Here is a 60948-nt window from a genome sequence, read left to right on the forward strand (position 1 = left end):
TGACAGTGGCTTTCCAAGATACCAAGAAGACATCTCACATCACCTGCTTCATGTGATCTTTTTACATGAAGATGCTGGGGACTGAACCTGGGACCTTCTGCATGCATGGCAGATGCTCGGTCATTGAAGCACAGGCCTTTCCGCCTTTTGAGAATGCAATGACAGAGGGTTTGCATCCCATGCCAAGCATATACACATGCTTCCTTCGCCCCACTCACCAAAACAAAGTTCATAAATGCAGGCTCTTTGTCCCTGGTGATCCCAGCCATGGAGAGCCAAGCTTGATTCTGTCTCCCTAATACTATTCTGGTTTTTGTTTCTTAGTCCTATCCTATGACAAGTGAGATAGAGTGGCTATAATTTGTTCAAATCTTATTACTGCCCAGTAACTTTTCCCTAAATATTGCAGCTTTCAGAATGTAGTGCATTACTAGTAAAGCTGCCAGTTCCATATTTCAAACCAACAAGGTGGTGATTTGAAGATGATCTGTGTTCAGAATCAGAGCAATCCAGGCATTTGAGGCACCAATGACCCCAAGCCACAGTACGATTCCTAGGCACAATTATTTCTGTCTAAAGCCATTGATAACTCTGCCTAGGATTACACCAATAATTTTCTTCTAATAGTGACATATTAGGCAGATCTCTACTGGTAACTGGGATGAAAGAGGTAAAGCCTACACAATAGGAAGCATTTCTTCTTTGCTATACATCAAAGGAGTCCAGATGTCCATAGCTGTAGCAGTGAGCCTACTGGGGAATCACAGTCATATGGTATGGTCAGACCCCACTACTGGATTGTAGGGTTGCCAATCCCCAGTTGAGAAGAAACAACAACACGGGGTCACAGTTCATAGTAAAGGAGATACAAACAAATACTGTGATATGCTGGCTAACACATTTCGTAAAATGTTTATCAAGAATACTTTTATCAAGAATCTTACAAATCTTTTGTCACATTATAAAGAAGTACAACCTTACAACATCTCCAGTTGGGGGCAGGGGATCCCCTGGTTTTGAGGCCCTCCCCCCACTTCAGGGCTATCAGACAGTGGGGGGGGGGCACAGTTTGAATGTCCCCTGGCCTCTCCATTAAACCACAAGGAAAGAGGTTCCTATAGGGTATAATGGAGAATCAATTCATGGGTATCTGTTTTTTTAGGCAGAGACACCAAATTTTCAGCATAGCTGCCCCAAGTTTCAAAAAGGTTGGACCAAAGGGTCCAATTCTATGAGCCCCAAAAAGAAGGTGCCCCTATCCTCCTATTATTTCCAGAGAAGGGATTTAAAAGGAGTGTGGTCCTTTAAAATGTGATGGCCAGAACTCCCTTCAGAATTCAATCATGCTTGCCACAACCCTGTTTCTGGCTCCACCTCCAAAGTCTTCTGACTCCACCCCCAAAGATATTCCCTGAGTTGAATCTGGCAACCCTACTGGATTGAGTTCAGCAATGGGTGTTGGCTGTGCTTAATGCTGCTGGGTTGGCTGGGAACTACGTCCTCTGTTCCAGAAATCCTGAATTGAACCTGAGTTCGAAACTGAACTGGATGAGGGCTAAAAAGATAAAGCTGAAAGTATGAGTGACTATGGAGATAAAATCTGGCAGATTATGGATAGGGGTTGCAGTACCCCTCGAGGACAAGATTTAACACTTTGGCAGCGTTTTTAGATCCACCTGTATTCAGAGATACCCAGGTGACATTTGTGGCCCAAAGTATAGCATTCCCTGAAAAAATATGATGTTGCTACAGTTATCAATGCCTTTGTAACACTAAGGATAATTGAAATTTGCTTATCATCAGGCTGCTATGAAAAGAGTTTGGATGTTACTGTTAGTTCAGAACCTCATTATCATCTGGTGTATCCCATATTGCTTATAACAAACCAGTGCTGAAAGATTTGTACTGGTTTTCTGAGCATAGTTCAAAGTGTTGATTTTACCTGTAAAGAACTAAACAGCCTGAGAGAAGGATATTTCAAGGACCATCTTCTCCTATATGAACCTGCCAGTCTGCTCAGTTCATTTTAGAGGCCTGCCTTGTGTACACTGGGAGCAAGACTTGACCTTGCTGTAGACTGTCAAATGTGGCATATTCACCAGTAGATATGTCAAAAGTCTTAAAATTTTGAAGCTATGAGGGAAAAAACTTTTTGGGGTTTTGTTTTCAGGAAAAATGGAAGGGTTTTTTTTGGGGGGGGGATGAAACATGTGATACTTACTGCCCTATCAAACTTAAACTGATTTTGCTGCTTTAACACAAATGTATCATTTATAACTTAGCATATAAAATTTCTATATTAGATGTGATTATGAAATTGAAAGATTATAAAGGCCTTATCTACTACCAAAAATGCAAATATACCCAATACTTGAGAGAAAATTGCAAAGTAATGCTGCCTATGCTACCTTAGTACATGTACCTTAATTTTTGTAATCTGAAAAATAGAAAAAGAGGAGTTAAAAAGAAAACACAACCTTTGTGTTAACTAACATAAAATATACTATTTCGACAGAAAAAGAGGTCCAATAATAACATTTGCACAGCTAGATGTAATTCCAGTTAAATGCTGTCATCCTCCTCCTGTGGCTATTGGTTAAAGACAGCTCAATTCTTACAGAAACGTTCTGAGTTTTCCTCTGAGGCTTTGGCTCAGTTTCTGCCCCAACTCCTTCAGATCTTTCTTCCCTTTTCACAATGTAGGGCAATAAGCTACTTGTCACCCAGTTTGTGGGTATATTGCAACAATTAGGGATGCTATATCCAGACTACAGAGACCAGATCCCCTGGAGAAAATGGATGTTATGGAGGGTGGACTCCATCGCATTGCACCTCACTGGGGTCCCTGTCCTCCCCAGGCGTCATCCCCAAATCTCCAGGAATTTCCTAACCTGGAGCTGGCAACTCTGCCCCCCACCCAACCCTAACCGGTGGCCAGGGAGGACCTGGCAATCCTAGCAGTGGTTTTACAGTTAGGTGAAAGGTCAACTACAAGGGAAGAATCAGGCCAAAAGAACAACAGAAGCAAGGAAAGCCCTGCATGCTCTGCTCCCCTTATGAAGATTAGGTGTCCTTCTAGGTGCAGAAATGTATTTTGTATTTAAGACCTGTATATGTTTACAGCATGGGCACCTTATCTTTAAAAGTATTTACTCATTCTAAAAGAGGAACTATTTCATAGTTATTTTTTGTCAGTACTCCAAGTTTCCAATTTTTCTGTTAGAAAATGAGGGGGGGGGGGTATGTGTGCCTTCCACCCCCCCCCCCCCAAATGTTTTGGTCCCCCATCCCCATCCCTTTATATTTCTATTCACCAGGAACCCTCAGGGACATGATCTGTCAGATGCCAAGTTGAAAGTATTCTTTCATACTAGAGCCATTGGCAATTTGTAATTATGGAAGTCTTGAGGGTTGTATCTGTTGTGAAATGCCACCTTCCATATTTTTATTTTTATTAAACTTGCATTGTTTAATATTTTTCTTGTAAGTCATCTTTAGTATATAGTTACATGGAAAGGCAGGATATCTATTCCTAATTTCAGTTAGATGAATTAGCAAGAGAATCAGCACAATGGTGCACACAAGCAAGCAGGAAGTTCTACTGAGCTGCCCCCTTTAAAATGAACAGAAGCTGTAGCAACAGCCCTTGTTTATCTGCTTATTTATCTTATTAAACTTGGTTGGCCTTAGTTTCTATCAGAATATTCTGAAGAAATGAAATTTTAGATAAGAAACATACAGGGCTTTTCTTGTAGAAAAAGCTCAGCAGGAACTCATTTGCATATTAGGCCACACCTCTTGATGACAAGCCAGCCAGAACTGCGTTCCTGTGTGTGCCTGCTCAAAAAAGCCCTGGAAATATATATTAAAAAGGCAAGAGTAGTTTTTTGTAGCTACAAGCAGTGGCGACTAGGGGGAGCAGTGGGAATGTTAGTGTAAAGTGGTGGTGGGAGGGAGTAAACCTGGAGTCACCAGCTCTTTTTGTTTTTTCAAGGGGAAGAACAGCTCACTCAATGTTTTAACTTTCTAATAAAAAGAAACTGATCACAGGGCTTGCGCGGAACAGCCCAAGGGAAATCACGAGCATTCCTGGAAATGAAGACATCCTCAAATAGATTATATCTCTCATTAGATAGGGCAAGCGTGGTGCCTGATACAAAATATCCCAATGAGATGAAAACGTAATGATTAACTAAGATAACTGAAAATACGCTGCTCTTTAAAGGAAGGCCCAAACCTGCAGTGAGGGGAAGTGTGGCCTTATGTTACAGCAGCACATGTTCTACATGCAAAAAGTCCCTTTGTTGCTATTGACTGGTCCTTTCTTTGGTCTGCCATGATAAATTTGCTGAGTGACCTCAGGCCACTCAGTCTAACCTACCACACAGGGATGTTGTGAGAATAAAATGGATTAAAAATGAATGATGTTGTAAGCCACTGTGGCTCCCAGTGGGGATAAAATCAGTATAAATATCTAAATTAAAACAGCCTGTCCTCTTTAATTGAAGAGGTTAAATCCCTGAACAGGAATTGGATTGACAAAAGCTCAGTTCCATGTAGACACACAAACCCCAGATGCCAGCTCTTTTCTTTCATCTTCCCAGGACAGTGGACAAGCAAGGAGAGATATAATAGAGGTTTATAGAATTATGCAATAGACAGAGAAAGTGGCTAGAAAAAAAACTATCTTCCTTTCCCATAATACTACAACTTGACGGCATCCAATAAATGTGGACATTCAGTGGATTTAGGACAGACTACAGTACTCCTTTTCTCAACAAGTACTTAAATTGTGAATGTCACAGTCAGTGGATGTAGTAAAGTCCATGAGCATAGTTGGATTTAAAACGTGATTAGATTCCTTTCAGGGGAAGGCGAGGAAAGATCCACATCCATAAACTGAAAGTAATACAGTTTTATTTTTCAGTGCACACACCAAGTCCTGCAGCGATGGGCAAGGGGCGAAACGGCAGGTGGAAGATGCCACTGGAAGCCGCAGTCCCGATCCTGCATGTAGGCGGTTCAGGGTATTGGTCGCCTGATGCTGACCCGGAGACGAAAGCATCTTTCGGCAGCACCCTGAATGACCAAGCAGCCTTATCTAGGGACAGCACTGCTTGCTCCACACGGAGAGGGGCCTAGAAAAGGTGGCCTAAACAAAGCTCGTCTCCCCCACCCCAGTTGGCTAGCCACGGTCAACGGGCACTGCTACAGCACCAACCCCAAATCAGACTTTTCCCTGCAGCCACTGTGGCCGGATCTGCCTGTCCCGCATTGGTCTTGTCAGCCACCAGCGAGCCTGCAGCAGACGTGGACTACTGCATCCTTCTTAAATCTTCGTTCGCGAAGTCAAGCCGAGAGAGAGAGAGAGAGAGAGAGAGAGAGAGAGAGAGAGAGAGCAGTCCCTCACAAAGCTGAAAGGGCATTTAGTGTTTCAGGTACCAGCATGGTCAATAAATGTTGCACATCCTTGGTATAGTATGCAACTATAAATATTGTTTGAAATCCTTGGTTCAGCATTAAAGATCAATGCTGCAGTTCTCTTAACCTTTTTGTAGTTTAATGTTCCAGGGCTTGAAAAAGGCAAAGCTCTAATTCTTTCAACGAATATGGATATTATGCCTAAATTTTAAAGCATAATTTTAAATTTTATTTTATTCATATGCAAATGTGTGTATATTTAATTTATTAAAACTGCTGGTAATCAGACAAATAACACCCATTTAACTTGTGAAAAGTCAGATGCTTGCCACTTTGCAGTTGCCTCCTAGCATAGAAAAGCGGCAACGTCAGCTACAGAGGAAGCGATGGGCGATCTGTTTGGCAGATCTCGCCTCCTTCCTTCCCATGGAGTCACCTCTCCCTGAAAATTTCCCATACAGAGCTGGTTTAAAAAAAAAAAAAAAGGCTTGGTCATTCGTTTGGTACGCAAGATGCCAAGTTCAACTTGGCAAAGTCCTAGTTCAACTTTAGTCCCATTGTGGTTTCTGATCCGGCAAAGGAATTCTTATTGAGAACATTACCTCAATGAGATGCCTCCACATTGGAAAAAGGTCTGAATCCAGTGGCACCTTTACGACCAACAAAGTTTAATTCTGGGTATAAGTTTACGTGTGAGGAAGTTTATACCGAGAATTCAACGTTGTTGAGGCGCCGCAGGCCTCAAACTTCGTTTTCTTGCTTCAGGCCAACGCGGCTACCCACCTGGCTCTGGATTGGTTAGAAGAAGCCTCAGCATTTTCACTAAACTACAATTCCCGGTACTCCTTGGGAAAGTATAGTGACCTGATATTACGCGTTGAACTCTCCAGTCATTAGTTCGAAAGTGTTCTTACTGAACAGTAGAAACGAGTCAATATTTGGATTGCCACCTGCGGGGTCGGGGGGGGGGGGAGTCCAAATACAGAATGGAAGCCAAAAAAAGGGAGGGGGTGGGGAGAGAAGCCGACGAAAACTGTATAAAGGTTTCCAAGATCTGTTGCTGTCATCGCTTAACCCGTGATCCCGAACCAAGCAGCGCTGGATCCTCCTCCTGGGGGTGGAGCCGATAGTTTACAAATACCGCACACCAGATCAAAAACAAAAGTGGAAATACCCGAACACCAACGGAAAAGAAACACGTGACACTTTAAAAAAAACCCATAAATGATTATTAATATTTAACTCATGAGATTGCACAGGAAGCGGTATAAAAAGCACGCTCCTCTCTCATGATGGCAACAAGAAACTTCAAACTTAACTGGATTGACTGCGGAAAAGGTCCGTGTCGTGTCGTGATTTCAAGAGCAAAAAGAAAAGATAGGCGAGCTCCCCTACTCTGCCAGGTGAAAGCAGCAAACCAATAGCAGCCCCCTTGGCAAGAGATGGGCTCCTTCTTTAGCACCCTGTTTGGTAAGAAAGTTAGATTTTTAAAAAGGTTTGGCTGGATTATGATTAGTGCGTATCTATGCTTAATACCTGCAATGAGGGTTTTTCAGAGCAGGTGGGTCCCAAGCCCATCTTATTGGGAGTGTAGCTGAAGAATTTGTAGCCTAAGAGGCTGCGAAAATATATTATGGTCATTGCACTAAAAAGGCTACTACAGGGGGCTTGAATGAGCTACAAAAGAGCCCTGAAACCAGTCTCATTTACAAGGCTCAGATCCGAAGCAGATTTTCTTCAAAATTGCCTCTGCCTTGAACAGAGAGAGTGCTCTTCTTTTCAGACCAGCTGTCTGGTCTGAAGAGCTGGGAGTTCATCACAAGATGCAACAATGGTTAGTTACTTTTTGAAAAGGATTTAGACATTTAATGAAGGCCTATCAATAGCTATTAGCCGTGATTGCTGGGTGAAACTTCCATGTTCCGAGGCGGCATACTTCTAATAGTACATGTTGTACAGAAATGGTTTGCTAATCATACCTTGCTTGGGGGCACCCAGAAATATCTGATTAGCTGCTGGAGGAAATAGGATGCTCAAATAGATGGGCCATCTAATTCAGCAAGGTTTTTCTTATGTTTTTGTTATAATTGTGAAGGAGAGAGGGCTAGGGCATTGTGGCATGGAGCTGTGTTTTCTGTGATATAAACCATTGTTAGGATTTTTGCATCTAGTAATAATCATTCTTCTGCTGGAAAAATAATCTGTGAGTCATTTTATAGACACCACCCCCAGTTCATAAAGGAATTTATCATCACTGTTGCTGGAAACCTAGTGTAGTGACTGGATATGCCATGACTTGTCTTGTTTCTATCCTGAGCCCACTATTTCTTAGTGATTGATATATAGAAATAACTCTGGAGTCTGGACCCCTTGACAAGGTGGTTGTGAGAATGACTGCACCTATTTTGAACATTCATAAAATTCTAAAGAAATGCCAGGACTTTTTTTGAGCAGAAACACACAGGAGCACAGTTCCAGCTGGCTTGGCACCAGTAGGTGTGGCCTAATATGCAAATGAGTTCCCACTGTGCCTTTTCTGTTAAAGTCCTAAATGAAATAATAGTGATGTCAGGGGGTGTGGCCTAATAATGCAAATGAGTTCCTTTTGGGCTTTTTCTACAAAAAAATTCCGGAGAAATGCTATTATTCATTCCTGCCCCCCCCCCCCCCCCTTTATATTTCCTAACAGGTACATGGCTGAAAAGAGGGTTGGGATAAGGAGTCTGGAAAATAGTATACAACAACATGGGGTGGAAAATTCCATTGAGGAATGGTTCAAAGAACAAACCTCCTCCATGGTCAAGACCCCACCCCTCCCCCTGCTCAGACTAGAAAAGGGCAGCTTAAAGGATCATTATGAGAAGGCCACAGGGTTCCTCTCCCGCAAGCCATTCCCCCCTCCATTTTGGCCACAGGCCATGAGAAGCGTGGTTTCCTTTACAGTTGGGGCCCCCAACTTTTTTGAGCCTGCAGTCACCTTTGGAACTCAGACACAGGGTGGTGGCCACACCCACAAAATGGCTGCAGCACGAGGCAAAGCCAATAACCAGTGGCTACCACAAGAGGCAGAACCAACCATAACATGTCTGGGAGTGAAGTCATGCATAACTAATAGTAACTTTTCAACACTTCAGGCAGAAGGGCTGTTTAAGAAGAAACCTTTTAAAATGAACATATTGCTGAAAAATATTTTCTTCCACATACACAGCTTCTCTATGTGACTGAAGAAGGTGAGCTGCTTGTACTATGGTGGCAGCTGCTGCTAAAGCCACTTTTTAAAAATCTGCACAGCCAATCAAATCTCCACCAGCCAATCAGTAGCCATGCTGGACAAAAGCTTCACCTGGCCAGACCCACTTGGCGGTGCCAAAAAAAGTGTCAGTGGGTACCACATAATCCATGGGCTCAACCCTGCTCCCTTCCCTTCAGCCTGCCTCCCAGGAATATCAGGCTGAAGTCTCTTGGTTATCAATAGCATCTCTTTGTGACTGCATGTTTCAGGTGAGGGTGGGGGCAGAGTGGTATCCCAATCATCTGGTAGTTTTCTTTGGGACCTAAGAAGTTTCTGACTTTTAATATATATATATTTGCTTGTGTGTTTGCACCTGGAAGTCAAGTTGACCTCTGATTACTGACCCCAATTGGGAACCTGGAAGATAGTCAGAAAGGTGGCTGAATAAAGCCTGCCCCTGTCCTCTAGACTGCTGCTATTTCAATCTCCCATCCAAGTACTTGCCAGAGTCAACCCTGCTTAGCTTCCAAGATCTGAGAAGACTGGGCTTGGCTGGGCTATCCAGGTCAAATTGAAGATTGTAACTTTGACCTTATCCTCCCCACCCCACCCCACTAGGCTGGTACTCAGACTATTTGCAGGAATCCCTCTTTACAAATATTATAGCAATAAAGTTATGAGCAAATGTAACTGACAGCTCCATAAAACACACCTGGGATGTGGAACTAGACAAAGGCTGTATTCTTCAACCAGTACATTATATAGCACTTTCAATGTACATATCTCTTTAGAAAATCAGCATTGTTGGGAAACCCTTAGGAGGCAGTTAGGCTGAGAGATAGCCGCTGAACTGCTATTAACTGCCTGAGTCAAAATAAATTAGGGAAAGTCATGAGTGAGTGCAGAGCAGAGCAACCCTTCCACTGAGACAAGGAAAGACATCTGCCTCAGGCCACATAGTTGGAGTGCTGCTAGAAAGGGCAGGTGAACAGAGCTGACTCACATGGGGCACAATCTCCTGAGGTAACTTTCTGGGCAGGCTTCATTGTGAGAGACATGAGCTACACAAGAGGAGAGATCATTTTAAGACTAGTTGTTGTGCTTACCATTTAAACTGCATAACATGAACTACAGTGACACTATCAACATGGAACCATCACCCTTGCTTTTTAAGCATAGGAATAGGCCCATTGAATTATTTATGTAACTAATGAGCTCTCCATGGGGCTGATATTAAGTACAGTTCAGAAATGTCAACTGGTGCAGAACATTACAGCCTGACTTCTATCTGGCATTACCAAGAGGGAAATTTTTAAGAAATGTGTTTACAGTGAACCATTTCCAAACAGAAACTGAAAATAAATTCACTGTGGAGGGGAAACCCCAATCTTTTGAAGGTTTAATACCATGAAAGGGAGAGTTATATCAACCATTTCCTCATTCTTGAAAGGTCAGTTTAGAAACTACATCAAAACTAGTGACAGTGATCCACTATTTAACTTCAAGCCCAAATGTAAAACCCTTTAAAACATATAAGAATCTGGTATGCAGCATACAAACTTAATCAAATATATAAGAGGTGCTTTGAGACAACTCTCTTTTTTGATCCAATTGGGAAGCCAGTTTTCTCCCTCCCCAATGAACAGAGTGGGCATGGGAGTCCATGAAAAGGTTCCTGCATTCTTAATTCACCCAATACCTGGTTATTTGAACCATCCTTTTATCCTCTCTCCACAAAATAAGTCAGATTCAAATGGATATTCTTAAGGATGAGAAGAACTGCACTTGACTGAATGGAAGATGCTGTGGAAAATGGGCACTTGCTCTACTCAATACTAGGTTCTTGTCTCTCTACATAACATATCACCTAGTTGAAAGAAAGCTGCTTCTCAGCTGTTTCACAGGTAGAAGAAGCACAGGACTGAACGCCCTAGTTAGTTTCCATCCAAGCTCCCTATACCTAGAAAACTAAATGTCAAGGAGAAGCCTTCTATTTTAACTATCTCCCTGACATGATAGCTTTCAGTGTGCAAGGATTCTCCCTCCCCAAGAGGGAATGTCCAAACATGTGACTACTAACCACATGCAGTCTGAATGTTATAGTCTATATAGGAGTATTGTAGGAAGAAATCTAAAGAAATCAGGGAAAGAGACATGATATTCAGTGGGAGTAGAATAAATGTGGGGGGGAAGGAGGAAGGATTGTGGCAGCAGCTGCTGCTCCTGACCTGCATTCATTCATTGCAATGTACATGTAGAGCATATATGCAGACTCTCATCCTCCTACATGTTCATGTCCACATGAATTAGAAAGATTTTCCTTTTCTGTACACCTTTTATTGAAAGAAACATGAAAGTGAGTAAAGCATGCATCTAATCCAGCCACCTGCCATCTTCTATATATCAAACACTGACTGGTGCTAAAATCAAACAGATTGTTTTGCTTCAAGTTTGATATGGTTTCTGATCTCCTTCCAAAATCCGCAGTTGCTGATTGCATTGTTGGTGATGTTTACAATCCCAGGCAAGTTTACCTCCTCTGCTGTTTTCCCATACTTATTCTTCCCCTTATCTATTTAGGATTATCAACTGCGTCAAAGTGCGTGATAGAGTTGACAAATCCCACCAAATGTTGGCCACCTGCAAATCAGTGCTGCAGCCTGGTGGTGGCACAAATTGTTCTGCTGCTTCAGATAGCTGAGTCCAGTAGTCAGTCAGAGAGATGCAACATCACCTGATCTTTCATAGTGGCCAGAGGATGATTTTCTTGGAGCAGGTTCAGCTGAGAGTCCTTCCATACACTGCTACCTCTGCAATGTTGCAAATCTCAACTTTTTAACCACACACAGTTTCATGAACACCCCTGAAAATATTGTTTCACAGTTGTTCTTGAGCTTTATGATGCATATGCGATTTCAGTCTTAATCACACCATTGGTGAACGTAGCCCAATATTGCAAACCTTTAGCTAGAAATGTCATGAGGGACTCTAAGGATACCTGGAGCACATGCAAGAGAGAGACTGAGACTCAGTGCAGAATAGTTAGAACTGAAGTACAAGTAGACTAATGTGTTAATTGTTAACAAAAAGTAACTTTAAAACAAATTGGCTAGTGCACGCCAATTTGTCTCAGAGTGCATTTCCACTTTTTAGCAGAAGCTGGTTGACATTTCCGCACATAATTGGGTACTGCCTGCCTGCGCTTATTTTTGTTTCTGTCAGAAAAAGCACTGGAGACTGACATTTTATTAAATGGAAACTGAAAAATTCAGGAAAACAGTCTGGAATATCCTCAAAGGGACCAGGTCTTCCATGACTCTGTTCCTTTCAATGACTGTGGAAGATCTCAAGCAGACGATTTATCCCAGCCCAACCACCAAACCTTTTAAAGTGAAGGTGGATAGGTCATGAAGTAGCCATTTCCCATTCCCTCATGATGGAATCCCTCTGCTAAAAGAGCAAATTGCCTGTCATCTGATATGCTGTAACATCTTAACAGCTATACTCTGGGTTTATCTATTTTACGTCACCATTGTCCCTAATGATGATCCAAAGCAGTATACAGCATTATTCTCCCCTCCTGCATTTTATCCTCACAACAGCAAGTCTGTGAAGTAGATTAGACTGTGAGCAACCGACTCAAGTCATCTAGTGAGCTCCTGGCAGAGTGGGGACCTGGGCCTTTTGGTCCTACTCTTGCTCTCTAGCCACTACACAACTGCTTTCTCTTATTGTGGAAAGACAGCAACCTCTTGAGTGTATTATGGAAGTTGGTTAATCAACTAATTGGCTTATTAATTAAAACAGTACTTAACAATAATGATCTGACATTGATTGACAGCCCTGGGGACCTCAACCATAGGATGTCCAGAGAGTAAAGAACAGGTCATTTATCCCCAAGTGAATTTTGCTTAGAGAAGCAGCAGAATATGAAAAACTTACAAGGTCAGAAAATGAAATTTTGATCAAAACCATATCTAAGAAACTGAATGTTAACATTCCAGACCTTGTATAAAGAAATGAGTGAAAGATTTGTAGTTAGAATTGGTTCACAACTAGTTTTTACCTACAATATATTGGCCGTAGAATAGCCATCTAATAGCATGTCACTACTTGGAAGAATACAACATCCAAAGTGGATTTTTTTCTATAGTGACTGCTTTTTTTTTTGGTTTTTATGTGAAAAAAATGAGTAATTTTTGAAAAATTTATTTGAGGTTATATCAGAAAATATGAAGCATACAATTCATATCAGAGCCACTTATTCACCTGCTTAATTTTAAATAGTATGCAAAATGTGAACACTGTACAATTGGTATTAAACTACTGCACAGATAATGTTCGACAAACACTGTGTGATACAAGCAGTTTCAGCAAAACAGAAATTCTTAGAAAAAATATGGGAGTTTACTGCTTCTTATTCAGCTAACAGCTTATCAGAGTTTCCAAGTTCAATTAAATTAGAAAGAGAAACTCATATTTTAGCCATTGTGTAATTGTTGATTACCTCTGAACTAGTCAGTTTCATTTTTGTGTCCTTGTAATTGAGAATGTATTTATCAAGGATGTGTGACACAGGCAAATGAAAAAAGGCTAGTTTCCATTTGAAGCCTTAGAATGGGGCATTTTAGCCACTGATTCATGTAGTGATAAACTCATGTTTTGTAGGGTTCTGTATTAATAGTGTGCACTAATCATATACACACACACGCATGCGCACAAAGACACCTAGGCAAGACAGTATTGCATATATGCCAGTTTCACTGGGCAGAATTCATCCTTCTGAAAGTTTCAGTTTTTCAGTAAAGAGCCCTGCCCCAATATAGTTTCTGTGGTTACATGGGTGAAACACTTCTGTATTGCTAAGTAAACAGACTCTCATGGAAGACATCTAATTTATCCTTTTGTCTCCTAAAGATAACTGCATCCAGGTTCAATACGTCCCACTTGCCTTCCATCCAAATACCAAAGGATCCCAGATCATTTTAGATGTGTCGCAGTATATAGCCACCAGAGCAGCCACCTTCCATGATGGAATTGTCTTCTCCAATCGGCCAATTAAAGTTAATGAGAAGGTGACACTGGAAATCCTAAAGGAAGATAACAGATGGTTTGGGGGCTTAAGGTTGGGCTTCATCTCAGAGCATCCCTCCTTGATGGACTCCAGGGATCTGCCTCCATTTGCTTGCCCCAATCTGGTCAAACAAGGGAAGTGCTGGGCTTCTGTCTTACCAGATGAATATGTTGGTGAGGGCACTATTGTCAGCTTCTGGGTGAACAAGAAAGGCTGTGTTTTCTTCAGTGCCAATCATGAGTTTGACAGTTACTTACTGCTTGAAGACGTCCCAGTCAAAAAGCCTCTCTGGGCAGTTATAGACATCTATGGAAGAACTAAAGCCATCCAGCTTCTAGGTAAGCTGCTGTGTTGTGTTGGCCAGTTTTGGTTTAGGATGACAGTCTTGTTCTGCTGTTAGAGGACCTTTTAAAAAAAAAAACATGGGAAGCCAGCCTTCGCTGGTCAAGTGATTCTCTGGGCTTGTTGCACCCATGTTCAACATGGCTTATGATTACTCCAGCTAGGCCCCAATACTGGAGGCAGACATCCGAGTATAAGAAAAATTCATACATTTTTTTCAGATGTATCTCAGCATCTAAAGCATGAATACACAAGTATGGGTTTGGAAGAATGAAAGCTTGTAGATACATTACTCATCTCCTTGTTAAATGTAGTTTAGGGAGTGATGTTGGTTTTGCTGCTTCACAATGCTTGAAAAAGTCATGTTAGAATAGGAGCTTTTGTCCAGTTGTTGGAGGAAAGGCTTATTTAGCTGTGAGGTGGTACGTAAACCTCTTTTCTTCCTTTGCAGATCCATCAAGACCAAAGATATACATGTATGAGTCAGGCCAAAAGCTGTTGAATGCAGCTGGACAGAATGGTGAGTATCTGGAAAGGGGCTTGCTTAAGAAGCAAGTTTAGGCCACTACTCTACAGTATCCCAGAGTGCACTACAATCCTACCCCCATCTAACTGAACAGCTGCCCTCCTTTTCTGTGGAGGACACTGAAGTGCTGTAAGAGACTGTTCCAATGATAGCAAACCATGCCATCCATTCCTCATATTAGGTAAATTCAACCTTCCCTGACAGGAATTCCACAGGGAAAGGGATGCATTGTTTTATGTGTAAGAATGCAGTGTGTCCTAGGAGTCCATGCAACGTGAAAACTTGGCCTCCACCCACATAACCTTTTATTAGAGGCTGGAAGTCTGTCTGCAGTTTTTAGTCTGTCATATCCTCCAGCTATGTAAAAGGGGCAGCAAAGCAGCTGAGGCCAGTTGACTATGAGGGAAGAGACTGGCTGGGAGTTTACTTGGCATCAGCTGATAACTGGGATGCAGTCATTGTGATGTGTATCTGTGTGCACGCAACTGTTGCATGGAAGTTAGGAAGCAGAACTAGTGGCTGTGCAGCCTTGCTTGCTTCCACTATATCATGAATGCAGTTTCATAAACAAACCAGTATCGACAACAGCATTAGTCTCCAGTTTGCATTCTCAGCACTAGGAAAGTTTGCAGATGCCACCTCCTGGAACTTCTTGCCGTTCTGAAATGTAGCTGAAGCAATATGTGCTTCTGCCGTACTTGTTCTCTGCCTTTTAATGAGATGTTTCTGTTTCTCTAGAGTCTGTATGGAGGAATTGCTACGAAGAAAATAGCATTGGCAAAGAATGTGCTGTCTGCCTCCACCATAAGGCCAACACAATGATGCTTCCTTGCTGCCATGCTAACTTTTGCTCCTGTTGCGCCACAAGAATTCTCTACAGCAGCAGCTGCTGCCCTTTGTGTCGGCAGAAAGTCGAGAAAATAGTTCAAGACTCTGGTTGGGCTGAGAAAGGAATCCCAGCAAACTGGCTGGGAGAAGGAAAGGACAGCCAACCTCCTCCCTGACAAAAGATTAACCTTATTCATGGACCTGTAATATTTCCATCTTGATGGGAACAAAAAAAAATGCAAAAGGTAAAGTGGACTGAAGGGAGCTAGAAACGATAAAGTGGGGAGAAGGGGAAATTCCCCCAGAGCCTGCAGGAGAGTCAAAAGATCATAAAGCAATCCAAAGTAGGAGAGAGGTAGATGATTTCTCATCCTTTGCTGAAAAGGAAATTAGCCACACCTTGCCTTCCAGGAAACAATCAAGAAGTACATTTAATGTATCACACTGGAAGAAATAAGCAGCCCCAATAAAACAGCTTATAAGGTGTCAGATGGTTGTTCCCCCTGCCTTTAACGGCAGCCTGACATACGGGAATCAAATAGGGTGGATTCCCCACCCCAGCATGGAGATAAAGTGATGGGAAAAGAGTTCGCCTGCTAATTTTGTAACAGGTCAGGCTGCCTTAAAGGCGCACACATACAGAACCAGTAAGAACCATGGCAGTCTTTTTGGGGTGTGTGGTAACACTTCTCATCCTACTTGAATGGTATAGTATATTGTTCATTACCTCACAAGGGATGTTTCTGGAAACACAGGCAATGATTAACTTGATATACCATCTGTCTTAATTTTGTTTATTTGGGGGTGGGGTTTATAACTGTATTTTGTATATGTACTGTATTTGTTTTTATACTTTTTTATTTTCCAGATAATTATAAAATAAAATACACATGGCATGCTTCTTATTCTATGGTTTGGCCTGAATTACAATTTAAAGATTAGCTGCTGTGTTGTGGAATTGGTACAAAGTTGTAATTTCAGTTATAAGAGTGACCAGGCCCATTCTTGGATGCATTAATAAAAATACTGATTGAAACAGTCTAAGAATGTAAGAAAAGCCCTTTCTGCATCAACTGAAAGGGCATCCCATTTCTAATGGGTCTGGGTAGATACTATCAGGCATCCCAAAACAAGGCATGCGAGACAAATAACTTTCCTTATCATTCCCCAAACTCCCCCATACTAAGCAACTAGTAACAAGACATGTTTCTTCCCCCCCCCACAACCCTCTCAAGACAGCTTCTAATAAAAGAATAAAGCCGTGCCATTAGGATCAAACAACTGCTGCTGCTCCATGAATGGGGCCTTGTTCTCAGCCCTTCCCTCATACCAGCCTCCTGCAGCAGGGAGGGAGAGAACAAGGTCCCTTTGATGAAGGAGTAGCAGCAGCCAGATTGGTTGTATACTCTTATTATCTTGTTCAACTGCAACGATTTTATTATTTTATTGTGAGAATCTGAGTTGGCACTGTTGTTGCCTATTGATTCAGTATAGCTTAGACCATATGAAGGAAGGATCAGGAAGAAAAATCAATCCACAGAGCAATTAAGTACAAAGTTATGTAAGCATATCTACTTCTATTATGCAAGTTTATTTGTTAAATAGGAGGTGGAAGGTTACATTTTGTAGTACTTAGGTCTGGTCTGTACCTGCAGAGTTGACAGAGTGCTAATAATCAAAGTGTCAACTATTGAGAAGGAATTACGTCTTTCACAGTTCTCATATATAGGAGAGTTAGGACATGTTAATTTTTTTTTTATTTGAAGGTTTGAGTTTCGAGTCAGCCTCAAAAGCTCTTTTGTGATTAGGCCAGCCCCTCTTTCTCTCAGGCACAGCCTACCTCATATGGTTGTTGTGAGGATAAGATGTAAAGAATGGTAAAGAAAAGTGGCATAGAAATATCTAAATAAAAATTATCCCCCTCCCCAATAATACTTATACTTTTAAGTAGAAAGCATAGGTCATTTGAGTAAGTTCTCGGCACAGACTATTCTGAAAAAAGTCTCCAGTGACAAGCATGCCTTCAGCTTTAAGCAGAGATTAAAAAGATGAGTCACACAAGGCCTTACAAGATGAAGATGATACGCTGCCAAGTTAAATACAAAGCACGTTTGGCAGACCACAGAAATGAGATCATAAAGGGATGTGGAAATTTACCCTGAGACAATATTACCGTGAGACAATGATAATCACATGAACTCTGTGCTCTGCTTACACTGCATTCTGGCTACTGCATTAGAATGCAGCCAAGGGGGGCACTTCTCAAATCCCATTTCCCCCCTCATGTATCAAGGCTGTGTGGATCACAGAAAAATTAAAGATTCACCCATGTCTGTGTAGAGAACGTTTTTGCTTGTATAGCTAGTCTAGAGCCCTGTTCACAATCATTCATTTTATCCACAGAGGGCCCTTTGCCAAGTCAATCTGAAGGTGTAGAACAGGAAATACCAATTTGAATAGACTAGTGTAGATTAAATAAAGGGGGAAATTCCTTTGTTGGTAAAACAATTAGGAAAAAGGGCAGTAAAACAGGATTAGATAATTGTAGTTTAAAAGCAGAAAAGTTAAAAGTTAACATTTAGATAAGTCAGGGCAGAAGTTAAAATGAAGTAGAAATTGAGAGCCAAGTGAAAACAGGTGCTAGCCCAGTCAGGAGAGTTACACAGGAATTACTGTACATTATAAACAGCCTATGTAACTCACCAGTTAACACAATCCTATGGAGAGAGAAAGCCAAATTAAGCTGCAAGTTACAGGTCAGTTCTGCCACTGGACACATAAAAAAATTCTCAGCAGACCCATCCCCTTCACCAAATGCCTCACCAAACTCAAAATCCCCAATGTACAGCAGTTAAAAGAACCTGCCACATACAAGCTGTAAGCATTTCCATCAGGGGTTTACAGAAGCTACACAGAGTAGTTTTATTGTTTTTTTAAAGGCATCTGTATAAATATATAAAATCAATTACAGTAAAAGAATGAGTATAAAAAGGAGACAAGTTAGCTTTCTGTGTACAGGAAGTTGGATGCACATGTTTAAAAGCAAACTAAATACACCCAGTTTTCTATTATGACTGTGGGGGTAACACTGGCGCAAAATGCTCACGGACCACAGCACACAACTCATCTAGCCCCAGAAAGGGAAGATGTAGACTTCAGAAGAGGGTCAAAACCATGATGGAACTCTTGAATAGGCACACTTTTCACTCACTTGGCCATGATTCCAAACTTCCATGTATTCATAAAATCTCCCAGAACTGCTGGACATGGTGTGCTGTTCTCATTAGCATTTCCAGGAGGTAGAACAGCAGCTGTGGATGGTTCAGGCCATACATCTCTTGCTGGCAGACAAACCCTCTTACAAAATCTTATCCTTCCCAAGTGGCAAATGTTAGTCTCCTTGTGCCACGATGACTTCAGACAAATCCTCAACCCCTTCCAACTTCAGGTTCTGGAGACAAGAAATAAGAATAGATATTTCACTTTAAAACCATCATGTACAGTTTCATACTCAGTATTACAAGTAGTTCAGTTGATAACTTACATATTTCTTAGAACAAAGGTATCTAAAGCCATATCCCTGATCATGTGGCTACTAGCCATAGATGTCTATTATTCCACTTAAAAACATTTTAAAATTCATCTTTTAGCATTCTACCAGATCTTAATAACTACCAAGCCTTAAAAGTGTGTGTGGGGGGGGCGGGGCTGACAGTTTAAAAAGGTCATAGCTATTGAGAGTGTGCACCACAGGGTCCAGCAGCAGTTTGAGAGGAGAGGCAGCCAAGAACCTAGCAGCAAGTGCAGTGAACCGTGGCATACAAGAGACCATAGCAACAAGTAGTAGCAACAAGTAATTGGAAAAGGGCTGTCCCAGAGGGAGAGCAATGGAGGGCACAGTGGCACGAGAGGGACATGGCTGTTTAAATTGTTCCCCCACAACCATCACAGTGCTGAATGCAGAGGCCTGGAACAAAGAGGCGGGCAACAAGCAGGTACAGCCACGAGATGAGGGAAGTGGCTAGCAACTGCTGGGGGACTGCTGTGCTTCAACCCTGTGGGGGATTCTCATACCTTGAAAGGCTCTGGGACAAGGGACTGGGCAGGGCTTCAGACTTTGGGAGAGGAATAGTAGGAGGTGGATTGTATGGGACCAATACTTGTATAAATGTATCGGAAACTTAAAGTGGAGTGGCCAAGGAAGAAGAGATTGGATTTATACCCCACCCTTCACTCAGAGTCTCAGAGCAATTTACAATCTCTTTCCCCTCCCCACAACAGACACCCTGTGAGGTAGGTGGGGCTGAGAGAGCTCTTTCAAGAACTGATCGAGAGAGCAGCTCTGCAAGAACTGTGGCTGATCCAAGGTCACCCAGCAGGTGCCCATGGAGGAGTGGGGAATCAAACCTGATTCTTCCAGATAGAGTCCACATGCTTAACCACTACACCAAACGGGAGGAATCAGGCAAGATGGCCGCTGCTGGAGTATATGGGGGATCCCTGGTCTGAGGCTAAACTTCACACATACCTTTTCGTTGGCCAAGTGCAAGAGGCAAGCAAATGCCAATGGAATAGAAAGGTTTTTTGCCATAACAGAAGGCATCCTGAAAGACACAGAAAAACAGAGCAGGATTCAGACAATAGCCTTTTCAGAGCTGAAGGCAGCATGATGGAAGGTTACTGTTCATGTTGTACTTGCTCATTTTTCCAGCTTTGACTCTTGTAAACCAATTTAACAGAGTTTTGTATTGTTCAAAAACCTGTTTGATCCCAGATATCAGAGGAGCAAGAGAAATCCTAAACCATTATGAACCCGCCCAACTATTACGGTCATCTTTGGCGGCCCACCTTCTGAGATTAGATAAGAGGTAACCTGGGAGAGGGCCTCCTTGGTCATGGCACCAGAACTCTGGACCTCTCTCCCTAGGGAGAGTCATCTGTCCTTTTCTATTGCCATTTTCTGCCAGTGGGTGAAAACTTTTTTGTTGTGGCATTCCCACAATGATCTCTCCTTCCTAGCCAATGTCTTGTATTCATTTTAACTGTTTTATATGCATGTAAACTCTGTTTTTCTAAAACTCTTTTGAAAGAGGCATGTTTGGAGAGTTTATTGTAATGGCTTTCATAATGGATTTCATTGTTAGCTGCCTTTATAAATAAATAAATGTGCTCCATACAAAGCAAACTGTCTCAAACTACTTTTGTTTGCTTCTTTTAAGAAAGGGGATTATCATTTACTTCTAGTCTGAGGTTACTTTACACTACTGGCACGCTGGTAGGAAACCAAATCAGAGCAATTATGAAACATGGGACCTTGATCCAGTCATCAATAAGAGCCATCTTAGGTGGTTCTTTGGGCTAGAATGAGAATAACTGCCACCCCCCAGGCCACCATGCTTGAGTTAATCCTCCATCTACACTAAAAGGATATGGTTAAGGTTTGAGACGTTAAGTTCTGCAGCTAGCACTCCACCTTCAGGGACCCAGCTGAAGTCTTTCAGCAGGCTCAGCTGAAAAAAAGGCTTCACTGAGTGGTTGTGCCAATGGTATTAGCAAAGAGGGATGATACTTAAAGGGGGAATGCATTCTCCAATCTGAGACAGGGGGAACAGTCAGCACCCAGAGAAAACTTAAACAGATCCTTGCATCAGCCAGCATTATATGGCCACCCACCCATTTGTGCACAATGGAAGACTGTTATGCAGGACATGAGCAAGTCTGCCTTCCCCCCGGCAACCTCCAGAATAACAAATCTGCAACTAAGCATGTCATAAATACCTGTGAAGCAGATCCTTGGTAATGCTGCTGAAGATCTTCCGACCCGCCACTACAGAGAATTCAGAGCTTTTCTCCAAGGCGACGTGCTGCTCAAGCAAAAGTCAAATTAAGTCAGCTAGTAATCAGATAATGCAGATTCAGTGTGCCTAAGGCCTGGGGGTGTGCCATCCAAGATGCAAAAACAATAAAGTGGTATTTCTATGCAAAAGCTGGTGCTTTTGGGCAGCTGAGAATAAATGCACCAAGTGGAAGAACTACTACTGGTGTGAATCAAAAATGTTTGCCAAGGTAAGATGGCTGAATACAAAGGGGTAGCCAGGTGAGTGTGTTATAGCAAAATAAAACAAAAGTCCAGCAGCGCCTCAAAGACTAACAACACTTATTTCAATATGAGCTCTTGTGAGCTGCAGCTCATATCCTCAGATACTGTCACAAAAACTCACATTGAAATAAATGTTGTTGGTCTTTAAGGTGCCACTGGACTTTTGTTTTAAGATAAATGAATGTCTTTTAAATTCCAGATTAAGGATACTCCGTGAATTCTTGGAGGGCTACAGGAACTCTTCCAGACCTATACCACATTTTGTCTTCAACATGACAGTCATGTAAACTTGAGGCATGGAGTTTCAAGATTTCTAATTTGGCACAGCTGAAGATCAGATTCCTGGTCTGCTGTGGAGGCCAGTGACCTGAATACTATTCTGGCTTGAATATTTAAGGTCAGTTCAATCCTGAACAAAGTCACACAACAACTGATGAAGGATCTCCTAGTAGTTCCTAAGGCTGATTGGTACCCACTACAACACAGATGTTTTGGGGTGGCACACATAATGTAAGAGATTGTTATACCTCCTTGCATTCCATGACGCAGCAAGTACTAGACACAGTTATAGGCAGAAATTCTGTGGGTGCAGATTTCAGGTGAGAATCTCAGTATGCTTGTTTTTTTAAAAAAGCAGGTTGCAAAGAGATGTTTGAGAGTATTGTCGGTACTGTCTAGTGAAATCTTTGGAACTAGATGAGGAAAGATTAATAAGGTTCTTATGCATCAGCTTATTACCCCTTCCTCATGACTAACATAACAGATAATGCAAAGCAGTTTCCTAATTTGCACTTTTCATACAGGTTCCAGGATTCAGCTTTTTCTTGGTGCAGAAATTTGGCATTTAATTAAAACACACAGCCCAAAATACAGTAGCTCTGAACAGCACCTTTCTAACACTACTGAGTTAATTTCCTTGTACACTTTGGTAAAGAGGTGGTATGTTAGTATTGTAAATAAAATAAACAGAAACCTAGAAAAAAAACTAGAAGGCTAGAGATGACAAGTAGTAATCCATGAAGCCAGCTGAGGATAGTATTGGAAAGGCCTAAGGTGAAGCAAAGGGAATATCTGGGGCCAGCTTTCGGAGCTTCCATGGCTCCTACCTGTTCATCAGTTTGATTGTTCTCAGCACCAGTTAGGAGGCACCACATGGCCCGTTTTAACCTCTTCATGTCCATCTTTTTAGCAGTCTTTGCATACTCTATAGCTATCTTGTTGACCTAAAAGAATGGAGGCATGAAGCAATAACATTACAGGAATAGTAAAGACTCCTCAGAGACTTTCAAACACAAAAATAAATAAAACATTCAAAGATGCTCTTCATGGCATTCGACCACATGCCTCTTCCCTCACAAATCTACTGTCTGCCATGCCCACTCAACACAGTCCCCTTCACAGCACGAGATCCTTCATTTAAGGAAAGAAGAATCCAAGCATACAATACAAAATGAGGGCTTGGTTTTGGATTCACTTCCAGCAAAGCATGGAATTCAAGCTGGGAGTTTTATTCCAAACTGTTTACACATTATCACTTCTGTTTTCTTCAACCGTGGCTATAGCGCCAACTAGAATGTTTGTGTTGCAAAGTTTTCTATTCAACACCAACTTATATAGCATGGACTGTAGACAAGTGGGGAGTTGCTTTGCTTGTGCCCATCCCACATCAGTACTTGCCTTCTGTGGCTCAGCCACAAGGTTGGATTCACCATAGGTGGTGATGTTGAGCCCACCATTGAGATCTGTGTCTTGGTCTGCTCCTCCTGCAGGATGACCGGTCATTTCAAACATCCCACTTTGGCCCACAAACTCATTGGGATAATCATCGTCGTCACTGTCAGCATCCTGAACAGAAAGAAACAAAGACAAACTATAAGGCTGAATTCAGGTTGGAGAACTGAAGAACATGGAATTCAGCAGAAAGAGAACTTGAGTATCTACAGTTTGATTATTCAGTGACCAAGGCAGTTTTTGCTGGTCCCTGTTAAATAGGCCAGCTTTGTCAGAATCCAACTAACTCTCATTTCTAGAGATTGCCTAGAGGAAGCAACATAAGTGCCATCTCAAGGAATGCCTATTCTACACCAGCCATCTTTTTAGTGAGTAACCAGGCAGATATTCTTGCATTCAGAAGCATGCAATGAACTGAAATATGACAGGAACTTAAAGAGACAAAGGCAAACAGCTATTAAATTTATCTGGCACATAGACCATTGCACTCCAGAGAACCTCCCAAAAATCTTCAAAGACCTTCATCCTACATACAAAATGGTCCTTTAAGATCTTGTGCATCTTCCTGTGGCCAATTAAGCACTGCTCACACCACATCCACAACTAATATAGCAGGTACAGTATAGAAATAGGATATATATATTTAAAAATTGAGAATGAGATGCCTCTTGGGGTTTTTAATGTCTTTTATCAGTTTGGAATGGATTTTTAAAGAATACTTGCAGGCGCACACAAATATCATCCAAAAACAGATCCATCTGTGCTTAAAAGAATTCAGGATCCAGTTACAAGAATATACCAAGCTACAGAGATGACACATTCTCCTCACATGCCTGCATTTGTAGGAACCCATCCACACCCAGAAGAAAGACTATTACTCAACAGATTTACCACAGTGGGACTGACAACCCCTTGATGAAGCCAGCAGGCAGTGCAATTCTAGCAGTCCAGGCTGGCTCCTTCAGTAGTTTGCTGATACATGTTCTAGCCATCACCCACGTAGGTTCTATTACCCAGTATGAAGGCTGCCAAAGTTTTGCTAAGATTAGTACAATGAGATAAGAAATTCACAGGAGGGAACACCTTCAGTCTTTGCAACCTCACCTGCAATGCAGGACAGAAATTGGAGATATCATTGGGATTGTTGTAATCATACTCTCCAACTTCATCGTCATGACTTGGTGACTTGGCCTTTAGTGGCATTTTCCAAAGCTGCCAAAAAAAAAAAAAAAACAGGACAAAAAAGAGAGAAGTCACTAGGACAAGACAGAATCAAAGTAATGTAGGCTCAGATATGTCAGTTCACAATAGTCAGCAATTCTTCTGGTAAGTGTAGGCTGATGTTGGCCAAATCAAGCTAAGAAATAGTAGAAAGACACCCAGCCAAGGTGGGAGTCAACCCCAGTAGGTAAAGCTTACCTTACAGGCTGGTTTGAGGAAGAGGCAGGTAAGATTGCTTGGATCATAATGGAAGTCTTTTGGGAGTGTGTTGAATTTTTTGTTCTGACTTTCAAGTGTTGCTAGGGCCAGAGTTGTAGCTACCTGTTTGGGAATATCAAATGCCAACAATCAAGCATTTCCATATTGGTACCACACTTTTAAAAAATTCTGCACAGGAGCCCATGTGACAAGCAAAAGAGGCATCATCAACACAAGTGTTCTGGGAAGCAGTTCCAGGCCTAAGGGACAGGAAGGGAGAAAGCATGCAGTCATTTAAGAAGACAAAAGATCTTCAGATGGAGGTGGGTGGCTGGACTGGAGGAGCAGAAGTAACGGACAGGGGAGTAGGCCACAGAGGGCTCTGAACACCTACCCTTGTTTCACAGAAATGAAGCTCAAACTTAATCTCCTCATCAAAATTTATTTCCAAGACTTTTTTTGCAGTCTTCCTTTTGTTTACCTTCTCAGAGCTAGTATCACCTACAAAGAGTAAAAAGGAAGGTACAATACAGAGCAGCTGAGAGAAGATGTGACTGCACCTGCTATATACTATTCCCTTATTTTATTAGGTTATGCTGCTTTTGTCTCATGGATACTTTAAAAATGCAAGTTAGTACAATTGTTTAAGTCTCTTCATATATAAATATATATATATATATAAGATATATATAAAATTTATAAATACACCCCCTGCACCCACCCCCTTTCCAGATGGGGACAGGCTAGTGTTGTCATCCTGTTGCTGTCACAGTGACAGCAAGGCTTCCACATGGCAGATTTTCCCAGTTTCCCTGCTCCAGTCCCCCCAGCAGCAACTATTCCCTATCCTTTGTGCCACCAGGACTTTTTCAGTGGTTTTTTTTTTTAATGTAGCAATTGAATATTGTTACAATGATATAACAATCTGTGTATCAGTTTCTCTGAACTCCCACCTTCTTTTTAAAAGTCCCTTTCCTCTTAATTGTGGATGTATCCTTTTCCTTTATCTCTGCCACAAAAGGGGCTAGAGACTTCCTTTAAAAAAAAAAGGGCTGGGAATTCATCAAGTTTGATATGCATACTATTACAACATTATAATGCTATTTAACTGCCAATTAAGAACAGAGAAAGCTCCCCCCTGTGTGGCAGGAAAAGGAAATGGCTGCTGTAGGACAGTGAAAATGGCTGCCATGTATACAATACTGGAAAAATCTAAACTTCCAAACAACCAGTATGGAAATGACCACTGCCTCTGAATTACCAAGCTTCTGTATGAAATAACAATGATCTCCAAGAACTAATTCTTTAAAGCATTCACTTTCCACTTAGAAAAAACGTAATCATTTCTTTCCTGGCTCATGAACACTTGCTAAGATGAAAACCAGAAATTTTACCATACAGATGCCTGCTTTTCTACAGACCAGCAGATATCTGATCCAATGCTCTTTTCATACCTTTATGGCGAGGCTTGAAACGCCAGTGTTCTGGGCCTGCCCACATGAACATGGTTCGGGGGCTGAAATAAGAGTACTCGCTGGGATTCATGGACAAATGAAGGCACATGGACCCAATGTCTCCTTCCCCCAGGGAAAGCACATCTCTTCTGCAAAAAGCACACAGTCACACTTACACACTACAATGGAGAGAAAATTTTACAAGCTCAACCACATCTCTTACCACAATTGATTACACTTGCATCCCACACATTCTTTAAAGTGGTGACACGTGGCTCACCTGCCATTTTATTCCTTGCACTCTCGTACTGCAGAGAATGAACAATTCTGTATAAGTTTCCTATGAGATCAATGAATGCAGTGGTTCAGCCCTGAACATACCTTGAGGATCCTGGAGTTACCCTACAGGCTTCCAACTTTTCTGAGAACTCCCCAAGATCCTTTGCAGTTGTCCTGTCTAGTATGTCTGCATCAAAGTCATCATCTGCTGGGCCCTCAGCATTGTCCACAGAGTCACTATCAGCCTCCACATTGATATCAAACACCTGGTCACTCTTTTTAAATTTTTCCAACAGAGCTGAAACTGACTGAAGAGAAAAGAGGCAGGGGAGTCAAAATGAAAGATTTTTGTGAAACACAGACAGCCACCCATAAGATATATATAAAATCTGACTGTAGATCTATGAAATCAGGAATAAAAGAGTTTGGCTTCTGCCAAACATACTTAAGAACCATGGCAAGTATCAAACCAAGCATACACAGAAACTGCTTTTCAGACATTCCTTCCTATTCCAGCAACCTCTCCCAAAACACAAAAGGTGTTAAGGGACTCACAAGTACAGCTGTGTGAGGTGGTACACTGCAATAAGGAAAAGGTGAAATTGCCCACTCTTGTCAGCAAAGCTGTGTTTATTGAAGACATTTTACCTCCTTTTCTCTCCTCCCTACATCACCCAAACTCACTCAGCTATTCCTTTCTGTGGATCCTGTGATTTTTTACAGGGGTCATAAGTGGTTTTAGGCAACAGAGAGGAGTAAGGAGGGAGAATCAGAGCTCCGTGTGCAGATGACTGGATACACACCTGTGTGAAACTGCTTATCCTATGGTTCAGAAAATGTTTAGCAATAAAAAGTTATGGTAAGAAATTTGAGCCCAAGGAAAATACACCATGATATGAACAAAAAGAGATCTGAGGTCAAAACTCATAGGGTGCATTCACTCGTCTCACTTGGTGCAAAAGCAACAGTCAGTTTTGACATACCTCGTTATGGGTCTCACTGTCCCACTCAGTAAATAGGAAGCCAGCCAGAGAAGGGCAAATTGTGCGCTTTTCAACCCCCTGCAGAAGGATTTCTACAAAAGGATCACCAAGAAGTTTGAAATTAGCAGCCATTCAGATTCCCCATGTTATATGATCTTCAAAAGAAGTGCTGTCAATTGGGATAAAGTCCAGTGTGTGGGGGTGGGCTGGCTTAATCCTGCCGCCACTGCTACATGGAATGGAATACTTTGCTGGGCTCCCAGATCTGGGTATGTTTAACTGGGGGATTGGTGTCCTGCCTCTCCCTTCTTCTCCTCAGCTTCTACTCTCTTGTCCTGACAGACCCAGATGCCTTCACCAATAACTACCGGTACTCTTTCTCAGCCATCTGCAGAGGATAAGCAAAAACTGTTTTCTTTGACTATCCCAAACTTTTTAGGTCTGCATGTGGCCTCCTACGGCTTCTCCCCCCTAAGTAAAAGCGAAACACTGGTTGAAGTTCCTCTCAAACACTTATCTTCTATTGTAAGGTGGGAAAAGTGTATGTGGACAAGGGAAACAGGAAGCACCAGCCAACCCCCCATCCACCATTCCTTTCCTCTCCACAGTAGGGAATTTAGTATGTAGTTTAGAACACAAACCTTGTTCAGTAGGAAGATCTACCCAGACATGGGATGTATACACACCCTAATCCAAGGATCCCCAGTGTGGTGCCCATGGGTGCCATGGCACCTGCCAGCACCTGGTGGGGCTTTTGCCCAGCAAGGTTTGTGACTAGCTGTGCAGATTTTAAAAATGTTTCCATGGAAGCAGCTGTCGCCACAGTACAAGGATCTTCATTGTGTGACTGACGATAAGCTAAGGCAGCCATTCTATGGCTGGCCCCACCTCCTGCAGAAACTATTTTGCAGCAGCCATTTTTGGCTGTGCCTGCTGCAGTGTCAGAATTCCAAAAGCGCCCACAGGCTCCAAAAGATTGGCAACCCTGCCGTAATCTTATGACGAGATTTGCTTAAAGTATGCAGAAATGAACCTGATTAATAACATACCCCCTGAAATGAACTTTGGGATCTCATTGCTTGGAGTAAGGTAGAAAACTAAAGAAAGTCACAGTGTTTGGATGTTATACTACTGATGACATAAAATGGCCTCTGGCTCACTCCCTCCCAGTTATACAACCTATTCAAGGGCAAAAAAGGCCTAGATACAGCTACTGAGGCTCTTTTTGCCAATGAACATTTTGTACTGAACATCTTTATTATCTGTGTTAGAGTCTAATTCTTGTTGAGCCACAACAGGAACAAATTTTTGACTAAAAATTGGAATAAAAATGTAATTAGGAAAAAAAACCACAGAAACATTAACGAGAACAAGAAGGAAACATAGGAGAGCCAGCAGCTGCTGGCACCTACCTTTTAAGTCTACCATTTTCATATGAGAAGAACTTGGTAACTCAGAAGTTTCAGAAGAAGGGAGGGGTGTGACCATAGAATCAAAGAGGATTTCACTGAGGTAGTTGTGTGTGTGAAGTGTGGTAAGGAAGACACCAGCTGTACTGCACTCATCAAAAGAGGTTGCAGTCTTCTGGAATATTGGATCAACCTGAGCATAAAAACCAAGAATTTCCCAGATTTTACATCGAATTAAAATAAACTTCAAAACCACTGTTTCACAATCATTATTTAGTGCAGAAATATTATGCTATGCATTCTGATACACTGCCAGGAGAAGATAAAAGTAAAAGCCTAAGTACAGTGAAAGCAAATTACACAGCAAGAGGACAAATATGTCCATTTACAGCCATCATTGGGAGAGAGGAAAACGTCTCTTCTTCTCCTGCTGTCTATATTGCAAATATTTTGCTCAAACTGTTATTGCTGTCATGCTATTAAACAATGGAAGTGATTTAACCAGTTAAGAAGGGAGAGACCAGGTTAAATTTACAAAATGTTTATGCTACCTAAAATATGAACATGCATGTTTTTGAGTTCCTGAAATACAAATTCCTTCAGAAAAATAAAACAAATGTGCCCTTTACTCCAGTCCTGACCGATTAAAAATTGACCTCCATCGATCAGCTCAACTAGGAATTAAACTGATTGAAACATGCAGCCCTATTATTTGTAAGAAAACGCAGAAACAAAAACAAAAAATCCCCACAGAATAAGAAGCCTTTTTGTGTCACAGCACTACAATGCTTTGAATGCCAGGAAAAGCCAGGCATAAGTATCTTGATACATAGAAACTTGCCAGAAGTCTTGCTTCGAACATCGTCAGGGACATGCCCTTATCAAGTACTGACCACAGCCTGCAGGTTTGCCAAACTTTACAGTGAAGCAGTATTCCTTTCACTAGATGGACATGTTTGGTCCATGCCAAGAGAGAGCGCTCTCTCTTTTCTCTCTCCCTCCCCCAAATTTCATTCTCATCCTCTTCGATCAATCCTCAGTTTTTGCTGTAAGTAAAAAAGCACTTCAGAAAGTCTAGAAACAAAAAACAAATCTTCCAAATAGGTAAAATTACCTCACATCTATGATCTGTGTCAGAGACATTAATGTTATTCAGATTCTGCTCTATCGTTTTGTACAGGTGCTTCCTCTTGCTTGGAGGCTTCTTTCCACTCACAGAATCCACATCTCCGCCTAGAAGAATGGGCATATAGAACATTCAAACAAGGCTTAAGAAGAAATCTGGCACAAATAATCTCCACACCTATCTCACAAACAAGTATTTTGTTCAAGTCACTAGTGAGATCTTACATCTTTAAGGCAAAGGCATCACCTCCATTATGTTTTGCCAGCTACATAGAAAACTGTGTCTTGCAGAAAAAGAGGTCTATTAATGGTAAGATCATCCACCACTGCTTCTGCACTTTTATGTTTAAGACAGACACACACAGGGCGATCTATAACATGCTGTAGGAAAGTTTAATCTCTAGTCACAGCATTAGTCCAATCTAGTTCAGTACTGTCTATTTTAACTGGCAGCAGCTTTCATCATAAAAAGGTCTTTTTCTAATCTGCTATTGGAGATTTTTTTTAAAAAAAGGTCTATGATAGACTGAACCTATATCCCTGTGCATAAAATATGTGTGCTATATCACTGAAATACGAGCAGGCCCAATACAGACCATTCCCATTCCTAACCATATGCTCATTTGATCACATGAAGACACTCACTTGTATCTTGGTCACCGACAGGTTCTGCTGGGGCAGAGTCTTTGCCTATTCCTCCAAGAACCCTGTAGACATCTCCATGGACAGCATCAACTCTCACAGAATAGATCTTTGTACTGGCATCCAAGGTACCAGCTGCTATCTGTAAGGGGAAACTTACAGTTAGAATGGAGCTTCTCCAGTCTGAAGAACCCAGAGGCTACAAAGGGCGCTCATAACAAGCCACACACTGACCTGACAATTAATGCAAAACCAACACGTTAAGAGAGCCCCACTGTAATTGCACACTGGCAGCAAACAGGAGCACAGACAGACATTTATTTTAATGAGATCATTTGCATCCTGCCTTTCTGCTCTTTAGTATACCAGAGAAATCACAGGACAGAGACACCATGTATAATGGGAAACATCAAAAAGAGACTGGAACAAGACAGAAGTCAATTGGCTTGGACTGCACTAACACAATATCCAATGTTGGCCTTCACATCTCTTGCCCTGGCTCCATACATTCTCTCATCACTATAAGTACTGGTCCACAAAGGGGGGGGACCCTGTTTCTTCTCCCTGACACCTCCTCTCCATTAGTTCTCCCACATTCTGATACTGAAGACCAAATAATCTGAAAAGGATTCAAAAGTAGACAAAATACACTTTGACTATGGAAGTTCCTGCTTCCATGCTTTAGAAACAACTGCACAACAGTTTCTTCCCAGTCTGATGCCCAACAGGACAAGCAACAATATCTCCTTTCAGATAGCAGTCTGAAAATCAAACAAAGTCAGACTAACAAGATCCTCAGAGACAGGAGCAATTCTACTGCAAGGTGGCAGAGTTTCATTTCCTAAATGGGACTGGAGAGAATACTGAAAAGGGAATTTACTTAGATTTGTAGTTCACCTTATACCAGATAAGAAATAATCATATAATGACATACATATGTAAGCTTTTCTAAGAAGGGGAATATAAGAAAATCTCAAAGATGCTCCTCAAGCTAACAGAAGATACAATAAGCACATCTAAATAAGTATGTGTGTTGCTGGTGATTCAATGTTTTTCATTCATATCCATAAACACACAAGATTAGACTCTAACCTTAAAGTTGGTGAGTTCAGAGTCCTTCTGTTTGAGCATTTCTGTCATATAATCGATCAAGTGCAAGCCAAATGCATTTTTGGTGGTGATTTTCTGGAAGAGGACACAACAATTTTACATTTATGTATAAATTTGTACTTCATTGAAGAGACAGAGTTACTTTCCACATTTATAAAAAGGCACATTAAATTCTGTGCCAAGAAACCCAAATTCTATAGCTTGGAGTAGACATGGATTCATTGAAGCTGATTTTTTTTAAACCCAAAGGTTTCTTACATTTTCTGTTGAAAGTTTGATACACGTTGAATAATGATCAGCTATCTGGGTATTTGTCAGTCGGGGAATTGCTGGCAATGATGTTTCTGCTTGCCTTAAAGGGGGGGAAAAAGGTTTAGAAAACTATGACATGTGTTCCTTAAAACACAGGAGAAAATATAAAAAATTGACTGTGCTCTGTATGAATCCTTTATAAGTCTTAAAAACATATTTTATCCAAGTATGTTTCTCCATTGCCCAAATGTGCACACAATCAATTGGTGGTCAAGCCTTCTTACTTGTTGGAGGGAGACTGTACAGACAGAGGTGATTCAGTGCTAAATTGCAGGTCGAAAACCCTGGAGCGCCGCCGCTGCTTTCTTTCCCGCTCATCATCATTTCCAGGACAATTCTCCAGAACAGGAGTGCCAGAGGAGCTAAGTGGTTGCCTCCTGGTACCAGGGGACACAAACACGTTGTCAGGAGAGAAGCTTCTTTCACAGCCAGCAGACTGTAGATTTGAAGAAATCATTGTTGCTATAAAGGAAAGACAAAACAAGAGCTAATAAGATCTATGGTTCAGCCAATAGCCAAAAAGTTCCTCTTTTACATCATCACCCAGAAATCTCTCCCATTACTTCTTGCCAGTTAATCACAACACGCACTTTATCATCCTCACAATATTCTAGTAATAGACTTCCTCTCAAGCAAACCAAAATAAAAGGGAAAAAAAGGAGAGAAGCATAAAAACAGAGGTAGGTAGATTTTGGACTGCTAGTAGTTCTCTGGCATATCTACAGCATGAGTGAGTGAATGATCCAGACATCCCCAGAAACACGCACCATCATATTAAAGTTACACAGGCTCTGCTTGCTTGCCAGCAGCTGATTCCAAGCATTTGGAAAATCTGCATTAATGGAAAATCTGCACTCTTGGCCAGTTTTTTGCCACTGTATTCTCCTCATCACAGACCTCCTCTCAAAATTTTTAAATACAAAAAACCTGCCTTTTACATTATAACCAAACATACAGTGGACTACAGCCTTCCACATCAGATGTGCAACATCTATCAAGACAGACAAAAAACCTACTGTATACAATACATAATTACCTTGCCAAATTTGCTCCCATAGGATGTGATCACCACTAGCTTGGACTGGCCAGATTCACTGAGGGTTGGTTCATTAATGGATATCAGCTATTGTAACTGAAAAGTACCCTCATATTCAAAAGCAGTGCATCTCTGAATGTCAGTGCCTGAAGTTTTAGCCTCTGTGCTCATGCTGTGAGCCTTCCAGACCATCTGGTTGGCCACTGTGGACTGGATGGACCAGTGGTCTGATTCTTTTTATCTCCTTAACCTCAGTTGGCAAAGAGGAGTAAAATTGTAAGGCACAGATCTAAAATGACTTAAAGTGCAAGTAGTACAGCTTATGACACTTTCACACAGTCTAAACACAAGTACATCAAGCATCACTAATACTGTTGTTTTAAACAGGTCACTTTCTTCTTAACACTACATTTGCACTTCACACAGAAACATCATAGGCTGCACTGCTTCTTAGCCCCATGGCTTAGATTTCTCTTTCTTTACATCTGTGTCTTTACAACATAGCCAGCGTACTTCAGCACTTAAGTGTCAAACGAGGACTAAGAAAGCCCAGATTCAAACCCCACATAACGATTATATTCAATGGGTAACGTTAGGAGAGTCACTACCAATAAACATTTTTTTTAAAAGTTGGGCTCTAACAATACATTAGCCTCTACCAAATGAGGATAAAGCTTCACGTATCTCCCCCCTCCCCTCATTCTATGGCTGTTGTGAATTCCCATTAAACAGTTGGGAAAATCCCGTATTTTGTCCATACATATTTCAACAGAAAAACAAAACCACAACATATCTAAAGAAACAGGCTCTGGTTCACAAAAGCGGAAACCATAACTAGGTGGCCACAAAAGGGGGTAGGGGTGGTAAATACCAACAGACTTCTTGAATTCGTAGGAAGATTTTAGATTGGCTCCCTGCATTGGCTAAATCCTGCAGCTCTTGACCAATCAGCGATAAGCTTCCTGTCCATCCTCCCACCCGCAGCCTCTTCCAGTAGATATGATACACAGCAGCGCCTTCGTGATCTTTTTCATTTCTAGTTTACCTGCCTTCACACAGTGAGTCTCAGTCACCTCCTCTCGACCATTCGCTACTCAGAGAATATTAACAAGCACAACTGCGACGGCGACCACGAACGTCTTTCGTTGTGATGCATTTGAATCAACCCGCGCAAACCCACTGCGCAGGCGCACGCAAAGCTCGAGTCAGACGTCACGGGGAGGACCTTTGGGCTAAAGACAGAGGCGGTAAGAGAGCGCGCGACAGGAAAGACGGAAAGGGGTTTAAGGCAAGCGCAGTTGGTTTCAGCTCAGACCCACTTCCGCCTGCGTCTCCTACTCTGGGTTCAGAGTTACGCACATGGTGGGCCGTGTGATCGCTTTTGTCCTTCCCTTAGTAAATTCATCGATCTGTTCTTAATCGCTGTGTAAACTGAATCTGAGCAGCGGTTCACAAAAGCTCATTTTTGGAACCCCTTGTGAATCCCGAACAATAGTAAAAGCAGAAGCAGGTGGGTCGCCGTGTTGGTCTGAAGCAGTAGAACAAAGTTTGAGCCCAGTGGCACCTTGGAGACCAACAAATACTTTGACCAATTTCACACTAGACTTTTAATATCGTCTCCAAGCTGACATCCTACACTCAAATCATAGTCATAGACTTTGAGTCCATGATTCTAGTGTAGAATATCAGTTTGGGGACAGAGTTAAACCAGGATTAAAGGTCTATTGCGAAATTGGGCCTTATTTGTCTCAAAGGTGCTACTGGACTCAACACAATGAACATCATCATGGTTAACAGAAAAAAATTTACTCACGATAAAAGGAGGGGATTGGGCCACCAAGAAAGCACGTGCCTTCTGAGGTGGTAAAATGCTCTGTCTCATCGTCAGTATTTAAACTTAAAAAGCATATTTCTTCCTAACAGCGGAAAGGCCTCAGCCAGGGATCGACGCTTGACGGAGTGCATCTTCTGCATCCAGTTCTCCAAGGGGCCTTGCCTTTGTCTTGGCCTCTTGATGAGGGCTGCCTGCCCCTGAAGTCTTCACAGACCTCTCGTGTGTTCCCAACTCCAGATTGGGAAATTAAAACAGGAATCCAGTTAAACAGGATCTTAAAGACCAAAATAATTTATTCTAGCATAAGGCTTCGAGCCAGAATTTACTTAATCATGTCTGCAGTTTAGAGAATTTATAAGCAAATTGCTTAGAGTCCTTGTTGCACAGCAGGGATTTTTTTTTAAAGTAGCTGAAACTTTATTTACGTTGCTGGATTTGGTAGTACTGTAATCTTTTAATAATGTCTAGCAACTTTTGCACACCAACTCTTGCTGCCTTTTAGCTGATGCTTGGGTTAGGAACATTTCAGATAGGCAACTTGTGAATGACTTGAGTGGGGGAAACAACCGTTTTTGCACAGCTTGTTTGCCTAGAGGTTATTACAGTTAGTGATGCCAACCTACAGGTAAGACCTGGGAATTACAGTCATCTTCATGCTTCAGAGAACAATTCCCTGGGCTCTGCAGAAAATGGATGGCATTGGACCCCACTGAGGTCCATGTCCTCTGCATGCTCTCCAAATCTACAGGAGCTTCCCAACCTGGATCTATCAGCCTTATAAGAACATAAGAGAAGCCATGTTGGATCACGCCAATGGCCCATCCAGTCCAACACTCTGTCACACAGTGGCCAAAAATTTTTTTTTATGAACATATTTTGATATGCTCCATATTTTTATCTAACCCCCTCTTGAAGCTGCAGCCACCACCACCTCCTGTGGCAGTGAATGCCACGTGTTAATCACCCTTTGGGTAAAGAAGTACCTCCTTTTATCCGTTCTAACCCGACTGCTCAGCAATTTCATTGAATGCTCACGAGTTCTTGTATTGTGAGAAAGGGAGAAAAGTACTTCTTTCTCTACCTTCTCCATCCCATGCATAATCTTGTAAACCTCTATCATGTCACCCTGCAGTCAACATTTCTCCAAGCTAAAAAGCCCCAAGCGTTTTAACCTTTCTTCATAGGGAAAGTGTTCCAAACCTTTAATCATTCTAGTTGCCCTTTTCTGCACTTTTTCCAATGCTATAATATCCTTTTTGAGGTGCAGTGACCAGAATTGCACACAGTATTATATTGTAAGGGAATATATGCCCTCCTCATCCCCTGCTAGTAGCCAGAGGAGAACTGGCAGCCCGAATGAGTTTGAAATAATTTTGTACATTTTTACACTAGCCTTCCAAAGTTGCTGCAGTAGGCTTACCAACCACTCAGTATCTTACATGGTTAAAGCTAGCTACAAACCCCAGACTCTACCAGTTTTTGACCAGAAGCCACTAAATTCTGTCTCTTCTCCCATGATGTGCAAAATTCTGGCCCTGGTTTTCCAGATTTTTCCATTCATCCTGAGACATGCTCATGTTGCTTCATGTTCTTACTCCTGACTCTGCTTTCTAGCTAGTTTTTTTTTAATCAAATTGATTATTCCGTGTCAGCATGGTATACCTGGTGTTTTCCAGTTTTATCCTTAACATGTACTGTTGTTTGTCCAGTCATCCATTAACTTAGAGTGGGATTTTCCCACTACAGACTGCTGATCACCTTCTCTCTAAAATTTTGTTTCTGGGTTCAGCAGACCTTCAAGAATAGGATAGGGGGCAAAATGGATGTGCAGTAGGAGTGGGGAGTTGTTAGAAATCATTACTCCTTCTGCAAAGGGAAGTTCTGTTTGGCCATAGGAAATGCATGGCTGGATACTAACCACTCTTCAGTATTTTGCGGATAGAACGAAGTTTGAATCCAGAGGTACTTTTAAGCCCAACAAGTTTAATTCTGGGTATAAGGTTTTGTGTGCACGCACATTTTTTTCAGATACAGTAAGCAGATGTACTATCCATAGTTTCATGCCAAATATTGCCTGAGCCTTTCTTACTACATATTGCTGAAGGCAATGTCTGCCATATGTTGTATTCATTTATTTGCAACAGACTGCCCTATCCTGGCTAATAAATTCCTACTGGAAATATTTGCAGCCAAAGTGCTTCCTTTCTTATCTTTGGCAAAGGTGCCATGGCTCCCCATTTCAGTGAGGTTTCTGTAGGAAAACTTCTTGAAAGAATGTGCTTCTTGTTAATTAATGGGAAACAGGGGTACCATTCACATTTTCTGCCTCAGGTGTGTTGTGTGTTTGAGACAAGTGTGACTATGCTGTGTTTGACATAGGAGTGATTATGATGTCAGGGTCACATAGTTACATTTTAGAGATACAGTGTACATAGTGCCCCCCCCCACTTCCAGGTTTATTGAAATGACAGCAGTGCAAAGTTTCAAAAACAGTCATAGTTATTAGACGTCCACCGTGATTAGTTGAAAGGGTGTCTTTTTTAAGTATTCTATGTATCTATGTGCTTGTGTGCCTGGAAGTCATGGTGACTTCTGGCAACCCCTAGTGGGGCTAGGATGTTTCAGAGAGGTGGCTTGATATTGCCCACCTCTTCGTCCTGGCCCTGGTATTCCTTGGAGGTTTCCCATTCAAGTAGTTGTCAGGGTCAGCCCTGCTTAGTTTCTGAGATTTGATGAGATTGGGCTTGCCTGGACTACCCAGGTCAGGGCAATTGAAGGGGTGTCTTAAGCTAGATCTGGGGAAAGGGTACAAGACTGATTTCACTGAATTCTAGGTACAGAAAAAAACAGCAGAACATTTCTTGATGGGACTTTTTATTTCAAGTCTAACAGAGCAAATTCTTTCAGTGTATAAAATACATAAGAGTAGCTGGCACTAGGAATGTAAGTTGACTTGGTTTTAAAGGCCCAAATCACACCATTCTGGGATCTGTAATGCCATTGCTTCCTGTCTGGTTGGCTTTCATTACCAATCCTTTTAGGGCAAGCCAAAGAAGATTCACATTCCTGATGCAAGTGCCCTTCCCTACTCTTCACAGTCTGTCACCAGAGCCCTCACTTGTTTTACTACCTCCACAAACTCCCTCACTGCCTCAGCATGAAGGTTTGGGTCTTGTGCCAAGTGCTTAAAAAGATTGACAGGTGCAGCAGTGCGAAGGGCCTTGGGCATAGGTATCTGAATGGGCAGGGAGATGTTTCCAATCAGGAAGTGGTCAAGACATTTCTCCTGCAGGGCAGTACTCATGAATGCGAGGATGTCCAGCAGCCTTTGTGCAATATCTTCAGGGGTCCAGTGTGCCAGTGACCGAAGGAGCAAAAGATGCATCAGACAAGTCTTGTAATGGTAGTTAGTGAGCACAAGGTTCTTCCCGTCTGATGGGCAGCTTGTCTCTTTGAGGCAGATGATGATCTGTAAACATTTCAGGTAGCAGCTCTCCTCTGGGGCTCGCCGGCTTACCCATTCGAAAAAGAGCAGCTCCTGGATTGCAAAAGTCCTCTGCCAAATGGTACCAGCTGTACAGTCCATCTCAGCATCCTGGGTGGCCAGGAAAACCAAACTGTCTCCTTGCTTTACTCCAAGTATGATGTCAACTGAGATTATTTTTCCAGACATAAATGCCAGTTCCAGTTTGCATGATGTGCTGGAAGGCTTTGGCACGAGATCAAGGTTGTACTTATAACATAGGTTTTTCCAGGCCTTCTTCACAAGACTTTGGAGCCAGAAGATTATTTTATCCACATCTAAGTGGGAGCTGGTACACAAAAGCTGCATGAGGAAGGCACTTTGGTTGTCTTCACTCAGATCTTTCTCAGGGTGATGAAGGAAGCATACCACGTCTCCAAGCAGCTTTTCTCTCTTGCACATACACTCTGTCTCCACCAAGACATGTCCATGTTTGTTTGTAGTGCCTTCAGGATCACTAGTTTCCAGTTGGAAAGAGTGTCCTTTGGGTGGCAACACTGGTACCAGGATGCTGAATGCCTCAGACTGTTGTGTGTGCCATCCTTCAAAGGCACTGCCCACCCCAATACAGTCCTCAAACAGAGGAAGGGTGTTTTGATAGGGCAGGTCATTCCTGCAGGCCTCCAGCAGGCGATTCACAAAGGACACAACAAAATCACACATATCGGTTAAGTCACTGGTATCCATATGGGTGTGTTGGTCAAAGAAAGCCTCTAGCACTTGTTGGCTGTTGCCACATGTTTCGATTTCCATGTCAGTATCATCATCAACGTCATCTCCATTGGTACTGCTGGTGGTATCTGTGATGGAATCATCATAGAGTTCCTTTTCAGGGGTATATATGTAGCTCACTAAGAAGAACAGAGCGATCACATAGTGCCACACATCCCAGGTTTCATCATCTATGGGCTGATCAGTTGTAATCCGCTCCTTTGGAGTCTGCAGCAGCTCCAAGGTCCAGCCTTTCTGGTCAAATTCTGTCTGAAGCTGCTCCATTTGCTGTTTCATCCGCTTCTCATGGTCCTGGATCCGAGTCAGCGTGGCAAAGTCTGTATGGTCACTGACCATCAGGGGGTGGTGGACCAGAGTTAGCGCAGCCAAGAAGATGAGAGGACCCCAAAGCATCCTGACTTACACTTGTTTCTAGAGAAAAGCATGGAAGGAAACGGTTCAAGCTGAAGCCCAAGGAAGACAATAGGCAAGGCTATTGTGGCTCTCAAAGCCTCCCACTGCCCCATTGGCCGGCTTGGAGAAGTAATTTGTCGCTTTAAATAATTTCGCCAAGCTAGCTGGTGGCTTGGAGAATGCATTTTAAGTGAAAGTTGCTTTCTTTCCTCCGTCTCCCTCCACTCCCCCATCTATTTGCCTGCCTGCCTTCCTGACTTGTGGCTCTCAAACATGACATTTATTCTATGTGGCTCTTACATTAAGCAAGTTTGACCACCCCTGGTCTTTAGGAAATGCATATCTTCTTTTGTACAGGTCAACCTCTTGCTTCCCTCCCCCCCTTTCTTTTTTTCTCCTTAAAAAAGTCAAAGAATAGAACTTATGCGGCACACCTTGGATTAGGAAAACAAGTGTCCTATACAGTTAGTTTAGAATATTTTTTGTCAGTACTGCCACTATTATAGGTAGCTTAGAAAACCAGAGAAAAATAAAACAATATAATCTGTGGGAGTGGGATAAGAACAAAAAATCAGCAACCCAGCAGGAGAAACAAAAAAAATAAAGATAGCAGGGTAAAAAGCCTCCTGTTCAATCTACCCATTGAAATGAAAGCCAACCCTTATCCAGACTCTTCTCCAAGGGCCTTGGGACAGCAAATTCAGTACTCTGCTCCTCTGTTTTATCCTCGCAACAACAGGTAGGCTGTGAAAGAGTGACTGACTCAAAGTCACTCTTAGGGAGTTTCATATTTGAGCAAAGATTTCAACTTGGGCCTTTTCTGGTTGGAGTCCAACACTCAACCCTGGTGGCTCCAATCAGGATAGCTCACACTTTTTCTGGTCCTGCTTGAGTGCCCTCACTGTCAGAGGATGCAGGTGACGACATTTCCTCGTTTCATTTTATACCTATGGCAGGAAAGCTTCATAGGCTTAATTTTTCCACCACTTCCATACCTATCTATGGAAGCACTCTGGGGCAATGTATCCTGTACCAGGGGTCTCAATACATCACCTCCTGATGGGCAAAGCACAACATCCTAAGTAACTAACTTGTTAAAAGCCTGATCCTTCCCAAGTTGTCCTGCCTTCTTTCAACATTGCTGGCTGCTACTGACTGCAACATCAGCCTCTCCCATTATGACTTGGACATCTGTGAAATCACATCTATCCAAAAGTCATAGCTGTCCTTAAATGGATAGGATCTAGCCTCAGCTGCTCTTCTGTTGCTTCTGCTCTTCTGTTGCTCTTCTGTTGCTTCAAGGTAAGTTAGCCTGAGAGAGGAAGACTGGCCAAAAGTTACGTAGCAAACTTCATGCCAGAGTGGCATTGATTAAAAAAGTTTAGTTTTTATCAAATAGAAACTACTTAAATGCTCACTAGAGATAAGAGATACTAACAAGTTCAAGGCTACAGTTCCTGGTTTTTAGACTTGGAACAGCCATTGGATTGGTTACAGAGGAAAGACCTCAGTAGCCTCAGTCAGTTCCAAACTGGTCAGAACTGTTGGGGGTGAATCCATTAAAAATTCCAAAACCAATGTGCTTGTGTAAAGTGCCATCAAGTCACAGCTGATCTATGATGAGCCCAGCCAAGGGGCTTTCAAGGTAAGTGAGAAGCAGAGGTGCTTTGCCATTGCCTTCCTCTGCAGAGTCTTCTTTGGTGGTCTTCCTCCCAAGTGCCAAGCCTACTTCACTTCTTAGATCTGATGAGATCTGCCTGCACTGTACCACCTTCCCTCCCCACAAAGCCAACAGTAATGAATAATACCTTATTTCACTGGTTCTAGGCAAAGCACTATTTAAATTGGTTCCAAAGGAGCACTTTTCACAAGCACTCTGGAGCAATGAAGGAGTGCCTTCAGAACTGTTACCCTGAAATTATACAGGAGAGAAAGCTTTGCATCATTGGTCATCCAGGCATACTTCTCAGAAGTGACTCACAAAATTATTAAACACACAGTTCGCTGCAAAGTAAGCAACAGAACTTCATGCTTTAGTGTGAAATCATCACTCATGCTTGATGTTAAGATTGAATTCTGTTTGTCTGAACAGGTATTCTAGATTCTCTGTTAGAACATCAAGAGAAATTGCTGTAAGAGGTACATACCAACTGATCTGTCTTTTTTAATCCCACCCTTCCTCCAAGGAGCTCAGGGTGACAAACTTGGTTTTCCTCTGCTCCAGTTATCTTTATTTTATTTATTTCTTTTATTTATACCCCACCCTCCCCACGAAAGCAGGCTCAGGGCGGCTTACACACTCATGTAAATACATGGAACAAAAAAATCGTATTAAGATATAAAAACAAAAAATCTTCACAATGATCCTATAAGGTAAGTTAGCCTGAGAGAGGAAGACTGGCCAAAAGTTATGTAGCAAACTTCATGCCAGAGTGGCATTGATTAAAATAAATAAATCATACATAAATTGCAATTACCCGTGTAGATCATTTTCGCAGGTCACCAGTTGAATATCCAGGACCTTATGCAATTCCACAGGGCCTGTAAGGCAAAGATGTTCCACCAGGCTTTCAGTTGAGAGCAGTAATAGTCTATATTCTGGCTGGCACCCTCTGTCCCCTCGGATTGATATAATTGTTCCGCCCCACATTCACAAGGTGTCCACAGGCTGGGAATAGGAGGAAACTAACCTTTGCCACCTGATCTCTTAAATTAATGTATTGATATGATTATGTACTGGTTTTATGGTTTTTTATGTTTGTATAATGTACATCGCCTAAAGCCCTACAATAGTGGGGATTTGGTGATTCATAAATGAAATAAATATAGAGCATGATGGAATTTAGATAAAGCTTATGGAGCAAAAGTTGGAACATTATTTTGTCATAGGAAAACTTCATTCTTCTCTGGTGGAAATCAGCTGCAGGGATTTGACTCCCTTAGGCCCTCTAAGCCCATTCCTGTTTCAGCGCTATCATTGTTCCTGGAAGGAAAGTTTGAAGGCATCCGCAGTACTGACATTACATTACTTCTCAGGTTGCATTATTTCAGATAGTTTTGCATCTACAGAACTGCTGGAGTTTAGCCTAGTGGCTAACTCAGTAACTGCTGTCGGAGCATGCTCATGCAGAAGAGTGATCAGCCATCACTGCTTGTAATGAGACTACCACAGGAGTGAAGTGTTCTGTGAGTGTGTACATGGGAGTAGGAACAGAACTGAGGAACATCAGTAGGGAACTGAAGCTAAAAGCATCATTTATTTTTAGATCAGGTTCAGTTGCATAGTGTTAAGTAAAACAAAGTCTACCATAACAGTCTTTAAGATGCTACAGAAATCTTTCTTACCTGTCACAGACAACCATGGCTACCACTCAGGAATTTACTCTTTTGTTAAGAGAAATTTGCTCCATGCTTAATTATTCTTTGGCTTCATTTTATAAAGCTGTCAGCAAAAAAGTACAACCTTGCATGGCCAAGAGAGCAGTGTCTTGCTATACTCCTAAGCCATGACTGAATCAGACCCCACAGCTGGTTGCAAAGAGACTGGGTTAAGAGCACTCACTTGAAGCTTGGTTCTCAATATGCCCCCGTAATGGTCCTTTGCTTTAGGGCAGCTCTGTATAAGTTTTTCATAAGGGGGGAAGGATTTGCTGAAATTATACAGTAATATTGGGGTTTGGGCATCACACATTTTGGCTGAATTTGAAAGATCATGTAACTGTTATTATTAAGTATGAAGCAGTCTTGTACTGAGTTAAATTTAGTTAAAGCAGCCTGCTCTGACTGGTGGGAAGTGAAAGCAGTATAACAGACCAATCTCATCAAATCTCAGAAGCTAAGCAGAGTTAGTACTTGGAAGGGAGACCACCAAGGAAGACCCTGCAGAGAAAAGCAATGGCAAACCACCTCTGCTTTTCACTTGTTTTGAAAACCCTTTGCTGCGGTCACTTATGAGTTGGCTGCAACCTAACAGCACATACATACTTAGTGTGACTGGTAACAGCTCTCCAGGGTCGCAGGCAGATAAAAGTTGTGGGGATTTAACCTGGAGCAGTTAGCATGCAAAGCATTTAATCTGCTCCTGCCTTTCCCTACAGAAATTTTGGTTTTGTACAATTTTAAGTACAAGAATTAAAGGGTCATAAAAGGTCATCTTATTTTACCTGTCTAGGAAGATCAATTTTAGCACTATCATTTCTATCTTTTCTGTAGCAGATTTATTCTCACAGGTTTTTCTTGACATTATGTTTGTTACTCTTTCTGGTTCACCCTGAAGTTGCTCTGATTTTAGGTGTATTGTTTCTAAAGTTGTGCTTTGATTGATTATTACAGAAGCTACCTTGGGTTTGCACAGAGAAAGCCTCCTTAAAGAGCATCATTTCCCAGAATGGTCCTGTAAACTTTCTAGTGCTCAGTAGAAAGACAGGTGGAACAAATGTGCCATTGCTAACTGAGCTGTTTTCTCCCCCTCAAGCTGCTTGGGGTATAATGTCTGAGTCGCAGCTCTGTTTGCATCTTGTTGTGTCCACCCCTGCTGCTTAATCCCTTCATGTCATCTCCATAATTGCCCCTTTATACCCTGCAATGTGACACCTCATAAGAGCACTCAGAGAACGAAGCTGGGGTCAGAGAAAGATGGATGAAGAGGATGGCACACTGTGGAAAATGGCTCATGCCATGTGTTGACTTGACTTCAGAATCATTCTACCAACTTTAATGATGTGACTGTGGATTTACACTAGTGTTAGACCAGGTGCCAGTAATGCAGTAGCTCCCAAGCCTTTGGGAAACACCCAGTGGCATTTGAATTTAAGCACATAGGCCCAAAGGGACCCCAAACGCAACAAAATTGATTTGTCAGCAAATAAAAATGTGAAAAATATGTTTCATGTTACTGTTGCTTCTATATGGCTTACTTTCTTAAAATGTCTGCCCTCTTCCATTTGTTCTGGCCTAGACTGAAGTAGAATTGGATCTCCAACCTACCCTCCAATCTTCCCGTATCCTCCATCTCTTTTCCACAGAACCCAAAGCTCTGCCCTGCAAAGGCAGACCAGGTGCCAGCAGTATGTCTGGAGGGTGCCCTTTCATTCCACCTGGCTACCTTCTTTGCTGGAAGCACATCCTAATCGGGTGGGTGGGGGGGATGTGCTTCCCAGGTATGCCAGGAAGGTGCAACATGACAGCAGCTGGTATATTTACAGGCTGTGGCAGGGCAATATCAAGGCTCCATGCAGTTGGGGGCTGCTGAATAACCTTTTGGGGTTTATTTATGCTGAAGCCAATGCTCTGCCTCCCTGCTGCGCCAGGCAGTGCTGAGGATTCAGCGATTCCATATCCCCTCATAAATCAGGCCAGCAGCTGGCTTGAGTTACAAGGGTCTCCCAGTAATGACAGCCAGTTAATCCCAGCCTCCTTAGCTGGGATTACTGTCCATCATAGTTCATTACCTTTGGGCCCAATCAGTACCCTTTATGTTCTGGGGCGGGAGAAGAGGCATATTTCCACTGGACAAGAGACACTCACTGCCTCAAAGACTTGTCATCACAGTTATAAATAAAGTGACTTGTTTGCAGAAGAACAAATTTAGCCTATCCAGAAGGTCAAGGTGGCAGGAAGCCCAGTCTGGCTCCAAATAGCCTTCCATTAAAATGGTTCTCATGTTTGAGTTTCACATAACCAAAGGAGGAGAGGGTGGAGGGACAGGAAAGGCAGGAAGAGGACTGAGGGGCAGTGAAGGCAGGAAAATATGGAGCCCTTCAGTTTATCAGCCAAAAGAAGATTTCTCCTTTTCACAGTCTAACTATAGTGCTTTGGTTTTCAAACTGGCTCATGGACTGTAAACCTCTCACAGGTGGATCATCATGAGGCACAAACTCTCACTGGATGAGGATGCTGTGGGCCCCACCCACACCCAGTGATGGAAAAAAGATAAGAGAGGGAAGAATGATTGCATTTCTCCTCTCCTTCATCCTGCACTTGCATTTATTGCTGAATAACTGGCTTTCTCCCAATTTTCTACAGCTGATAGGCATATGTTCACTGCATTCTGGATAAGCATTGCCAGTTGGCGCTACATTGAAAGGTAGAATAGTTTACAAGTCAGCCTGACTTCAAAAAGTCTGTGAAGCATTGCTTAGTTTAGTGGATCATCCACAAGATAGCACCTTTTAAACATAGACCTAGTTCTCGCTGTGGTACTAAAGCTGTACCTGAAGACTCAACTACATGATACTGTTTCTTCGGTGATTATTTTAAGGAACTTCCTTTTGTAAGTATACTCTCTGGGATTGCTTAATCAAGGAGGAAGGCAAGAACTGGCAACTGTTTCCTCCACAGCCATTTTTTACTGCCAAATGCTACTCTTGAGCTTCATTTACCCCCACTTCAGGAAAAAGACAGGTATTTACAAATTTTTCCTAGATGTAGCAAAAGTTGCTTGGAGATGTCTTCACCAATGAGAAAAGGACAGGGGATAGGCAGGGTCAATGTTTCACTCACTCAGTTCTGCTCTTTGATAAAATAATCCAGGCAGCTGGAAAAAAAGAAGATGAGTATGGAGGCTGTACCTCTTCAGAGAGCATCTAGGGAAGCTCTTGTGGCTGAATGATTCTCTGTCCTCAGCATTCTTGCCACATGGAAAAACTCTCCACTGCTGAAATCTAAGATACTTTTGTTGCATCTTGTGAATTCCAGAAATTAATTAAGCATTAGATAAAATACATTCTTCCTTTTGCCTGTCTCAAATCTTCCTTCAATCAAAAACCCCAGGTGGTCTCTTAGATGGAGAGCTATGGAACTTGGGGGAGTGTGCAACTGCAAAAGGCCGTGGGCTTACATGCTGCTGTTTCAAACTTCATAATTCTTTAAAAGTTTTCTGTTTTTGTGGTGCCACCGACTTCCTCAGCAGGGAATAGGTCTTTTGTTCACAAACAGGTTTAAAAAAAGATTGCTGCTTGTATCCATCTTCAGTTTTATTTGCCTTAAAATAGTGTTCCAGCCTCTCTATATTCTCAGACCACTCAATGACTCCATCAAACTCCAGCATCACGTCATACATTGCCATGGTTGCTGTAGCTTTATCCTCATCAGTGTAATTTCCACAAGCACACCATGAAGGATTGAAAGTTTCAAAGGGTTGCCAGGTCCCCCCTCGCCATTAGCGGGGGATGGGAGGGAGGGTGACCAGATCTAGGTTGGGAAGCTCCTGGAGATTTGGGATAGAGACTGGGGAGACAGGGAGCTCAATGGGATACAGTGCCATAGATTCCACCCTCAACCAGGGCTTTTTAAAAGCAGGAACGCAGTTCCAGCTGACTTGGTGTCAGGGGTGTGGCCTAATATGCAAATGATTCCTGTTGGGCTTTTTGTATGTGAAACGATAGTGAGGGGATGTAGCCTAATATTCAAATGAGTTCCTGTTGGGCTTTTTCTACAAAAAAAGCCCTGCCCTCAACTATCCATTCCACCCATAAGTATCAATTCCCCCCCCTCCCCCCGGATCTCTGTAGCCTGGAGGTGAGTTGTAATTCCAGGGGATCCCCAGGTCCCACATGGCGGTTGGCATCAGTCTCTGCTTGAACCAAAACAAACAGCCAACAACCAGCAGAGGAAGCAAAACCAAACTACAGCACAGGCTTTTCAGCTCTAAGGGACCAGGGGAAAATAACTTGTCATGATATAACAAAAACCACTTCCCTCAATTACCATGTGGTAAAAGAGCATTCCTTTGTTACTCATCAGCTGTCCAATGTGTAAGTGCAAGGGTCCAAGGGATGGTTAGTAAAGCTGCAATAAGACCTAAATGAGGATTGAAACTGGGACCATCTGCAAGCCAAGTAGGTGTCCTACCATAATGCCAAGCCTCCACCCCTCCTCCCAGGTTTATCACTTTGAGATAAAAGTCAGCACTTTGGGGACAAATATTCTATTTTGCCCAGGATTAGGATGGAACTAAATACATCATCATTATTATAAAAGCAAGGGGGGGGGGGAATCTAACCATGAGATATTTTAGGAGCCCAGTCAATACAAATATTTTATTAATTTGTAATAAAATTAATATATTTGTACCCTGCCCTTTGCATTCTGCAAAAGAGAAGTCTCTCCCAATAAAATTAAAATACTATATCATGTTAAAAAAAACACCCTACAGTCACCAGATAATAAATCCAAGTCTTAAAGCAATATAACTGCTACAGAAACAAATAATATAGTAATAAAACCAGCAAAAGACACCTCCAGTAGAAACAGGAAGGGAAGACTGTGTGGTACCTTGCTGTCAGCTGTAACATCAGAGCTGAGCTTTTCCCCCTTCCTGTTTCCAGGCATAAAACTTGGACATGTCCAGAGATGTGACATGAGCCCTTGGGAGCAAGCCAAAAAGCTACTGGCCTTGGGCTTTTAGCCTGTTGCTTGTATACTGGGGCCTTGGACAAATTGACTTATTCAATGCTGCACCAAGCTACACTTGGTTATATTTTGCTTGTTTTGTTTAAATTGTATTTTATTGTATATGTTTCCCCCACTATTGTAAACGGGGAATTAATAATTTATGAAACCATTTACACAAAGCAAGCTGAGATAGAAAGAACTGACAGTCCCCATAAACACAACAACAGACAAGGAACAAAAGGTGGTAAGTTATTAAGTACACAAAATGGTGTGTATGTGTATATGTATGTATGTGTATGTATGAACAGAGAGCTTTTTTTGAGCAGGAATGCACAGAAATGCAGTTTTGGCTGGCTGGCTTGGTGTCAGGGGTGTGTGGCCTGATATGCAAATGAGTTCTGCTGGGTTCACCCTTAAAAAAACCTGCGCAAAACTGTGGTGCTGCCAGGGGGTATGGCCTAATATGCAAATAAGTTCCTGCTCAGCCTTTTATACAGAAAAGTCATATATATATATATATATATATATATATATATATATATATATATATATATATATATATATATATATATATACACATACACATATGCATGCACAAACCTCCATTATGTTCATTATCTGCATATAACCAAGACTCCTTTTCTCTCATCTTTGTAGAGGACGTGGAAGGAGGGAGGGGAGAAATCCCTCCTTTGAAATTCAGATCTGGAGCCATTTTTGCCAAAGGGAGAAGCACTGCCCAGCAGGTTAGCCTTGCAGCTGCCACAGCTGTCTATAAATTCCAGCCTGTCTAACTCTGCCTTAGCACAGCTGTTGGGTGGAGGGGGAAGGAGAAACCACTGAGACAATTCAGAGTCTATGGAGCAGAATGCCTTTAATACAGTGACAACTCTGAGAAAACAGAAGGATCTAAGGTAGAAAGGAGGGGAAAACTGGAAAGCAATAGAGCTCTCATGGGGAATCAAATAGGACAGGAATGCACTACAGTGAAGGAAACCTTTGCACATTGGTCCAGAGGCAGCTGAAGGTGTTGTTTATGAAAATGAAAAGTGGGACCACCAAGATTTAGATAATAAAATGAAAACTGATGTATGGTCTTATTCAAAACATTTAAACATGGCTGTCTGGAGTTGCCAACTTCAGCTGGGAAATTCCTGGAAATACGAGGACAGACCCAGGTGAGACTTTGGATATAGGAGAGAGCTCAGCAAGGATGCGATTCCATAGTCTGCCCACTGGAGCTGCCGTTTCCTCTAGGGGAAGTGGGGAACCGATCTCTATAGTCTGGAGATTACATGTACATTGCAAGAGAAATTCAGGATTCACCTGGAGGTTGGTTACCATAGTACCAAAGAACAAACACCATCTACAGTGTAATTGCTGTAATGTAGGAATTATTAGTCATGGCTTTTTTCTGGAAAAAGAGGTGATGGAACTCTCAAGAGCAGGGGTGTCAAACATGCAGGCCAGCGGCAGAATCATGCTCCCAAAGGCTGCTATCAGGCCTGCGAGCAACCCGCTGTCATCTGCTTCCTTCTCCTACTCTTGTTTCCTTCTGCATTACAGCTTGCTTTGCCAGGCTTGCTCAATCGCACAGGAGCTACAGAGCAAAGCTCCTCCCTTGGGGAGGAAGTGGGGGGAGGAGAGCTAGCTTTTCCAGGCTCTCTCAATTGCACAGCAGAGCTACTGAACCAAGCCTTTCTTCGTTCTGTTGGCTGAGGCTAGGCAAACCAGTGAGGTTGATTAGACTGAGTGTGTGTGTTTGTCTGTATCCTTTATAAAGTTTATGTCTCCTTGACCTGGCATTACATTTTATGACACACATGGCCCGGCCCGACAAGGTTAAGATCTGTCCCTCATAGCAAATGTTTGACACCCCTGCTCAAGAGGGTAATGGAGAAACTCAAGGGTGCCGCTCGTGAACTTTTAAACATTTTTTTTTAGAATTTCGTTTCCATGAAGAGGTTCTGGAACTCCATTCTTCTGCATTCCCTCAGAAAAAAAGTCCTGGATAAAGCACCACTGAAAGGATCAGCTGAGTAACAATCGAGGGATAACAGCCTTTAAATGAAAGCAGTTCACTACTCCTAGCCCTGGAATGGCTGGAGAGGAGTGCTGATAATTTCCAAGTGTCTGGCAGAAGCCAGTCTGTCTGAAAAGCTTGGATGAAAGAAAAGGGGATGAACACACCGCCTTTGTCAATCAGTCAGCTGAAAAGCAACATGGAAATCTGACCTTCTTCTTGAGATGGTGCTGAAGCAGCTATCCTGACCCATCTTTCAAGGCCTAATTAGCCAGCTGGAGGGTTGGTGTCTCCTGCCCATCACCAGCAGCCAGCCAGTGTCACTTAACAATGCAGAGAATGCCCAGCTGGGACAAAAGGGACAGAAGAACCTGTTGGAGCTTCCTGCCCACCCACCTCTGTTAGGGTAGATAGATCCAGGTGGGCAGCCATGTTGGTCTGAAGCAGTAGAGCAAAGCAGGAGTCAAGTAGCAGTTTTAAGACTGACAAAGTTTTATTCAGAATGTAAGCTTTTGTGTGCTAGGAGCACACTTCAGACAATAGGATGGAAAGCTTACATTCTGAATAAAACTTTGTTGGTCTTAAAGGTTCTATTTGACTCCTGCTTTGTTTTGTTAGGGTAGATTTGCAGGTGCATTTGAAGAAGGCAGGACTTACATTCACTGTATCTCTGGCTCCTGCCGTCCTGACTACTCAATTATGTGAAGGGGTGTGTGTGTGTCAAAGAATGACAGAATGCATATTTTTTGCCAAGGGAGGAGTGTATGAACTTCTTTTTCCAGATGTAATTGTTATGCTTATATAGTGTATCAGTGGAGCTCTTTGCAGAGTATCGTAAGCAAAAAAGGACAGATCATTTTGAAATTAAAAATAATATATATAATGGAGTTGTTATGCTATGGAATAAAGCTATCATCAACATCTGTGAAACTGAAGCAGTCTTCTTTGTGTTATTCCTTGTATATGACACTTTTGATTGCATTGTTGTCACATAACTGGTATACAATTACTGTCATATTGTGAGTATGATATTGCTTTTAGTGCCTTGTTCTCTACCCAGTTTTGTGCACTGTTGGTTGTGTCACTGTTGCATTATTTTTAATTATGTAATCCACCTGGAGTCTCAGTGAGAAAGGTAAAAAAAATATAAAATTGAAATAGAAGACCAAACTACACATACTGCACTTAGAAGTGCCAAAGGGTCTAGTTCAGATTGGGGCCATGGCACAGGGATGCCAGGGGCTCCTTCATTCCCATGAAGTCATTATGTGCCCCTTCAGGCAGCTGCATGTACAAACATTCTTTACTGTCTTTTTATTGACTGAAGACAACAGTGGGCAAGTAGAGAATAATAAAGGACAAATGCCAGACACTGAAGTCACACATATTTTGGCTTCACTTCCTTTGGGAATACACATCCCCAAGACCTATTTCCTGAGCTATATATCCCCACTGTATTACAATGTATTTCTCTTTTAGAATAGTGTATCAGAATAATTTTTTGTATTGACATACTTAACCCATTTTCATTTTATGTATTCTTTTTTTCTAATGGCAAGCTACAATGATGTTAAAAAAGTAAATTAGGTAGACAAGAACATCACTAGGAAATACATGTCTTTTTGTTTTAACTAGACTTGCAGCAACAGCAATTAACAGGCAACTTTTATTGCTATCCAGACCAAATGGTCTTCCAATTAATGACACTATTTCACCATTTGATTCTAACTTTGTATCAGTTTACACTCTTACCCCACCAACTACATGTATTTCAGCCCACCGTACCCTATCTCCTCATCTGAAGAAGTATGCATGCATACGAAAGCTTACATTCTGAATAAAACTTTGTTGGTCTTAAAGGTGCCACTTGACTACTATTTTGTTCTATTACTATGTGCAAGGCCAGTCAGTTCAGTTCAGTTACCTTTATCGGCAATAAAGGAGAGATAAAAGAGGGAAAAAATAGATGTACACACATATGCATACAAATAGATAAAACATGCCAACATGAGTCAAGATAAAAGAACATTCTAAAAGGGTTTAAAATCTGTACAAAAATAAGTAAAAAGTCAATCTGTCTAATACAAATTTAAATTACAATACATTACTGTGTATAAGAAGAGCAGCCTGCAAAAACTTTGCCACAGCAACAGTTGTGTTCCCTTCTTGGTTGTTTAATAGAAACAGCAGTTTATATGAATCTGGAAGCTCTAAGATACTATAAAGAATTAATGATAAAATGCTGCGCCGAATATTAACATAATAACAGCATTCTAATAACACGAGACACGGTTTCAATGGACCCACTTGCACAAGAGCATAGTCTGTTAGCATTCAAATAAACCAAAAGGATTGGAGCATTTGCTCCATTAAAGAAGGCTACGGCATTTGAGTTTAGAATCAAAACTCTGTGTGTGTGTGTGTGTGTGTGTGAGACAGAGAGAGAGAGAGAAAGAGAGAGAGAGATTGCTTTAAAAAAAGATAAATGCTCAGCAACTGGAGGCGTTGTTCTCCCTTCATCATAACTTTAGAATTCAGTGATGCTGCCAGTAGATTCAGGACAGACAAAATAAAACATGTATTCACTGTGCAAATAATCAATTTATAGAACTTGCTTCCACAAGATATGGCAATAGCCAGTAACATATACAGCTTAAAAAAAAATTACAAATGAAGAATGAGATTTGTTGATGGCTATTGGCCATGATAGCTCAGTGGGATCCCTACATTTGTCTAGATACCAGGAAAAATAATAATAGAAGTCTGTTGCCTTCTTGCCCCACTTATTAGCATCCCCAGGGGCATCTGGCTGATTGCAGTGAGAAACAAGCTGCTGGACTCAGTCAATCACCTTGTTCTGGTCCAGCAAGGCTTGTGTGAAGTGGTTCCAAGGGCAAGCCACAAAGATTAATGAAACTCCAACTGGAAACTGTAAATACAGCAACAAATGGTGCCAAAATGATGCATATTTTTTTGTCTACTCCAGCGAGCATGCTGAACGAAACATTGGCCTCCCAGCTGCCATCTTCTCATCCATCCCCACATCTAGCTTCCCCAGCCTGCTACAGAGACCATGACTGATTGGCACCTGGTTAGACTGTACTCAGCTGTCCCTGATATTTGACACATACACACATACACACACACACCCCTCCTCCCTGCCAAGCCAAAGAGCACTGCAGCCCTGGGAAAGAGAAATAAACATGTGAGGGAAGGAAGAAGGACAGGGAGCAGAAGAAGGTTCTGAGAAGTTGCTAACGGCTGTGAAGAGAGTCCAGAAGCCAGACCTTGGTGTGGACCTGGTAGAGGAAAGCTGAGCTCTCCCAGAATGGCTAGCTTGGCTTCATGAAGGATATCTTGGGAGAGGATTTCATAACCTGAAAAGAACTGTGCAGATTGCAGTCTGGGTGTTACGGGATTTCATAGCTTGGACAATCCATCTTTCTGGGAGACTTGTACTCATTGTACTTGCATCATTTTGTTCCTCAGTTCTCTTCTGTCAGCTCACCAAAGCAAAAACCTCAAGCCTTGTTGGCCAGCAAAGTCTTTTAAGAACTTGTGGTGTGGGAGATATAAAACAATTCTACTCTCTCAAAGTGGACTTTAAGACAGTGCTTCTTTGGACTCCTGAGAATATGTCAGCATTGCTGCAAGCCACGGATGGGAACGCCGAAGGGATACAGCCAAGAGCTTTGGCAGGGACACCCAGTACTGAGAGTGGAGGTAAGGCATGGAGAAGAATGTTCAGAAATACCATGTGGCCTGGGAACTTTGTGAACCTGACCCTGAAGATTGGGTGTGTCTAAAGATGTGTTCTTAGTGTAAATTTATAACACCATAATAGACCATGGGCTGATTTTTCTCCAAAAAAATTGGTTTGAGAAAAGCACTGCTTCCCATAGTGTGTGCACACATTTGTCCCTCACAATCATTACCCATCAAACAGCTTTGAGTGATTTTGGAAATCACTGGAAACTTTGCAAAATCTGTTATCCAATAGTGAAAATAAGAAGAGTGAATACACTGCAAGTTAAAAATAAAGAGTCTAGCATATTAAATAGTAACCCATTCATTGTGCCATAATTTTTTGCCGTCGCCAACTTTACTAGATGCATAAAGGTCACATTTATTGTTTATTAAAATATTTATGTCTCACCTTTCCTTGTAGCTCAAGGCAATTTACAAGTTACAAGAACAAAATAGGAGTCAATTTACAAGTTACAAATAAAACAATTTAAAATCAATAAACTAAAACTCCAGATATCAACTTTTCAGTGACCTCTCTCTTAACTGTCTAAAGAGAGAAGAGTGGAGTATAAATCTGCAATTCTTCTTCATCATCTTTTCTTCTAAAGGAAATTAGTATCAAATGAGTGTTTGCCTCCAGCCTTAGCCGATTCCTCTTATAATGAAACACTGGTAAAGGAGAGGTTATTTCTTGATACATGGTACCAACTGCAGAGTGCAAATAAGGAACCATGGGGTAGTAGCTCTTATAAATCAAGTAATCATGTGCAGGGCTTTTTTTTTTGTAGGCCACACCCCCTGACATCACCATTGTTTTGTAGAAAAAGCCCAGCAGGAACTTATTTGCATATTAGGCCACACCCCTTGATGCCAAGCCAACTGGAACTACGTTCCTGTGTGTTCCTGCTCAAAAAAGTCCTGATCATGTGGAATTAAAGAATTAGAGGGAGAAACCTGAGAATCTAAAGGACAGACGACATGTAGGGTTGCCAGGACCAACTCAGGAAATATCTGGGAATTTTGGGGGTGGATCCAGGAGAGTCTGGAGGTGAAGCCAGGTTGTGACAAGCATGATTGAACTCCCAAGGATGTTCTGGCCATCTTATTTAAGGGGATTACACTTCTTTTTAATGCCTTCTCTTCATTGGAAATAATAGAGGATGGGGCACCTTCTTTTGGGGCTCTTTGTATTGGACCCTGTGGTCCAATAGTTTTGAAACTTAAGTGTTTTTTGGAGGAGAGGTACCAGATGCTATGCTGAAAATTTGGTGCCTCTACCTCAAAAACAGCCCTCCTGGAGCCCCAGATAACCATGGAACAATTCTCCATTAAAGCCTACGGGGATCAGCCTCCATAGGATATAACAGAGTGCCATTCAATCCTCCCCCCACACTTTCTGATAACCCTGAAGTGGGGGGAGGGCCTCCAAACCAGGGGATCCCCTGCCCTCAACTGGGGACTGGCAACTCTAACATGAGACATTTTTTAACGAACTGAGTCCAGGTTCCTGCATGTACAGCTCTGAAGTGGGACAAATAATGCCCCTTGGGGTTGTTTCAGTGCAGGGAAGTTGGTGCAGGGATAAGGCAGAGACCTCCTCTCCCCATGCCATGTTCCTGATCTAAGTTGGGGCCCATAGACTTTTAAAATGACATTCTGCACAGCTGCTGCAGGGGGAATGAGTCCCTGAACCCCACAGTCTGGTGTAGTTTGTACCTAATGGAAGATAATAAATAAGAAGCACAGGTATGAAGGAGCAGTTGGGTCCTCCAGATCTGTTTCTGCTGCCAGAAGCAAGTACGTTTTCTAATGGAAACAGATCCACAGCATCTGACCTTATGCTAGAATAAAGTATTGCATAGGTTAACCATAACAGAGCATTGGGATCTATGCTATACTTGGGAACAATTGTTGATGTGATCTAAGTCATTGGGGTCATCATGACTTCTGGAATGGTGCTGAATCTGATATAATTGCTCTGTAATAAGTTAGCCTGGATTTGGGAGGCAGTGCAAGATTCCTTTTTAACCACCCAATTGATTCCAACCATTCTGTAATGATGGCGGGGAAGCTGCGTCTTCAATTTGCTATTGTAGTGTACACACATATAGTAACTTTACTTTTTTTAAACAAGAGGAAGAAGTAAGTCCTTGCTCCCCAGAGCTTATGGTGTAAAGTTTAGTAGTGAACCTGTGCACTTTGGGGGCATTACAGGTCAGAGAAATATGACATATAACATCACTTTCAGCTAGGGTTTCCAACCTCCAGCTATTACCGTTGATCTCCAGACAAAATCAGCTCCCTTGGAGAAAATGGCTGCTTTGGAAGGTGGACTCTATATTATACATCTCTGAGGTCCCTCACCTCCCCAAATCCCACCCTCCTCAGGCTGCACCCCCAAAGTCTCCAGGTATTTCCCAACACAGAGGTGGCAACCCTGCTTTCAGTCTATGCCAATTAAGGTCTACTATTGGTTCTCCCTCCCTCCCAGGCTAGTTTGGACATCACAAGGGCTTTTTTCTGTGGCAAGTCAACACCAGTATTGTGGAATGACCTTCCATGGGATGTGAGGCAGGCCCCTACTGGAATGGCTTTCTAGCACCACTCTAAGGATGGATTATTGAAAGAGGCTTTTTTGATGTTGTTAGATCAAATTTTGTTTTTATTTATTTTGGGCTTGTTTCACATTTGTTCTTTATTTGTCACTTGCTTTGGGTCTTTGGGGAGAAAGACAAGATAGAACATATAATGACAATGAGTTCAGGACAGTCCCAAGAAAATCCTTCACACCATGCACAGACTCAGTTCTTGGACAGAACCCACTCTCAATAAGTATGGGGATGGCTTATAGAAGAACTGGACAAAATGGTAGACAGCTTGGTAGCCGTTAACTTTGACAAGTTAATACAGGGCTTTATTTGTAGAAAAAGCCCAGCAGGAGCTCATTTGCATATTAGGCCACACCCCTGATGCCAAGCCAACCAGAACTGCATTCCTGCTTAAAAAAAAGCCCTGAGTCAATACAACCTCCATGTACAGAACCAATATGTCTCTTCATACTAGATGGGCAGGTTGTTTGCCATCAAGCCACGCTTGTGAACTGTCTGAAGGTATTTGCCTGTGAACTAGCTGGATCCTTGGTCTAATTTATCCAGGCAGTTCTTACTTTATTGTTATGTTAAAAGGAGGATCCGGCTGTTTAACATTTGAAGTCTAATGAAAATATACTATGCTTGTTATCGGGGAGGAAGATGGATAGATCTGTCAGCAGCTCAGGGACTGCCTTTTCTTTAGGCTGAAACCCAACTGCCATGTGCCATTGCTCTCCAGTCTGAGGGCATCTGAAAGTTACAGAGGTTCATGCCTTGGGATGATAAACAGATTGTCTCAGAACAGTCTGTCCTGGTATAGCGACTCTGTTTTGCAATGTACCTCTTCGCAGTGTGAACTGATCCATGTAGATAGTGAGGATCAGTGGAGATTAAATGAAAGAGCCTTTAAACTCCTGATTATGTCAGCTTCCGGCTACACTCATAAACACGTCCAACATTTGGGGTATACTAAGCAATGGTTGTATTTTCTGTACAAGGCCTGTGGAAAATACAGGAACGCTAGAAATTGTTTAATATATTATATTTCTACTGGCAGTGTTCTGCTGTTGCTCTTCCCACTGCATTCTATGAGACTGTAGAGTAACTATGCAACTGAGTATATGGGTGCAAATGAAAGACTGGATTTATTGGAAGAATTACATTTTAAAAGAGAAATTGCTGAGATGGCACAATGAATACTGGAAATTCTTAAATGGAAGGTTTATCCTTATAGCTGGTAAAAAGGTAATCGCACTTTAAAAAAAATGACAGTTTATGCTATGAATCTCCAGATTATCAACCCAAATAGATATTTTACTGTTTCTTTTTTGTAATTCTTGATGTTTACTTTACATGAGTCTGGTCCAAGCAGAAGTAAAGGAAAAGCAACTAGTTTTTGCAGATACAAACACATATACACTGTCCAAGTAAATTAATTAGCCTCAAAGCTGGGAAAGTTGAGCCACGTGATTATGTGTTAACTCTTGAGAAGATAACATGGCATTAACTGACATCCAAAAATCAAATTAAATCAAGTTTTGTATATAAAAATGTTGCTAGAACTGCTTTTGTCCCTTTGTAAAAATCTGTATTTTTTAACAGTTTTGGACAGAACCATATTTCCTGATCACAGCTGAGATTCCACATGTTACTGTTATTCATATGAGTGACAGACTCCTGCAGCTGCACATCTGAAAACAAAGGAGTGGGGAGAATCGTCTTGAAGGATGAAAATTTTATAACTAACAGTACCATCCTATGCAGTTATATCCGTTTAAATTAATTGAAGTGAATGGGCTTAGAGGAATATAACTCTGCTTAGAATTGCAAACACCACATAAAGAGTAAATATCACATAAAATCTGTTTGGAATGCTTCATATTCATCTTTAATTTTATTTCATATCATAAGGCAAAATAAAAGGTAAGTACCCCTCTGAAACAGCCCCTTGGAGGACGTAATATTACTGAATAAATAGGTTGGAGTTGCAGATTCTCCTCAGTTCCTGCACTTGATTCAGATCAGAACCACAGTGGACATAGAGAAAGGGTTTTAGCCCTCCTCCCTGTACCATTTCTCCAACCTGAAGAGTCTCAGGGCACTATATATGTGGGCTTCCCCAACAGGCTCATTAGTGCCCTCCTGGAACTGTTTTCAGCCTGGGAAAATGATGTTGGGGCAGGGAGCTAAAGCCCCATCTTCACATGCAACACAGGAACTGAGAGCGCAGCCCATGTCCATCCAACCTGCTTATTTGTATTTCCCTCTAGGAGAGACAGGTGAGATTTCTCAGTGCAAATCTTCTGACTCCAGCTGTGAGGATGAAGCAAACCTGGGGAAAAAGAAACCACGTAGGCAGAGGACTCATTTCACCAGCCAGCAGCTACAGGAACTGGAAGCCATGTTCCAGCGGAATCGCTATCCAGACATGAGCACCAGGGAGGAGATTGCAGGCTGGACCAACTTGACTGAGCCCAGAATCAGGGTGAGGATCTGTGCCTGCACAGGAGGTTAACCAGGAATGCAACCCCTGAACTTCATTCTACCCTTCATGCAACCCTGCTTCCCAAGATTGAATAAGGAACTGAAGTGGGTTGAAAGACAGTTAGCCTGGCAAAGATCAGATGCTCTTGGCTCACTTTTCTTTCTCTGCAGGATCTGGTAATATAAAGAATACCCATGTTGTTGGACCTAGGGATGCCAACCTCCAGGTGGGACCTGGGACTCTCTTGGAATTACAACTCAATTGCAGGCTACAGAGATCAGTTCTCCTGCAGAAAATAGATTATTTGGAGGGTGGATTCTACGGCATTGTAACCCATTAAGGTCCCTGCTTCCCTAGCCTCCACCCTACCCCCAATTCCCCTGGAGTTTCCCAACCTGGATCTGGCAACCCTATCACCTCATGCTCCACTGCTGGCCAGGGAGACGTGGTAACCCTAACTCTGGTGGGATGGAATTGTTCCATCAGGAAACACTTTGACCAGTGATCGACCCAAGATTGCCAGGAAGGCAGTGTGCTAAAATGGGTCCTTTGGGCATCTTGCTTTCTATCAAGTGGGATTTAGAATTTATGCAGCCAGCCCAGGTTTCAAACTGTTAGACCACGACAAGGAATTCACCTTGACATATTTATTCCACCATTACCTGATATAGCTAGGGGTCAAAGTAGATGTGACTGTGTTGATGGGTCTGCCCTGTGGATGCCAACATCATTTTAAAGCTAAATTTAAAAATGCCACATGAGCCAGGAAAGAACTACTTAACTACTACACCAAACTGTCCCTGGTAGGTTAAACTAAGGATGACTGGCCCAACATCCTTCAGGGAACTGTTATGGCAGGGTGGGAATTTGAACCTGGGCCCCCAAGATCTTGGTCTAACACTCTAGCAATTCTGTACTTCTCTCTCTTTCTAGGTTTGGTTTAAAAATCGCAGAGCCAAGTGGCGGAAAAAGGAGCGGCATCAGCAGACAGAACTATGCAAAGGGGCTTTTGGCTCACCACTCAATGCCCTGACTGGAAACTCTTATGAGGATCTCTACCCAAGCTATACCTACAATAACTGGCCCCCGAAAGGGCTGCACAACACTACCCCCATTCACAGCAAAGGATTCCAGATCTTCAACTCTATGAATCTCAATTCCTTTCCAAGCCCCACTGTCTTCTCTGCCGCTGCAGCAGCATCCATGTCTGGTGTGCCATCTCTGGAAACCTTTAATAACCTGGCGAGCCCTTCTGGGCCTCCCAGTTCAACATATGGACCAGGTGTTCCTTCACCATACATGTACAGGGATCCCTGCAACCCAAACCTAACTGGCCTGAGACTCAGAGCAAAGCAGACACAGCCTTCTCTAGGCTATGGAGTCCCACAAAGTCCAATTATAAGCCCCAGCTCCTCCAACCACTATAATCTGGACAGGCCAGTGTGATATTGTGGCCAGAAGCATAAATGGATTTTTGTCTACATAGAACTCTTGCAGACAGCTCTTGAAGACAAGTTTGCCAATGGAAGCCCTTTGTGGAGAGTGAATAGGATTCACCAGGGGTGGACAGCAGACTTCCTTTGGCCTGTGCTATTTGGAGGATTTATAACTTCCCTCTAAATTGCCTTCGCACATAAACCTTTCAGTAAGCTGGTGCTTTCTCTAAAGCCTCAGAATATGGGTATGGCTGAAGCCCACAAAAAGCCAATGTAATCTGGATTTAATTCAAATTACATTAGTTTGAGATGTCCTAAGTGTTTCTGTTTCTTTAGCTGGGGGCCATTAAAAATGGTGAGACAGGAAGTCAGGTGTCAATTGTCTGAAGGCTAAAAAAAGCCCATTCATTATGACCAAAAGAAATAAGCAGAATGAAGAGGAAACAATGAAGGACCACAAAAAGCAGTGAGAGAGGAGAGCAGGTGTGACAAATAGGAACCAAGGGCATTTCTGGTTACTTGGTGCCATCTTTTATACTCAATTTTATCACACCATTGAGTTACACAGGATTAGAGCAATCATTCCAAAAATGTGCCACCAGTGGACTGTTGGGTATGCTGTGAGTAATAATGAAAATAAAAACACGTTTCTTGTGATCCCAAAGTACCTACCAAAACTAGAGGCTGCCCACTGCATCTCTGCTTGATATACTGGTCTGGCTTCCCTTCCTTCCAAATGCCTCTGTTGAGAACAGCCGACTCTGCTG

The 60948-nt window shown here is 42.1% G+C and overlaps 4 protein-coding genes across 6 annotated transcripts; 2 read left to right on the plus strand and 2 right to left on the minus strand.

The window, feature by feature from the left end:
- Positions 1-6790: 6790 nt before the first annotated feature.
- Positions 6791-16326, plus strand: NEURL3 (neuralized E3 ubiquitin protein ligase 3). Its single transcript, XM_060250898.1, has 4 exons — positions 6791-6891; positions 13571-14065; positions 14521-14589; positions 15334-16326. Exons 1-4 carry the CDS (start codon positions 6864-6866, stop codon positions 15597-15599), a joined length of 858 nt encoding a protein of 285 aa, XP_060106881.1. The 5' UTR covers positions 6791-6863; the 3' UTR covers positions 15600-16326.
- A 1994-nt stretch (positions 16327-18320) lies between these two features.
- NCAPH (non-SMC condensin I complex subunit H) lies at positions 18321-34280 on the minus strand. 3 transcript variants are annotated; one of them, XM_060250990.1, is made up of 18 exons: positions 34069-34280; positions 32212-32449; positions 31934-32027; positions 31658-31750; positions 30569-30707; positions 29913-30031; positions 28802-28991; positions 27390-27481; positions 26509-26714; positions 26128-26276; positions 25064-25174; positions 24674-24792; positions 24359-24466; positions 23201-23368; positions 22630-22746; positions 21202-21287; positions 19952-20027; positions 18321-18874 (listed from the first exon to the last, which is right to left on the minus strand). In XM_060250990.1, exons 2-18 carry the CDS (start codon positions 32442-32444, stop codon positions 18815-18817), a joined length of 2160 nt encoding a protein of 719 aa, XP_060106973.1. In that variant the 5' UTR covers positions 32445-32449; positions 34069-34280; the 3' UTR covers positions 18321-18814. The 3 variants fall into 3 exon arrangements, with proteins under 3 accessions (XP_060106973.1, XP_060106974.1, XP_060106976.1); XM_060250991.1 differs by having other exon boundaries at positions 34073-34234; XM_060250993.1 differs by lacking the exon at positions 34069-34280 and having other exon boundaries at positions 26128-26273; positions 32212-32445.
- Positions 34281-37934: 3654 nt separating this feature from the next.
- ITPRIPL1 (ITPRIP like 1) lies at positions 37935-40641 on the minus strand. Its single transcript, XM_060250986.1, has 2 exons — positions 40597-40641; positions 37935-39523 (listed from the first exon to the last, which is right to left on the minus strand). Exon 2 carries the CDS (start codon positions 39503-39505, stop codon positions 37943-37945), a length of 1563 nt encoding a protein of 520 aa, XP_060106969.1. The 5' UTR covers positions 39506-39523; positions 40597-40641; the 3' UTR covers positions 37935-37942.
- Positions 40642-53100: 12459 nt separating this feature from the next.
- LOC132580519 (pituitary homeobox 2-like) lies at positions 53101-60587 on the plus strand. Its single transcript, XM_060251364.1, has 3 exons — positions 53101-53645; positions 58531-58745; positions 59679-60587. Exons 1-3 carry the CDS (start codon positions 53558-53560, stop codon positions 60189-60191), a joined length of 816 nt encoding a protein of 271 aa, XP_060107347.1. The 5' UTR covers positions 53101-53557; the 3' UTR covers positions 60192-60587.
- Positions 60588-60948: the final 361 nt, after the last annotated feature.

This window comes from Heteronotia binoei, chromosome 12 (genome assembly GCF_032191835.1).
Source record: "Heteronotia binoei isolate CCM8104 ecotype False Entrance Well chromosome 12, APGP_CSIRO_Hbin_v1, whole genome shotgun sequence".
Classification (NCBI taxonomy): Eukaryota; Metazoa; Chordata; class Lepidosauria; order Squamata; family Gekkonidae; genus Heteronotia; species Heteronotia binoei.

What these genes read in the sequence shown, in the direction of transcription:
- ITPRIPL1 (XM_060250986.1), bottom strand. Translation starts at nt 39,505, where the DNA reads ATGCTTTGGGGTCCTCTCATCTTCTTGGCTGCGCTAACTCTGGTCCAC.
- NEURL3 (XM_060250898.1), top strand. Translation starts at nt 6,864, where the DNA reads ATGGGCTCCTTCTTTAGCACCCTGTTTG. An exon ending in TAAAGCCATCCAGCTTCTAG is followed by an intron (nt 14,066 to 14,520) that starts GTAAGCTGCTGT and finishes CTTCCTTTGCAG; the next exon opens with ATCCATCAAGACCAAAGATA. An exon ending in GAATGCAGCTGGACAGAATG is followed by an intron (nt 14,590 to 15,333) that starts GTGAGTATCTGG and finishes CTGTTTCTCTAG; the next exon opens with AGTCTGTATGGAGGAATTGC.
- NCAPH (XM_060250990.1), bottom strand. Translation starts at nt 32,444, where the DNA reads ATGATTTCTTCAAATCTACAGTCTGCTGGCTGTGAAAGAAGCTTCTCT. An exon ending in ACAGTGAGACCCATAACGAG is followed by an intron (nt 26,715 to 27,389) that starts GTATGTCAAAAC and finishes TTTTCTCTTCAG; the next exon opens with TCAGTTTCAGCTCTGTTGGA. An exon ending in TGCACTTGGCCAACGAAAAG is followed by an intron (nt 18,875 to 19,951) that starts GTATGTGTGAAG and finishes TCTTGTCTCCAG; the next exon opens with AACCTGAAGTTGGAAGGGGT.
- LOC132580519 (XM_060251364.1), top strand. Translation starts at nt 53,558, where the DNA reads ATGTCAGCATTGCTGCAAGCCACGGATGGGAACGCCGAAGGGATACAG. An exon ending in ACCCAGTACTGAGAGTGGAG is followed by an intron (nt 53,646 to 58,530) that starts GTAAGGCATGGA and finishes ATTTCCCTCTAG; the next exon opens with GAGAGACAGGTGAGATTTCT. An exon ending in TGACTGAGCCCAGAATCAGG is followed by an intron (nt 58,746 to 59,678) that starts GTGAGGATCTGT and finishes CTCTCTTTCTAG; the next exon opens with GTTTGGTTTAAAAATCGCAG.